Raw genomic sequence first — 72089 nt, forward strand, 5'->3', positions numbered from 1 at the left:
TGCTGCAACTTAGTTTATGAGTGTAAATATTGAAGTGGTTGATGATCAGTATGTATAACTGTCTCTTTTCCCATTAAATAATGTTTCCACTTTTTCACACTCTGTACTAATGCATACAATTATTTATCATATGTGGGATAATTAACTACTACAAAATTAAATGTCTCAGAATGATAACATATGGGTTTACTGTGCTGCATCAACACTATTCCTATGGCATAGTCACTGGCATCCGTTTCAATCTCAAAGGGTCTTTGAAGATCGAGCAGTGCTAGTACTGGTGTTTTACTAATCTTTTCTTTTAGGGTGTCGAAGGCTTTCTACTATTTGTCTCCCCGCTGAAACAACTTATTCAATCCTATTAAAGCATGTAAGGGAGCTGCAATCAAGGAAAAGTTAGCAATAAACTTTCTCCAATACTATGCTACTCCTAGGAAGCTTCTAAATTCTGTAGTAGATTTGGGTTTAGGCGAGTTTACAATGACTACAACCTTAGAGGGATCCATCTTCAATTCACCACCCCCTACAATATGACCCAAATAATTCAAAGATGTTTTACCAAATTCACATTTTGATAGCTTAACATAAATATTTTCTCTTTTGAAAACATTTAGAATCTGCTTTACATGCTTCAAATGTTCTTCCCATGTTTTACTAAATATAAGAATGTCATCTAGATATACAATGAAAAAATCATCAATAAAAGGCCTAAGTACATCTTTCATTACTCTCATTAAAGTAGCAGGAGCATTATTTAAGCCAAAAGGCATAACTAACCACTCATACAATCCCTGCTTTGTTTTGAAAGAAATCTTCCATGCATCTTGCTCTGCAACTCTGACCTGATAGTAGCCACTATGCAAGTCCAATTTGGAAAAATAAACAACTTCTTTCAACTGATCTAGTAGATCATCTATACGAGGAAGGGGATAATGATTTTTTATCGTTATCTTATTCAGTGCTTGGTAATCAATGCACATTCTCATTGAGCCATCTTTCTTTCTCACCAAGACAATTGGAGACCCACATGACGATGTGCTAGGTCTTATGAACCCTTTCTCAAGCAACTCTTGTACCTACTTCTTGATTTCTACATTCTCTAAAGCGGACAACCTGTACATTCCAATGTTAGGCACTGCAGCATCTTGCTACAAATTAATATCGTGTACTATTTCCTTTTGGGTGGTGGACATTTAGGTTCTTGAAATAGCATATCATATTTTGAAACAACTTTTTATAAATCAGCTTGCTGTCTAGCATTACAGCCCTCAAATACATTGGTTTTATCAGGTTTCTTTTCCTTTACAACCATCAGTAAAAATTGTTTGCATGAATTTACATTTCTTTTCATTTGCCCTGAGTTTATGAGAGTGTAATTATTCTTGAGTTTATGAGCTCTTACAATATATTCAATTCCATCTTTAACAAGTTGATACTTGTTTTCATCTCTATAGAAAATGGATTTTCTATCATACAAGTAAGGACTTCCTAAAACAATTCCACATATATCCAAGGGAACAATATCTAACTCAACCTCATCTACAAATGCTGACCCAAAAGAAAACCTAAGTATACATTGTCTAGTCACATGTAGCTTTGCTTTATCACATAACCAACCTAATGGATATGGCATCTTGTGATCTTATATTCGCCCTATGAGTGACATCAGCTAAGGATTTATTATTTAAAGGTATTACAGACTCATGTGCTAGTGTCTGTTTTGTGTTATTGAACCAACGGATCGATCAGATTGCCAATACACAGATAATAAAATGGAAAGATAGAGGAGAAATATAGTAAGCAAACATAAAGACACAAGCATTTTAATAAGGAGTTCACCCTATTCTCCAGGGCTACATCTCCAGTCCAGCTTTCAGTGGTGGCCTTGTCTTATTATGCCTTTAGGCAGAGAATTACAAGGCAGGGACTCAATGTGAGTTCTCCTAAAGTAGGTTTGCTTGGCAGGGTGGTTCTTGGATTCCCCAAGCCTCTTGAGTACATAGACTTCTTCTTCCTCCTAGTTCTGTGACCTTCTGGTCTACAGTGGCAAGAGCCCAATGTGGTGCTCAGCGTGGATAGATCCTCTATGGGATGGCTCGAATTTCTCAAGCTCTCTGGTGCTCGATGCTATTGTTGGTCAACTCGGCCCTCTGTCTCTTTCTGCTTTTGCTTCACTGTCTTCTTCCTCTGTGTATTCCATCCTCCTCTCGGGATTCTAGTCTTTCTTCATCTCTCGGACTGTTCTCCGACTTGACTTGACTGTGTATTCAGTTTTTGTTCATGGCTTTTAGCCATTCGAACTCATGCCTATTCGGATCCTCTTCCGCCTCTGTCGATTCACCTTTTGCAGCTACGCTTGGAGTTCCCTTTTCGGTGTCAACATGAACGCTCACGAAGTGGCCACTTGTCATCCTCTAAATGGTGCCAACCTGCTTCGTCGGTTCATTTCTCCAGTTACGTTGTGGATGAAGTCTTTCCTCCACTGTGGTGGTCAAATGGATTACAAATCCCTCTAAAACGTGGTGTATTCCTTCGTTGATTCCACTTCCTCCATCTAGTGCGATCTCAGTTGTCCAATCTGGGTCTTCCAGATCCAACGTCATATGCACGTCCCGCATAGTTGACTTGCTTGACCGATAATGTGTGATCAACGACGGTTTTCTCTCACCTCCGCTTGCCATTGTTGATCATTGAGTGGGATCACTCCGCTTCCTCCAAAACCTCCTACTGTTTGAGGGTGCCCCGATCAATACTACCGGTTTCCACAGTGCGGGTCCCGCCTTCGTACGTCTAGCATTTTTTCCTTTTCCACCTGCGGTTCTCTGGTTCGCCATGCGTTTGAGTGCTTGGGCTTCCCCCATTTTGGCCCTGTTTGCCCAGCGATGCGCGATTAGACCTCCTTATTTCCCCGATCCAGGGCTCCCAGGGGATAATCACGCATCAGAAACCTCCTTATTTCCCCAATCTAGGGCTCCCAGGGGCTAATTTGACCTCCTGTGTATTCTCCATGGGCCTCGGTCAGCACGCTTTGACCGAGGTCCTCGTCATTCTGCACTGGCTGCCATTGCCACTGGTTCAGGGTGTTTTTGATCACGGTTCTGAATTCTTAGAGATTTGTCCCGACTAGATACAGTCATGGTTCTTCGACAATCTTTTTATGGATCCAATTTAGATCACGACCTTCCCACTGAAAAGATTTTGGACCACGAAAAGTTGGTTTTCTTTCAAGCATCGACTAAGTGAGGATACTGTTGTCTCACTTGTCTAATCTCAATCCACTTTGCACTGCTCGACCTCGAACCTTTGAGTCCAATTCTGAGGTACTCAACATCTCCTCTACTCATTTTCCTCACCTTCCTGTCCAAGACTGTGTCTTCCTGCAATTCATTAAGATATTCAGGTAGTAGGTCATCAATAGAAGGAAATTGACTTTTCTCTTCAGGATCCTCAATTAGAGAAGGTTCAAACAATCTCAAGCAATCTGCATTTATGACTGAGTAGATGTGCAGGTAAGTAGTAGATCAAGGTGAAAATCATTTTCACCAATATTCTCAAGTATCCTAAAAGGTCCATACTTGATAGGCTTTAGCTTTTTACCTTCACCTTGCATCCTGTCCTTGCTGATATACAGCCAGACCTAGTCTCCAACTTGAAAACTATGCTCCATCTGATGCTTGTCATGCCTAGCCTTGTATTTGGCTTGGCTCTTTTCCAGCTATTCCTATACTGCCTGGTGGATCTCCTAGATCTATTCAATGAACCTAGTTGCCTTGTCCACATCACTGTGTCCATCAACGATGGTATCTTTACCAAAGACAAAATCCAAAGGGGACCTTAGTATGAAACCAAAACAGGTCTCAAAAGGAGATCTTTGTGTAGAAGAGTGTTTGGCTCTGTTGTAAGCATGTTGCACGTAACACAAATGTTCATCCCAAAGCTTAGGATGTTTGCTACAATATCCCCTGAGTAACTAGATCACTGTCCTATTAACTACTTCTGTCTGGCCATTTGTTTGCGGATGAAAAGCTGTGCTTTTCTTTAGTTGGGTGTCCATCAGTTTCCACAGACTTGACCAAAACTTCCCCACAAATCGGGTTTCTCGATCAGATACAATAGAAGTGGGTAATCCAAAATGAACCCATACATGTTTAAAGAATAATTTTGTAGTTTGTTCAACTGTAATATGTTTATTACAAGGTATCAAAATACACATTTTGCTGAACCTATCCACGACCACATATAGATAATCATAACCATTTCTAGACTTAGGCAGTCCTCCAACAAAATCCATGGAAACACTTTCCCAAGGGTGAGAAGGAACTGGTAAAGGAGTGTACAAGCCTAGTTTTCTATTGCTGGGCTTGCTTTTAGCACACATAGTACACCCTCTTACATATCTAGAAACTGTCTCATTCATTTTCGGCCAATAACAAAATCTTTGCAGCTGTGCAACTGTTTTACTTACCCCAAATTGACCATATATCAGAGGAGTGTGTGCCTCTCTAATTATCTTTACTCTCTCTGTTTGTGGAATGTATAGTTTCCCACAATGGTATAAGAGTCGGTCCTTCACATGATAGTCCAATTCTTCTACCTTTTTTCCTTGACTCAAATTTTCATATACATCTTTAAAATCCATATCCTGAGCATATTGTTCTATGTAGCTTTCATGTATCACAAAATTATGCTTAAGGAGGGTAGATGCATTTATAATGGGTCTAGATAACATGTCTGCAACTTTGTTGTGTATGCCCTTTTAATATCTGATGACTAGATGAAACTGTTGTGTAAAACCCATCCATCTGTAATGTCTTGATTGCTACAACTTAGTTTGGGAGTGTAGATATTGAAGTGGTTGATGATCAGTATGTATTACTGTCTCTTTGCCCATTAAGTAATGTTTCCACTTTTTCACACTCTGAACTAACACATACAATTCTTTATCATATGTAGGATAGATAACTAATGCAGGATTAAAAGTCTCAGAATGATAACATATTGGTTTACTGTTCTGTGTCAACACTGCTCCCATGGTATAGTAACTGGAATCTATTTGGATTTCAAACGGTCTTTGTAGATCAAGCAGTGCTAATACAGGTGTTGTACTAATATTTTCTTTCAAGGTGTCGAAGGCTTTCTAATGTTTGCCTCTCCACTAAAACACCTTTTTCGATCCCGTCAAAGCATGTAAGGGAGCTGTAATTGAGGAAAAATTAGAAATGAACTTCCTCCAATATTGTGCTGCTCCTAAGAAGCTTCTCACTTCTATGGCAGACTTGGGTTTAGGCCAGTTTACAATGACTACCACTTTAGAAGGATCTATTTTCAATTCACCACCCCCTACTATATGACCCAAATAATTTAGAGATGTTTTGCCAAATTCACATTTTGAGAGTTTAACATAAAGCTTTTCTCTTTTCAAAACATCTAATGTCTGCTTAATATGCTTTAAGTGTTCTTCCCACATTTTACTAAAAATCAGAATGTCATCCAGATACACAATAAAAAAATCATTAAGAAAAGGTTTGATTACTTCATTCATTAATCTCATGAAAGTAGCAGGAGCATTGGTCAAACCAAAAGGCATAAAAAACCACTCATACAATCCCTGCTTTTTTTTAAAGTAGTCTTCCATGCATCTTGCTCTGCAATTCTGACCTGATGGTATCCATTGTGCAAATCCATCTTGGTGAAATAAACAACTTCATTCAATTGATCTAAAAGATCATCTATGCGAGGAAGGGGATAACAATTTCTTATTGTTATCTTATTCAGTGTTCGGTATTCAATGCACATTCTCCACGAGCCATCCTTCTTTCTCACCAAAATGATTGGTGACCCACATGGTGATGTGCTAGGCCTGATGAATCCCTTCTCGAGAAACTCTTGCACCTGCTTCTTGATTTTAGAATTCTCTAAAGCAGACAACCTATACATCCAAATGTTAGGCAATGGAACATCTTGCTGCAAAATAATATCATTTACTATTTCCTTTTTGGGTGGCAGACCTTTAGGTTCTTGAAACAAGACATCATACTCTAAAAAAATGTTTTTTATATCAGCTTGCTGCTGAGCATTACAACCCTCAAATACATTGGTTCTATCAAGTTTCTTTTCCTTTACAACCATTAGTAAGAATTGCTTGCATGAATTTATCATTCTTTTCATTTGCCCAGAATTTATGAGAGTATAATTATTCTTGAGCTTGTGAGCTCTTACAAAGTATTTGATTCCATATTTAACAAGTAGATACTTGTTCTCAGCTCTATAGAAAATAGCCTTTCTATCATACAAGTAAGGACTTCCTAAAACAATTCCACATATATCTAAAGGAATTATGTCTAACTCAACCTCGTCTACAAATGCTGACCCAAAAGAAAACTTGAGTTTGCATTGTCTAGTCACTTGTAGTTGTGCTTTATCATTCAACCATCCTAACGTTATGGTTTCTTGTGAGGTGTAGTTGCTAATCCCAATTTCTTTACAATTTATTCAGAAATCAAATTTACTTATGAGCCACTATCAAACAAAGTATCAATCTTTTGATGTTTGGAAATAACTCGAATATGAAAAAGCTCATGTATTTTTCTCTCATGTTCTTCATCAACAATAGTTTGAGCAGAATTACTAGTAGATGCTTCAGAATTCTTACCTTTTATAACTGTGGCTGCAATGATTGTTTCATCTCCTTAGTCTGACCCCAAATCTTTCTGAATAGCTGCAACAGTCTTCTTCTTCTTGCCCTCAGACTTCTTAGGTCTCAGCTCTGGATGTAGAATCCAACAGTGCTCATCATCATGCCCCTCCTTTTTATAGTGAGTGCATGAAGCTCTGCCTTTCTGTGCAGTGTTAGCCTTCCTTTCTTTCCACTTCTGCTTTCTTTTCTCCTTTCTCTTGCTTACAGTGGGTTGGGATGGTCCCCCAACTTTTGGATTTCCATTCTTTCCTCTAGCTTCTATATGAGTAGCTTGTACAGATACCTCATCTATAGTAGTGGGATTAAACATGAGGTTGGTATGCCTCATGTAGCTGTGTAGACCACCAATGTACTTCAAAAGAGTCTCTGGTGATTCTAATGAGATACCCAACATCAATGCTCTCTTCAAGAACTCTTGAGTATACCCTTGCACATTTTTCCCTTTCAATTGCTGAAGAATTTGCAAAATCATCATGGCTTGTTGCATGTAGGCCAATGGATAGCACTGCTTCTTGATTGTAGAAACAAATTCACTCCAGACAGAGATGGTCTTGCCATGTTTCTTCATATCAGCTTGGGTTCTGCCTTCCTGCCAAACCAAGGCAGTGCCTCCTAGGTGTAGGCTTGCTAGTTGAATTTTTCTCTTGCCTGAGTTGATGTTCTGTACTCTGTAATACACATCAATTTGTTTAATCCAATTGTCCAACTTTTCAACATTTAGCTCTCCATCATATATAGGAAAATCAAATTTAACATCTAGCTTAATCAAAGATGCTTTCTTATTATGCACAGGGCTATTAGGAGGTGTGAGAGAGCTTTCCTCTTTCCCTTTTCCTTTTTAGTGGTCATGGGAATGAGATTCATCTTCTTCTTTATCTTGTTTAGAACTTGATGAATCTTCATCCTTGTGCTTTCTAAAGTCCCTATACATTTCTTCTACCATAGACTTTATAGCTAGGAAACTCTCTATGAATTGAGGGTCTGGCCCCATAGAAGCTTCCTCTGACATTGTCTTCCAAGAATAGACTCTCCCAATTTAGGATTAGTTTTGACCAACTCTCCTTCTCCTAATTTGAGCTTTGATCTCGTGAGCATTCAACAGCTAAACCAATACAAGCTTGTCTAACCTTACAACCTAAAGCTCTGATACCACTTGATTTGATATTCACCCTATGAGTGACATCAGCTAAAGATTTATTGTTTAAAGGTATTACAGACTCATGTGCTGGTGTGTGTTCTGTGTTATTGAAGCAACGGATCAATCATATTTCCAATACACAAACAATAAAATGTAAAGATAGCAGAGAAATACAGTAAGCAAACATAAAGACACAAGAATTCTAATAAGGAGTTCATCCTATTCTCCAGGGCTACATCTCCGGTCTAGCTTCCAGTGGTGGCCTTGTTTTATTGTGCCTTTAAGCAGAGAATTACAATGTAGGGACTCAATGTGAGTTCCCCTGAAGTAGGTTTGCTTGGCAGGGTAGTTCTTGGATTCCCCAAGCCACTTGAGTACATAGACTTCTTCTTCCTACCAGCTCTGTGACCTTTTGGTCTACAGTGGCAAGAGCCCAATGTGGTGCTCAGCCCAGACAGATCCTCTATGGGATGGCTTGAATTTCTCAAGCTCTCTAGTGCTCGATGTTGCTATTGATCAGCTCAGCCCTCTGTCTCTCTGTGCATTTGCTTCACTATCTTCTTCCTCTGTGTATTCTGTCCTCCTCTCGGGATTCTGGTCTTTCTTCGTCTCTCGGACTGTTCTCCGACTTGACTTGACCTGACTTGATTTGACTTGACTGTGTATTCTATTTCTGTTCATGGGTTTTAGCCATTCAAACTCATGTCTATTCAGTTCCTCTTCCGCCTCTGTTGACTCACCTTCTGCAGCTGCGCTTGGATTTCCCTATTTGGTGTTAACATGAATGCTCAGGAAGTGGCCACTTGTCCTCCTATAAATGGCACTAGCCTACATCGTCGGTTTGTTTCTCCAGTTACGTTGTGGATGAAGTATTTCCTCCACCATGGCGGTCAAACAGATTCCAAATCCCTCTAAAACGTGGCGTATTCCTTCGCAATTTTGCTTCCTCCATTGGGCGCGATCTCAACCATCCAATTTGGGTCCCCCAAATCCAATGTCATATGCACGTCCCATGTAGTTGACTTGCTCGACCAATAACGCGCGATCAATGACGGTTTTCTCTCACCTCTGCTTGCCACACGTCGATCTTTGAGTGGGGTCTCTTCGCTTCCTCCAAAACCTCTTATGTTTTGAAGGCACCTCGATCAATACTACTGGCTTCCAGAGCGTGGGTCCTGCCTTCATACGTTTAGCGTTTTTTTCCTTTTATGCCCGCGGTTCTCTGGTTCTCCATGTGTCCAAGTGCTCAGGCTTCCCCCATTTCAGCCTGGTTTGCCCAACGATGTGTGATTAACGCTAATCGCGCATCAAAAACTTCCTTATTTCTCCGATCCGGGGCTCCCACGGGCTAATTTGACCTCTTGCGCAGTCTCCATGGGCCTCAGTCAATGCGCTTTGACAGAGGTCCTTGTCATTCCACGCTGGCTGCCATTGCCACTGGTTCAGGGTGTTTTTGATCATGGTTTTGAATTCTTAGAGATTTGTCCCAACTAGATACAGTCATGGTTGTTTGACAGCCTTTTTATGGATCCAATTTAGATCATCTTGTGAGGTGTGGTTAGTAATCCCATTTTCTTTACAATTGCTAAAGAAATTAAGTTTACTTGTGAGCCACTATCAAACAAAGTATCAATCTTTTGATGCTTAGAAATAACTCTAATATGAAAAACCTCATGTCTTTTCCTCTCATTTTCTTCATTATTAGTAGATTGTGTAGAATTAGTAGTAGATGCTTGAGAATTTTTACCTTTTATACCTGTGGCTACGACTGTTTTTTCATCCCCTGAGTCTGAACACAAATCCTTTTGAATAGCTGCAACAATCTTCTTCTTTTTGCCATCATACTTCTTGGGTTTTAGCTCTGGATGCAGAATCTAGCAATGTTCATCATCATGCCCATCCTTCTTGCAGTGAGTGCATGAAGGTTTGGTCTTTTGTATAGCATTTGTCTTCCTCTCTTTCCATTTCTGCTTTCTCTTTTCCTTGTTCTTTCTTGCAGTGGGTTTTGATGATCCCCCAACTTTTGGGTTCACATTCTTGCCTCTAGCCTCTAGATGTGTAGCCTGAACAGATACCTCATCTATGCTAGTGGGATTAAACATGAGAATGGTATGTCTCAAATAACTATGTATACCACCTATATACTTCAGCAAAGTTTTAGGTAAGACTAAAGAAATTCCTAGAATCAAAGCTCTTTTCTAAATTCTTGGGTGTAACTTTGTACACTTTTCCCTTTCAATTGGCGAAGAGTTTGCCAACTCATCATAACTTGTTGCATATAAGCTAGTGGATAGAATTGTTTTTTAATTGCATAAACAAATTCATTCCAAGTAGAAAGAATTTTACCATGCTTCTTCAAATCAGCTTGTGTCCTGCCTTCCCACCATACCAGGGCGGTGCCTCCAAGGCATAGGCTAGCCAGCTGAATCTTTCTCCTTTTTGAATCGATGTTCTACACTCTGCAATATACATCAATATGTCTAATTCAGTTATCTAGCTTTTCTACATTCAATTCTCCATCACAAACTGGCAAATCAAACTTCACATCTAATTTAATCAAAGAAGGTTTCTTCTTTTTCTTTTCAGGGCTTTCTTTGTGTGAAGAAGGTGATGATGGGGGAGATGGTGGAGAGGGCTTCTCTTCTTTTCCTTTTCCTTCTAGGTGGGAAACTAGAAGAGGTTCTTCTACTCCTTTATCTTGTTTAGAGGTTGATGACTCTTCACCTCTTCCTTAAATTCTCTATACATTTCTTCTACTATGGCTCTCATGGTCATGAAACTATCCATGAATTGGGAGTCTGATTCCAAGGGACTTTCTTCTGACATTTTCCTCTTAGGATAGTCTCCTCCAATTTCTAGGTTAACTTCAACCAAATTTCCTTCTCCTAATTTAAGCTTTGATCTAGTTATCATTCAACAAAAAAAAGAATCCAACACAGGCTTGTCTAACCTTAGCAACCTAGAGCTCTGATACCACTTGATCTGAGATTGATCCAAGATAATGAATAAGGTATTACAGACTCATGTGCATGGATGTGCCTATGTTATTTTATGAAATGGATCGATAAGATTGTGAAATACACAGGAAATGAAGCAGTTAAAGAAAACATAACTGGAAAACATAAACACAACAAGTTTAATAAGGAGTTCACCCAATACTCCTAGGCTACGTCTCCCGGTCCAGCCTTCAGTGGTGGCCTCTCTATTATGTTTTCAAAACATATTTTTTACAATAGTGAGCTCAATTTGAGTCTCACACACAGATATAAATCAACAAGATTGTACTTAGATTCCCCAAGTCTCTAGAGTACATAGACTTTCCTTACTGAATCTTGACCTCTATTGGCCACAGTAGTATCAGCCTGATCTGCGAGTCATATAGGACAGGCATTACAGAGGAGTGCGCTTGAACCTCTCAAGCCTTCTCTAGAGCACACAGACTCTTTGAATCTCTTTGTCTCTGTCTTGACTCTAGCTTCATGCTCCCTTTTCTTTTGTAGGCCAGCTTAGCTTCTTCTCTCTGCTCTTAGCTTTCTTAACTTGCCTACTTCTCTCTTTGTCAGTTCATGGCTTTAAAGCTAATCTGCTTTCTAACTATTTGTTTCCGCTTCTCGGATTTCTAGTTCCCCTACCTCTGTCCATTTGAATCCCTCTATTCTGCATAATCATCACTGTATAATGCCTCACAGAGAGGTGGCCACCTATTTCATAACCAACTGAGTTTCAGTTCTCTTGGATGTTTTTGAAATGTACGTTTCTTCCGTTAACTCCAAGAATGTCCACGAAACATGACCTTCTGCCAATGCATCGTCCATGTTGGACTGAAAATCCTATACAACTCTACCTGTTGACCCCGTCAAATCTGGTCATCCATCGGAACGCGTCTCCATTGTTGATCTGGGGGCCCCAGATCCTACGGTCATCGTTCATATCAGGTGGCTAAGTAGCATGATGTTTACCCCTCTGAAGTGAATGGTTTTCTCTCTCTTCTACCCGACGTGTGGTACTCGCTTTATGGCATCGGGTGGGACTCGGTTGAAATAGCTTACCGCTTGAAGCCCCTCCGATATTCTGCCAGTTTTGTGGAATCTTGCCTCCACGGAATCGGAATGATATCCATTATATTTTATAATTTTTTGGGTTTGGGTGCTTGCGACCTTTCCTTCTTTGAGGGGCTTTCCCTACGATATGCAATTAGCGACTTGTCGCTAATCTTGCTAATCGCATATTAGAAACTACCCCCGTTTCTCGAAATGGCCTCTGAATTGCTAATTTGTAATAACGCGTGTTACCATGGGCTGATGATCTATGTGCTTGACCGACGGTCCTCATTGCTTCATGCTGATCACAAATTGCAACTGTTATGAGGATATCTCCAATAAGCTTGATCTTTATAACAATTGTAGCCTTTGGCATAATTTTGAATAGTTCATGAAAACTTAGAGAGTATTCTAGGATCCAATTTGGATCAATCATTATAGGCATCAATAGAAAGTTAAAATTTCATTTTCAATTATTTATTTAATTGAAATCAATTAGATTTGTTTTAATTCTATATTTGGCATTTTGATTTTATTTTTACATTTAATTTTGTTTTGATTTGTTTTTACAGGAAAACAGTTGAAAAGATGAGGAGAACAAGATCTCAATCAATGAGAATACTCCAACAATTAAAGAATAGAATTTTCAACAGATGAAAATTGATTGAGAAAACCTGTTCTTCAACAAACTTTCTTGTTAAGAATTCCTTTGCAAATATTATAAATAGCAGATTGCAAAATGTAATAATGGCTTCTCTCCTCTACAATTCTGGAATTCTAAAAGTATTTTTGTAATAGGGATTTAGATTTGTAGGTGGGAGGAGTAAAAATTTCATATATGGAGATTATTGAGGTTTTTCTTTTACATTATGAGTTATGTATAATGAACAGAGTTTGCACTATTGTAGCTCTGGTTTTGAAAGCAGAAGCTCAGGCATTGTAAAGGACTACTGGATACCAGAGCTAGAGAATGGATTCAATAAAATTGGTATTTCGAATACTATTATTTTAATTACTTGTTTAATTTTACGATGACAGGAATGTGTCCATTTACTTTCATATTTGTGCACTTTTGTCGGTATGGGTAATTTGTCTCAATTTTATGTTATTATGTATCTCTAATCTTATGGATTAAATTCTAATTTCTGAGTAACTATTTACTCAAAAATCTATCTCGTAATATTGGTTTAATAAATAGTGATATGTTGTGAACTTTTCCTGCATATTATTATTTAATTATTCAAGTTACTGATTAAATGATCAATATCATTTTGTAACTTCTTCCTGAGTGTTGTTGATTGATTATTTCAGTTAAGAGGTCTCAATAGGATGTGTTTCGATATTCATAATGTCTGTTAATTGAACTACTTCATTAACTTGGTATTGATTATAAACCCGAGTTATTTAAGTCTCAATTATTTAAAATTACTTTGCCCTTAATTGGGTTAGATCTATATTTGCCTAATTGAGATAGGATTAAGATATTTCCTTTTGCTTGCATCTTAGAATAAGTTTGCATATAGATTAATTTATACATTATTTTAAGTCCTCTTCCCAAAGGGGAAAAATTTAGTAGTGGATTGGCTGAGCCCCAAATTAGCTTAAGGATCAATTTCTTATCCGATCAGCAAGAGGGTTGATCTGAAGTCTCTTCTCCATTGATGAATGAAAGTTATATTTTAAATCTATTAGAGATGGAGAGAAGGTAACTAGACCTGGTTGAACCAGTCAGAACCACCATTCCAAATGGAAAAGGAGATGCTTTAAGTTATGGACCGAGTGGTCATCCCACATGTTGTTGTAGCAATTTTCGAGGCTTCAACATTTTGGTTCTAGAAGGAGGGCCTGAAACTTGTTGTCTATTGGAGTCTTTTGAATTTTAATATTTTACTTAATCATGATGGTTCCTCTTCAACTTCCAATGTGGAGTTGTATCCATGGATGTGCATCTTCCAATAGTCCACCCGAAGTGGTAAGAATCTTGTCTCAGGTAAAGTTTAATGGTAAGAGAAATTCTTCTGCTTTTAATCATGTCTTTCAATTTATTCAAAAAGTTTCAAATTATGATTTTCAAGGAATTGATGAAGGCATTTTATGTAGAATTTTTACTCTCACATTCACGGCAAAAGCCAGAAACTGGTGTCGAACTCTTCCAGTTGCTTCAATTCATAGCTGGGATCAATTTGTTACAATTTTCATTTGTAAATTTGACGGTTATGATTATGAAATGGTATGTGATGAAATTGAATATCTACAAAGGTTTGAAAATGAGTCTATTACTAATTTTAATACTCGATTTTGTTTGAATTGTTTAAAATTTAAAGTCAAAGATAAACCTCCTGAATAAGAATCATTAAATTCATTTGAGCATATTTGTTCACTTCCTCCCATTCCCAATCCATATGAAATTAGTTCAAGATTTATTCAATCCCCTCCAACATAAATGAGAATTCCAATATGGATGTGCAAATAAATTATGATGAAAAGGTCTCACAAAGCTTGGAAAATAATTCTAACCAAATGAAAGAAGACAACAACAGTGATTTTGAAGAAAGAGCTACCTTGAAATCTGAAAGTTACTCTGCACTGAATTTAGAAAATCAGATTGCAAATCAACAAGTACAAGCATCAATCAAAGTAACCAATAACACACAAACTGCTGTACAAATTTCTGAATTCTTTCATGATGATAAAATGCCAAATTCAGAGCAGCAAAGAAACATTCTTCAAGAAAGCATGAGTACACAAAGGAATTATTTAGAATCTGAAATTTATAATGAACAGAATGAACAAGAATTCTCAAACAGAGAAACTTTTGAATTCATTATTTCTGATTCTCATTTTTCCTTTTATCCTGATATTTTTAATGATGGTAATTTTTCTCCTCTTGTTATTAATGATATTTCAGAAAATACAAAGGCTGATCTTAATGAAATTCCAATTAGTTTTTATCAAGATAGAGAAACAATAATTGATCATTCTTTTGGCATTAATAAAGATGTGCTTTATATTCCTTCTTGTTTTTATACATTGGATGAGTTCGAAGGAAATTCTAATAAATATCATGAAGTCATTTATGATAATTACTCTGACAATGAAGATGTTGATTTGTATTTTTCTCAAGTCAATCCTCATGAGAAAATTTAAAACACTTATGAATATGAGGAATGCTTTAATTCATAAATTATTCCAACTAATCCTCATTCTCAAGAAGCAAATTATCTTCATGATTTCGAAGTCCAAGAAATCACTCCAATTTATGATTCATATCATGATCAAGCTCTCATTCCTATTCATGGTCATAATTCTCTTTCTAATTCACAAGTTGGAATTGGCAATCATTCAAATTCCATTATTCTGGCCAATTCTTGAGAAATAAAAATTATTTCAAAACAATCCCAATTGTGTTGTAACATTAGTTGTACCAATAGTGATTTTATTTTATTTTTGTTTCCTCACTTATTTTGTCTAAAATCAAATTTAACTTCTGATTTTATTTTTCAATTTTTTGATATTTTAAGCTTGCATATTAAACATTTCACTATCAAACACTCAATTGATGCATTGCCCTATTGGAAAATTCAAGTTTCATATTATAGTAATGAACATCAAAAGCTATCAATATTTCACTTTCAATCGATGCTCATTTTTTATCAAAAGTGTTAAGTTATGGTATGTTCTATGCTTATAACAGTTTACTTCTTTTTCTTATTATATTCCACCGATTAGCAATCATATGTACATAAAATAAAGTGTAGATAGAACATTAAACGATCGACAGAAAACAAGCCAAGACAAGAGACACAAGATGTGGTGGCTAGCCAGGGACAAACCCCGCAATGTGTGGGGAAACCCTTTGATCAAATCTTCTTTTATCTTCAATAATTCAGCAGAGAGAAATAGTACAATAAATTTGATTCATATCAGCAGTAGCAAACCCTAGATCAGTAGCATCAGCATTAGTGGCTTCATTATCAAACTAGGGCAGACCATATCTCACAAACCGACAGTCGGATTGACTTCATTCCACCACCAAAAGTTTCAGCTTCTAGAGGAGGTTCAGATGAACCTACAATGCAGTTCAGATGAGGAGATCTTCTAGGCCACGCAAGTCAATCTTTACTTCTGCAGTTGCAACTTTAGTTTCAGCAGTTTCTGGCTTCAAACTAGGGCAGTCGATATCTTGCAAACCGTTCGTCGGATTGACTTCATTCCACCACCAAAAGTTGCGGCTTTCAAAGGAGGTTCAGATGAACCTACAGTGCAGTTCCAAAGAGGAGATCTTCTAGGCCACGCAAGTCAATCTTTACTTCTGCAGTTGCAGCTTCAAATTCAACAGCTTCCTGCTTCACATGTGTGAGAGAGAGAGAGACCCATTTCAGCGCAGTAGAGAAGAGACTCATATCTGTGCGTAGTAGAGAGAGAGAGAGATGTGATGATATGGGTGAGTCCAAATGAGGAAAAGTCCTCTTATATTTATACACAACGTTGGTGGGTGAATAGATGCGACTGTTGGGCTTCTGAGCCTACATGAGTTGTAGGTCGGCTTGATAATAATTCCATAATCAAAATAAATTCATATCTCCATGAATACTTATTGGAATTGGATGATCTTTATATCAATCCTACACCTCTCGACGAGAGGAATCTAATAAAAATATTATTAGCCATGAATAAGATGACCCACATGAAGTTTTGCCCTGGTTGCCAATTTTAACACTCCCTCTCAACCATGGAGAACTTCATCTGCAATCTATCTATCGGTCATTACTATTCATCCATCAAATGCACTGCCCTGTACAACCTGACCCTTGCCCTGCTCTGCTCTATTCTGCCTGTTCTGCTTTGTCTTGATCTTCCCTGCACTGATCTGTACTGTTTTGGTCTGTTCTGCTCTGCTCTTGCATTGTTCTGTTCTGCTCTGCTTTTGTCCGAATTATGAAGAAGAAGAAATGATCGAGGATGTATCATACTGACTCAAAGTCAGTCTCAGAGTATGTACCACTGGTCCCAGACCAGTCTCAACCAACCCAAAGTCAGTGTCATCGTGAGTACAACTCCAATGGTCCCAGACCAATATCATTCTCCAAGTCAGTCTCAGAGTATGTACCACTGACCCCAGACCAGTCTCAACCGACCCGAAGTCAGCGTCATAGTATGGTACAACTCCTACCACTGGTCCCAAACCAGTATCATTGATCCCAGATCAATGGAGGTCATCCTAGCGTAGGGAGTACGGTAGTTACAACGATGCGTCCATCGGTACTACTATGGTCCCTAACTTCATTTCCCTACTCATTGATCAGATGAGAGGTACTTCCCATGAGTCCCAGACTGCATGGGTAGGATGCCTCGACAGGAGAACTAATCAATCTTGTCCTCACAGGAGAACACATCAATCCTGCTACAATTGCCATGGAGAACACATCAATCCAGGCCTCACAGGAGAACACATCAATCCTGCTACAATTGCCATGGAGAACACATCAATCCAGGCCTCACAGGAGAACACATCAATCCTGCTACAATTGCCATGGAGAACACATCAATCCAGGCTGCCATGGAGAACACATCAATCCAGGCCTCACAGGAGAACTAATCATCCTGCTACACAGGAGAGCGAATCATCCTGTTCCACAAGAGAGCGAATCATCTTGTCCCACAAGAGAGCGAATCATCTTGTTCCAGTGCACACCACCAGGGGAGGGTGAGTCACCCTGTGGTCGTATGTTGCTCCAGTAATAACCGCAAGCCCTCAGAGCTCCCAAAGCTCAATGTATGCAACATGTAGGACCCTTGTACAAGGGTTTCTTGCCAACTCCAAGTCGTTTGGGAAAATCACAGATTAGATCTTTCCTCGGGGCTTTGACAAGGTGTATCAACCTGTACATCATCTTAATGTGATGGAGCCTCCTTGCTCATCAACTTACCATATCCCAGATGATGTCTATCTGCTGGAGCAATTGACGAATACAGGATTCCTCAATAATCAAATCCCACCTCTGGTTGTTACAGAGAATCACAGTGGTATCCAATGTAAATCCAAACAACTCACTGAAGAGCTTTCGCAACCAGACTGCTTCACACGAGGTCATGCTAGCAACAATATATCCTGCTTCAGCGGTGCTCACATTCACCGACTTTTGCTTCCTGCTCATCCAGGATATCGAAGCAGATCCCAAGGTGAAACAACACTTGGAAGTGCTCTTACGGTCCACCACACTGCTTGCCCAATCAGCATCAGTATATCCAAGTAGTCTCACATCTCCGACAGTGTATCTTAACCCATAAGTGATAGTGCCACGAAGATATCTCAGCAGATTCTTGGCACCAATCCAGTGTATGTGGTGGGGTTCAACCATATGCTGGCTCAACGTGTTGACTGCAAAGCATATATCTGGACGGGAGTTCACTAAGAACATTAATGCTCCGACGAGTTGCCGATACTCGGTAACATTTTGTAAAACATGTCCAGCAGCACTACCGCTTAACTTCTTGAAGTCAAGCTCCATCGGAGTAGTTACAGGCTTGCAGTCCACCATTCCGAATCTTTCCAATATCTTCACCACATATTTTCCTTGAGATAGGAAAATTTCTCTTGGCTTTTGCCACAATTCAAGTCCTAGGAAGTAGTGCATCAGTCCTAGGTCTTTCATTTCAAATTCAGAGGCCAGCTCCCTCTTACATTTGTGAATGAGAGGTTCTGCACCTGTTAGAAAGAGGTCATCCACATACAACACCAGTATGAGAGGCTTGTCATCTTCAACCTTAAAGTAAAGGTTAGGATCGGTTTCACTCCTAGTGAATCCCAACTTCATCAAGTAGCTATCGATCCTCTCATACCATGCTCGGGGTGCTTGCTTCAGCCGATAGAGAGCTTTCTTCAACCTGCATACATGAGATTTTCGATCATAAATCTCAAATCCTTCGGGCTGCTCCACGTAGACCTCTTCTTTGGTTGAGCCATGCAAGAACGTAGTCTTGACATCCATCTAATGAAGGTTCCGTCCTTGTGAAGCGGCAAGGGCTATGATTGAGTGGATGGTCGTATATCTGGCAACAGGTGCAAATATCATAGTCTATACCTCCCTTCTGGGATAAACCACGAGCAACAAAATGAACCTTATAATTTTCCATACTTCCATTTGCTGCATGCTTTATCTTGTAAAGCCATTTTGAAGTAACAATTGTCTTGTCTAGGGTCTGGGAACTACTTCCGACATCATTCTCCATAATAGACTCATATTCTATGGTCATAGCATCCTTCCATAGTTAATGCTTGATGACATATGAGAATGATGAAGGTTCATTTTGTATGATCGTGCTCATGATGGTCAGGTATCCCTGATACCTGTTAAGTTTCTTACTTTGATGGAAGGTTCCTTAGGGTGCAGCATGTCCTTCAGCGTCATCAAGTATCCCCCTAAGCCATGAAGGCCTCTTCCTAGAAGAGGAAGGCTCATGTGGATGAGGATTAGGCATTAATTCATCATCCTTTTCTTTTGGTTTCCTGGTGCCGGCTTCTTGAGAGCTACTCAAAGTCAGCAGCTTGTCCACCTTGCTGAGAGCCATATCTTTGTCAAAGGTGACATCATGACTAATTATGACTTCCCTTTGACCAGCTACATAGATTCTATAGCCTTTAGTATTTTCACCATAGCTCACGAAAATTCCCTTCTTTCCAGATGCTCCCAATTTATTTCTTTTCTCTTTCGGCACATGAAAGTATACAGGGCTTCCAAAAATGAGAAACATCAGGTTTCTTACCGATGAATTTTTCTTCAGGAGTCTTGGAACCCAATGCTTGATGAGGGTATCGATTTTGTACATATACGACAGTGTTTGCAGCTTCAACCCATAGAAACTTAGGAAGACTTTGATCATGTAGCATGGCCCGGACAACTTCCATAATTGTGCGGTTCTTCCTTTCTGCCACACCATTTTGTTCAGGAGTATATGGTGTAGTAGTCTCCCTCTTAATGCCAACCTCAGGTATGCCTGAGTGAACCAATTGTAATATATCGGAGGTCTTGCTTTGGCTTGAGGGGAATGGTCCCCTTTTGAGATTTCCTTTGGCACATCCCAGACATACACCTTCTTTCTCTACTTGGAATTTGGGCATCCCTGTTACCATCTGTCTTATGTCAGGTAGAGCTTTGTAATGAAGGTGCGAAAACCTCCGATGCCAAAGTTCAGACTAAAGAGTTATGTCACAAGACATGACACCTAGCCGACTTCCATCAACCTAATATAATGAATCAACACTAAACCCAAGAGTAAAGGAATCTTTAACATTATTTTTCCATATACATACCTTGCCATTGCTGAAGGTTACTTTGTAGCCTCTGTCTTCCATTGCCAAGATGGAAACTAGGTTCCTTTTGAGGTCAGGTGCATTTAATACATCCTGGACTTTCTAGCCTTCTTGAATGGTTGTCCTCTTCCTCGATCTCCAGCTCTCCTCTTACCTTTGCTGTTGAATTTGTCATTCCTTTGATTTTCCATCAGAGGGATTTTGATCATCGTCCTGGTGTGAGTCCTTTCTTCTCTTTGCATGAGAAGAAAAGATAGCAAGAGGACCTTTAGGCATGGGCATTTCTTGCACTTCTTCCCTTGTTTCTTCTTGAATGCATCTAGCCATTAATTCCTCGAAACCAGGAATTACATTATAGTTCAGAAGAGTAGTCTTGAACACGTACCATTCGGATGGTAATCCTCCAAGAGTTGTGAGTGCCATTTCTCTGTCAGTAATGGTTTCCCCAATAGATAGGAGATCGTTCTTGATCTCAGTGATTCTTAAGAAGTATGCTTGCATACTTTCATCTTTACCCTTCTTGATTTCCCTCAACTTATTTCTAAGAAACAAAACTTGATTTGCATCATTAACTTTAAATAAACTCACCAGTCTGTTGTAGATTTCCTTGGAGGTGTCTAGATCAGAGATGTAGGCCACCAAGCGCTTGTCGATAGAGTCCCGGATGATCTTCTTTGTTTTGACTTCTCCATTTTTCCATTTGTTCCAGGCAGCAGTAGATGCATTTGATGAAGGCTCAACAATATTGCCTCTTACCTGGTCCAGCATTCCTTGATCTTCAAGGGTTAGATCGATAGACATCTTCCATCCGTGATAGTCAGCTTTCTCACGGAGCTTGTCTTCGGTAGGAAAGAGTGTTGAGGACCCCATAGTTCTTTTAGGATAGCCTTGCCAATCTTCTCTTCAATGATTGCTCTTGCTCTTGCTCGGGCTTTGTCTTCACCTCAGCTCTGATACCATGTTAAGTTATGGTATGTTCTATGCTTATAACAGTTTACTTCTTTTTATTATTATATTCCACCGATTAGCAATCACATGTACATAAAGTAAAGTGCAGATAGAACATTAAACGATCGACAAAAAACAAGCCAAGACAAGAGACACAAGATGTGGCGGCTAGCCAGGGACAAACCCCACAATGTGTGGGGAAACCCTTTGATCAAATATTCTTTTATCTTCAATAATTCAGCAGAGAGAAATAGTATAATAAATATGATTCATATCAGCAGTAGCAAACCCTAGATCAGTAGCATCAGCATTAGCGGCTTCATTATCAAACTAGGGCAGACCATATCTCACAAACCGACAGTCGGATTGACTTCATTCCACCACCAAAAGTTTTGGCTTCCAGAGGAGGTTCAGATGAACCTACAACGCAGTTCAGATGAGGAGATCTTCTAGGCCACGCAAGTCAATCTTTACTTCTGTAGTTGCAACTTCAGTTTCAGTAGTTTTCGGCTTCAAACTAGGGCAGTCGATATCTTGCAAACCGTTCATCGGATTGACTTCATTCCACCACCAAAAGTTGCAGCTTTCAAAGGAGGTTCAGATGAACCTATAACACAGTTCCAAAGAGGATATCTTCTAGGCCACGCAAGTCAATCTTTACTTCTGCAGTTGCAGCTTCAAATTCAATAACTTCCGGCTTCACATGTGTGAGAGAGAGAGACCCATTTCAGCGCAGTAGAGAAGAGACTCATATCTGCGCAATAGAGAGAGAGAGATGTGATGAGATGAGTGAGTCCAAATGAGGAAAAGTCCTCTTATATTTATACACAACGTTGGTGGGTGAATAGATGCGACTGTTGGGCTTCTGAGCCTACATGAGTTGTAGGTCGGCTTGATAATAATTCCATAATCAAAATAAATTCATATCTCCATGAATACTTATCGGAATTGGATGATCTTTATATCAATCCTACACCTCTCAACGAGAGGAATCTAATAAAAATATTATTATGCATGAATAAAATGACCCACATGAAGTTTTGCCCTGGTTGCCAATTTTAACAAAAAACTTCTATCTTCTCAAAAGTAGTATCTTCATGAGAGTGTATTTTTGCAATCTAAGCAGCAATCTAATTCAATTAATAATCTTTCATTGTATCTAACATATTTCCATCCATTTTTCATTAACTCATTTGAAAAATATTTGGAAATTTTTCCTTCATGGAAGATTGTTTACAATTTAACACTTACACATAACACTAACAATTTTGTTCAGGCTCGTGAATCTAAAAGCTCATATCCACAATCTGGCCTGTCATTTTCTCTTTCTAATCTCTTCCAATCATTAAAGGAAATCCATTCAGATTTCTATGATCCAATTGAAATCCAGTTGGAAAGGGCATTTCAAAAGAAGGAGGTTTTAAATAAGTTGTTAACAATAACTATACATTCTTCTTTCATATTTAGCTTTCTTACTTTAATTAGATTTGTATTTCTATTACTAATGTTTGAATTGTATATATATGAAGGAATTAAAATGAGAGAGTGGTTACATTGGAAATATGACTATATCTAGTCATTTTCATGTATATAGTTAGGATAAGAGTAGAATTAATATAGTTAGTTTGCTTATATAGTTATTTATTTATTTTTTAACAATTCTGCAGATAAAAATAAAGCAAGCAATCAAACATTCTCATATCATATACATGTTCAGAGAAATATTTTCCTCTCATCAGAAACTTTTTGATTTTTTTCTTCCCGTCTTTAAATCAAAAATTTCTTGCGACAATAGCTCTACCCATGACTACATCTCTGCCTATTTCGAATAATGTCTTGACTAAATTTAATTGAGAATGCACTTGGAACACATTACCTCAAAGCCACTTTTCTTTGTTTCAACATTTCTTTCTAAGATTTTCTTCTTAGATTGTTATGTTGAAAATTTTGATGATGCAAAAGCTTCTTGATATCATTGTTCCATAAAATATATGACAGTCGAAGCTCGCAAGCTTAATGAAAATTTGATTATTATTAATTAGTCTTACTTTTTGTTCTAAAGACATGAATCTCATGTTATCTTCCTCGTAATTTGTTATAGTGACCTTAAGGGTGTCCATTTTGCTGTGTGCACAATTTGAATCTCTGTTGATATTCTTTCATAATCAGTGGCTGTATTCTATTATGATATTTAGTTTATTATTTGATGTTGTAATATGCCCCATATTTATTTACTAAAGACATTATTGAACAACCACCTTAACAATATAGGCTTTATTTAAGTTAATTCGGAATGAGCGAAGGTAATAATCACTGTTGCAATTCAAAGGGGAGCATATTTTCATTTACATTTTTGGTGAATTCTATGAATTTCAAATTTCCTAAACATGAATAATGGATTTTCTTTTAGTTGATTGCACACTGTAGTTTAGAATAAATAATGAGATAATTTTGAACAAAAACTGAATTTTGAATAATCCATGGAAGAAATTGAAGATTCATGAAATAAAATTTATAGACAATTTTCTTCCAAGTACACATTCATTAGTTCATGTTCATCTATTGTTGGCCTTCCCTTTTCCTTAGTTTATTTCTTATTCTTGTTTTGTTTCATTTGCAGGTTTTCGTTCATTTTTGAAACTTGAAGTAAGTAGCAAACCCATTTCAAATCTGCAAAAGGTTCAGGGAAATTTTATTTTGTGTTCATTAGAATTTGAGCATTCTTTAATTTTTCTTTTATTCGTTAGAAAACCCAATAGGCCTTTAAAATACTATCGCAAAATTCATATCGAAATATTTCAACTTGACTTTCATATCACTTATACTATGATGAATATATATTTGTGATATTACATCATCCATATCACAACTATTTGTATCACAATATTCCATTGGAATAGACTCTTAGGGTTTACTAATAAAAAATTGTTGATACAAGACCTTTGATGTTCTTTTACAAGCCTCTCTTGCAAAATTCCACAATTATCATATCGTATATCGCATTTCGCATATTCGATAGTTGACTTTGCCAATATTTCTTTGTTCACACAATTTCAGACTCGATATAAAATTTAAATCAAGTTCATCAAAAATATCGCATCCCTTCAATTACAATGACGGTAGGGGCATATGGTTTAAAAGACCCGATTTTCCGGATCCGATATGATATCAAATTCACATAATAAATTTATTGGGTCCATTCTTCATCACACATAGGCGTATCCACAATGTTACATCATGTACTTGAGTTTGCCGATCACCAATTTCTTTTTAGATCCAAAGCTAGTCCCACCAATTTGCAACGTCATCCATCACATCCCTGCAGTCACAGAATAATATCTGCATTTCTGACATGACTATTTCGCAATGTCCCAATATGTCGATATCACAATTGCTTCATGTGATTTTTTATGCTCATATCACAATTATGAATCTGCGATGTGCCATGTGCGAAGTGTGATGTGCCATGTGATTATTCCTCGATCCTCGATATAACGATTATTCGATATTCCCATCGCATCACATATTTTCACATAGCATATGTCCATATCACAAATTTTCCACCACAACAAATATATCGCATCGAAAAACTCAAATGAAACCTTATCTTAAGATTTTCCGATGCAATAGACTCTGATACATGCCCCTTTGCCATTAACATTCAATCGTTATATCCCATATCGGCAAAGGTAAAAATCGTGGATTGAAATTTAAGTATGGCGAAGAAACTTGCGATGTGAAACATCCACTAAGGCATTGCATTGTATAAAATATTTTTAGGCAATCTTGGGTAATCACTATGGTATTAAAGCAATTGATAGGAAATTTGCAACAAGGTTAGATCATTTTGATTTCTCTTATATTTCAGTTTTAGATATTCCACTCCATATTTAATATGAAATTTAAGACCTTCCCATCTATACATATAAATTTCATTATCTTGGATTTGGTCTTAATTCTGGACAATTTATGGAAATGGAGTTGATATGAAACTTATAATATTATGAGAACATTCATCGTTGCAAGAAGCATAATTTCATTCTCATTTCTGATGGATTTGTTTTACTTTCGATTCCCTGAACACAAAGCATTATCTCCTTATAGTTTACTACTTGCTTTGGTTTAAATAAAACAAATAATGATTTTGGGTTATAAGATTACGGTTAGTTCAACTTCTTCATGATTTTGATTTTAATTAATTGAAGAAGTTAGCTAGCATTAGAGAAGATGATACCTCATAGGTAAGATTAAATGCAATTCTCCAATAGTAAGTTTCATATATCCACTTCCATTTATTTTCATTTTTGTTTTTAAATTTTGTTAATATAAAAAATATTTTTGTAGTTCTTCATAAAAGCTTTCAGTCCTCCACCATATCAGATTTTGAAGCCCTGCACTCTTTTCCTAGTTTGCTTCCATGAAACAACGATAATCTTCGTTGAAACAACTACACTATGAAGTTTCTAAACCTTTAGTTTGTTTCTTTAAGCATTCATTTTATTAGAAAATGGTTAAGATGATGCTTTGAAACAAGAAGATTGACACCAAACATAAATTTTTTCATTGTGGCTGAATTTTTTCATCACTACTATTTGAAGCCTAAAACGCTATAACCCTGCAAAGTAAAATTTATCTTGATCTCAACATAAGAAGGAATGGTTACATGATTATTTTCTTTTACTTCATTTTGTTGAGACATTGGTATAAACATTCTTGTTGGAGTTTATCTTTTAAAAACTTGGATTTTCCTTTCTGCTCTTACATTTTTTCATTTTTATTTTTGTTTGTTGATTTCTTCTATCAATTCAGATTCGGAATTCTTTTTCTTTTATTTTTTAGTTTTGATTTTGGTGACTTTGCCATAATTTATACGAACGACCTTTTTGTTACCTAACAATGGTCGACATATGCAGAAAAAGAATGTTAATAGCCTACTATTGGCCTTTTTAAATATCTTAATAAACTTTGTTTTTTTATTATAAAGATAGATATACTTAGGGAAGAGATTACAAACCAAGAGAAGTTGACAAAGTATCATAAAATTTGAGAATTTTTTTTTTAATCAAAATTGTAATTATTTTAAGATTTCAATATTTTATTAAAATCTTTTAAAATTCTATTATTAATCAAGAAAATTTATTTTTAACCAATAAAGACACTTTACAGTGAAGCACCCTTAACTCTTAAATTGTCATTCTTAACTCTTAAGGAGTCAATAATTCTCCCTATCCAAAAGTTTTTTTTTTTCTAGAGTGTAATCCAAAAATATATTCAAACTTAAAAGATAAGAGGTATCAACATGAGCCTACTTACTATGATCATAGGGGAAAATAAGTTGACATTACCAACACTGCTAAGAAAACTAGAGTGATGGTTTATGATTGCAAACAATTATAAGACAAGGGGTCTCATCACGAGCCAACTTGTTCAGTCCAATTATAATCGGTGAATGGCATTGCCAACTATCTAGCTACCAAACCAGGATAATGGCTTTTAAGAACTAAAAAATAAAAACAAATACAAAGAAAATAAACATATATAAATGGATTTATTTCTAGGTCAATAATTCTTAAATAGATGAGATTATGAATTGTTGATGATTAAAAGGTAACCCAGTCGAGACTATAGATGTTTGCTGGCAGTAGTGGCTCTACCTGTGATAAATGAGCATATTTTAAAATCTAAGCTGTAAACTGATCCCTGATTTATCTCTACAACTAATTAAACATTGATATAGAGTTATGAGATATTTTGATTTATGAGGAATTTTAAGAAAAATTATAGTTAGATGATTCCTGTTTTTATTCAGAATAATGAACCTAGTCAAACATTTCAAAAAATAATTATCTCTTATTTAATTATTTTTACTTTAATTTTAGGAAACTCTCATTCATATAAAACAGAGATAACTGTTTCTTCTCCTGTGTGTCGCCATTGTTGTGGTAAAACACAACCCCCCCATTTTTTTATCTATTCACTTCAATAATGGGGACCCTTTCTATTAATTTTTGACTAAACACCTTCTATGATTTTTATTAAGTTAATTATCCTACAATTTTGTTATTTTTCATTTTTGTTGGATTTCCATTTTGATTGTTTCATTGAATCCGATTTTTCACAAGCTTTCCAATGATACTTGTTTTGCTCCATTGGACAACCAGTTTATAAATGGTATACCTTTGAAGTTTGATCATTTGTGTCGCCTGGGTTAAAAAATGCATCAAATGTACACAATTCCATTTTTTTGTAAATACTTTAGTTTAAAAATACATTTATTGTAAATATTAACTCTTAGCCAGTTATTACTAACAATTTTCATTTTTCACTAATGATCCTACTAAAGCACTGAGCCAAATTATAGAGCATTTAAAAACACGATTTTCAGGATTTTAGTAATTCATTCTAATTTCCTATTTTTAAAACGAAATATGAAACTTAAAATTTCATAATGGAAAAGTGGTTGTAGTTCATTTTTTACCAAGAATAGATGTAGTTTAAATAGCAAAATCTCACTCTAAATAAACCTCAGTTAACTTCATTTTATAACTTAGCCAAATCCCATTAAAATTGGACCCTAAATAAAATTAAATAAAATAAAAAATAAAATTTTTATAACACGATCATGTCCATCGCAAATCACACTTTGCAAAGTTCACAATGAATCAAGTTTTCAAATCCGAGACAGAGTCCTTTTATGCGATGCAATGTAAGCTCATTACCAAAACGTAACCAAAGTACTTCCCCTCATCTGTGTTTGGGATTTAACTCACGTCACTCATATGTATGAGTAAGTAGACTTGTAATATATGATATTAAAACATTTTAATATAATTAATATATATTAATTAAATAATTTTAAATTAATTAAATTAATTAATATATATTTTTAATTTAATTTAATTAAAATTAATTGTATATTTTAGTTAATTAGATTAATATTAATTATTAATTATTTTTTAAATAATTAATTTAGTTTATAGTTAGATTATGATTAATTATTAGACAATTAAAATTTAATTTAAGATTAGGTTTTTAATAAAAATTCTGATTTTTTAGCCTAGCAACAAAAATTCTAAAATTTTGGGAGTTTTGACTCATCAAATTTGGAGGTTCATAGAATAAGTTTTACTTGGCCAAATGAGGTCTAGGACGGCTCATTGGAAAGATAAAATTAAGGAAAACATTTATGAGTAGGTTTCACTAACATATTTGGTCATTTATTGGGTCTAAAATCTAACAGAAGATCAATCTCCAAATTTTGAATAAAACTAATTTTTTGGAGTTTTATTTTCTGCATTTTCATTTTCCAAGCCTCTTCTGAATGAAAATACATTCTTCAATGATATCCTTGGCCAATTAAATCATTATAGACATTAATAGAAAGTTAAAATTTCATTTTCAATTATTTATTTAATTTAAATCAATTAGATTTGTTTTAATTCCATATTTGGCATTTTGATTTCATTTTTACATTTTAATTTTTTTTGATTTGTTTTTACAGGAAAACAATTGAAAAGATGAGGAGAACAATATCTCAATCAATGAGAATACTCCAGAAATCAAAGAATAGAATCTTCAATAGATGAAAATTGATTGAGAAAATCTCTTATTCAACAAACTTTCTTGTTAAGAATTCGTTTGCAAATATCATAAATAGCATAATGCAAAATGTAATAATGGCTTCTCTCCTCTACAATTCTGGAATTCTAAAAGCACTTCTGGAATAAGGATTTATAATTGTAGGTGGGAGATGTAAAAATTTCAGATATGGAGATTATTGAGGGTTTTTTTTACATTTTGAGTTATATATAATGAACAGAGTTTGCACTACTGTAGCTTTGGTTTTGAAAGCAGAAGCTCAGGCACTGTAAAGGAGTGTTGGAGACCGAAGCTAGAGAATGGATTCAATAAAATTGATATTTCAAATACTATTATTTTAAATACTTGTTTCATTTTGTGATGACGGGAATGTGTCACTTTACTTTCATATTTGTGCACTTTTGTCGGTATGGGTAATTTGTCTCAATTTTATGTTATTATGTATTTCTACTCTTATGGATTAAATTCTGATTTCTAAGTAACTATTTACTCAGAAATCTGTCTCATAATATTGGTTTAATAAATAGTGATATGTTGTGAACTTTTTCCACATATTATTGTTTAATTATTCAAGTTACTGATTAAATGATCAATATCATTTCGTGAACTTCTTCCTGAGTGTTTTTGATTGATTATTTCAGTTAAGAGGTCTCAATAGGATGCGTTTCAGTATTCATAATGTCAGTTAATTGAACTACTTCATTAACTTGGTATTCATTATAAACAGGACATATTTAAGTATCAATTATTTTCAATTACCTTGCCCTTAATTGGGTTATATTTATATTTGCATAATTGAGATAGGATTAAGATAGTTCCTTTTGCTTCCATCTTAGAATAATTTTGCATATAGATTAATTTCTACATTCTTTTAAGTCCTCTTCCCAAAGGGGAAAACTTTAGTCGTGGATTGGTTGAGCCCCAAACCAGCCTAAGGATCAATTTCTTGCTCGATCAACAAGAGGGCTGATCTGATGTCTCTTCTCCATTAATGAATGAAAGTCATATTTTAAATCCATTGGATGTTGAGAGAAGGTAACTGGACCTAGTTGAACCAGTCGGAACCACCATTCCAAACGGAAAAGGAGTTGCTTTAAGGTCCGAACTAGGTAGTCATCCCCCATGTTGTTGTAGCAATTTTATAGGCTTCAACACCTTCTAATATACTGCTAAAGCAATGCATAAATGGAAGAAAACTAATCAAATCCACAACTACTTGTAATGAAATAATGCTAAAAACAATTCAACCATTAATCTATGAAATAAGCTAAGCATATAAATACAAGAAGAGGAGCCTTTGTTGCTAAGGTTCGGCCCCAACCCAAGAACTTCAGCCCTCTCAGTCAACTCAATATTGGATGAATAAAATGCTCATTCTCATTATCATATCAGGAAATTGCATAACAATGCTTTCCACAAGTCTTGAACTCAAAAATGCCTAGTGCTTTTACATCAAAAATATGAATCCTAATGAGGCTCTAGGCATCTTTATTTATACAACTGAAGTCTCCAATCACTTCCTTAAATCTAGGGAGGCTCGACTCCCAAAATCAAGATGAACTAACTCTTTAACTGTCACTTTCTCAACTACCTTTCGATTTTCATGACTCGGCTGATTGCAACTCCAAGCTAGTGTGATTTGATGGAGGAATATTCGAATGAGTGAGGATTAAATGAGGAGGATATATCTCCTACATTATCTCTTCCTTGTCTCCTTCTATTTTAGGCCCTTAATTAGCCAAAATTGCCATGATTTTCTCTCAAAAACATGCAATCAATGCACATTAGTCCACTAGGCATAACTTCTCACTTTTACTCATTTCATTAAGCAAAATATAATCAAAATATGTAAGGAATTATGAGAATATTTGATTTAAATAAGCTTGGAGGTGTATCAAGGTCCATAAAGTTACCCATTGATGAGCATCATCATCACCCCGTTAATGAAAGTGTTTCTCATCCTTTGAGAAACTCAATCTATATCGATGTCCTTCATTGCTCTAGTGGCCTCCTTGGAATCCCATGCTTCTGTTGTAGTTTCCTCTTCCTATGAATAGAATCCTGCCTTCCTCTCTATCTCTTCCCACTTCTTTCTTTCTTCCTCTTCCTTGCTTCCTTCCAACATTCCTAAGATCAGTGGTGGACTAAGTCTCAAGCCAATCCAATTGATTTTGAGTCTTTGTAGAGATTGCTTGTACATGGGTGTTTGTTTAGTGCCTCTCTCATTCTTTGAGGAGAATGGTATTCTCTGATTTTCAGGCTAGGGAAAAGTGTTCCATCTCCTTTGGAAATCTTGCATGTTGTCATCCCCTAAAAACCTGAACATCCCACTCGGGAAATCTAGTGTCCACTTGGAGCTGCTAGTCCCATTAAGACTGGTAGCTATCTTAGAAACAAACAAACTAAAACTACTTTTGTTTTCCTTTATGACAAATAGATAAGAGGGGAATGAAGGACACCAACCTCAGTCTTGCACTTGGTTCCTTGCTCGGTTCCTCTCCCTTCTGAAAGATCCTTACCGCTTCTCCTTCGTCTACCCAGCTTCAAAGAGCACCTGTGGAATCAAAGCAGCATAATACTATCGAAGAACAGAGATCTACAATCATAAAAAATATAGGACCATATATATATTGACCACACAAATGCATATATCATCAAACATACAAGAATATGGAGGAAAACTTGAATAGCTTTATTAATATCAAGAATAGCAAAGAGGATTACAACCAAATTTTTTGACCCAACGTCATCCTCCAGCATGAAAGCCCTTCTTTCACCTCATGAAAATCTTAGATCACCAAACACTATGATATTCCACCAAGAAACCAACAACACTTACAAGATACAAAATTCCAGCCTCTGGATCTCTGGGATGAGGGATCCATATATAGATGATTGCAGGGGGTTGAGTCAACTTTTGGGATTTTGATTAGTGTCCTCTCTGATAGTTCTTGATTCCACTTGGAGGTTGATGATCTCCTACTCATCCATGGGCGAATTCAGAGAGGCAAGTGTCATAGGAGAAGTTTCTGGAAGATTCTATGATCATCCACCTCGCAAACTGTCTCTGCCATTTGTCCACTCTCGCCCATCGCACCCTACAGAAGGGATTTTCAGTATGCATCACACCCTTTTCACTGGGCAGGTGAGATGCATCGCACCCTCTGCACTGGGCAGTCTGTATGGTCCAGTTTTGACCAGTTTTGAGCATATTCCGTGGAGAACATCTGGGAGATGATGTAATCAGCTGACCTTGTTCTTTTATGGTATGGAACAACACTTTTAGGGACTTAGGAGCCCTTGGTTTATGGACATGTTTGATTGGAGTTGTAGTGCCCAAAAATGTCTATAACAGTTGCCCCCTAAAGCATGAGGTCGTTAATATTTTGATGTCGGGTGAAATGCTTTATCATGAGGATCTGAAGTTTTTTTCGAGCTGGAAGGCAACCTATAATAAGATACAATACAATACATTATCTTCATAATATTTTTCATGATATAGTTGAGGCAGGCATTCCCATGCTTAGCTTTATAAATTCATTTTCATGTACATAAGACAGACAACCGTCTGTGTGGCAGACTGATGATTCTGATAGAGTCATCATTCTTTGGTTCGGATGATCATCTGTGCAGCAACAATGTACATTTGATGTTTTTATTTAACTGAATATATCGCAGCCCGAATGGATGAGACTAGATCCAGGGTCTTCAAACTCGTTCAATCTTCACTTGGAGTACAAGTCGATCCATGTGAAAGATGTTCTGGAGTCGAACATGGAAAGACATCGCCTGATTACCAGCCAATGATGTAAGCTGTTAATAGGCGTGAGAGGAATCACCGATAATGATGATGACCCTCAAGGTACTACAATACAATTCGCCTGGTGTGAAAAGGGACTTGGCATCAAACACCACGCAAAATATTTCGGTCGAAGGCCATTGATGTAAACCTGTTGCCGGAAGTGAGAAACTTGCCATTGAGGCATGCAAGCTTCAAAGTACTGAAAGGGTTGTTCCTAAGTCGACTTCTTGGATAATGAGCTGATGTCGACAAGAAGCAAACCGTCGTAGGAGGGCCTTAATGAATCCCACATCTACGACACATAACGTAGTAAATGATTTTGGAGGTGAAAACGATCTGATGATACAGGGTTCAGGGTGGTGTTCATGTAATAATGGAGCGCGAATGTATTGCAGCGGATGAGACACAGGTGAATTCTCTGAGTGACTTCTCTTGAACATACCAGCGACACTGACATGGATTGGTAGCCTTAACCCCAAATATGGATGGTGTGATGGACCAATGGTGATATGACCAGTGAACGGAACAACCTAACCCGACTCAAATGCGGAGTGAAAGTGTCATGTTCAAGAGAAACTTGCTACCAATAAAGTTTCTTCAAGTTTTCTTCCCAATTTTTCCCCAGTCATTTCTGCCCAGTACCTCTTTATTTTTTTCAAGCTTGAGGAGGATAACATATGCTTGTTCTATAATTTTCCCCTCGGGCAAACTCGTCGCTATGTTTTAACGAGCCTAGCGACGGTGAAACTCGTTCTTGTCTGTATGGACAAGTTTGTCGCTATTCGGTTTTAACGAGTTTAACGACAAAGATAACTATATCTTTTTCAATTTTAGAGAGTTTGAAAGGGATGTAAAGGAAACTCCAATAATCCTTTTTCGTCATATAATCCCTTAAGTCTGAAAAAGTATAAAATAATACGAAAGGGATGAATTTTCGGTAATTTTAACGAGCCAAACAAAACAAGCACTCGATATTTTTGTGTAATAATCCCTCAGGTCCAAAGAGATTAAAATCTAGAGGAGGGATAGCACTTCCGGTAGCTTTAACGAGCTGGAGAGGCCAATTGCTTGGCAATCTTTTTGTATTTTATGAGTCAGATGAAAAGAGCTTAAAGGAGACTCATTTTTTGAGGAACGAGTGATAATTTCAGGTAGCAGCTGATTCCAAGTAAGGTTTGGAATTTTCCAATCACAGCATTGTCACAAGGATGGCTAACAGGATCACTCTTCGCAACTATTCCTAAAAAGGGGTAAACAATCAAATGGAGGTGAATGATCGGCTAAAACAGAGTGGAGGTGATGGTAAGAACACAACCAGGGTTCAAAAGCTGATGATAATGCATTCACAATGGTTATTTACTAGAAATTGGTTCATTTTTTAATGAGCTTAAACTTTGGGGGAACGTTTGCTCATTGTTAAGGTTTAATTTTTAACGAGCTTGAACTTCACATAAAAACTACTCGTGATAATGGTCATCTATTTAATTTCACCACTAACCAATTTGTTCCTTCAAAGGTTGTACTGCCTGTTCAATTGCTTCATCAAACCGATTAGAAATGAACAATATATGTTTTAAAAATTGAGCTAAAACACTAATATTTTACTCGAATTACGTGAAAAGTAATTTAAAAGTGGTTTTTACCCCTCATTTTACCATTTCATTTGAACTTTGGTTTGTTGGAGCTCTGGAGGTGCTTTTCCCCCTTGATTTTCACCAACTGATTCTGGGAGATTTTGTGGACAATTCTCGGCGCCGTCTGGACTAGGTAGGAGCTAAACCTGAGCTCTTCAGTTGCATTCCTTCCTTTTTGAATTTTGTGCATGTTTCCCTGTTTTTCTGAGCCTCTAGGGTTTGAAAAATTTTCCCTAGCTCCATCGCACCCTTCTTATATCGAAAGGTGTGATGCATATTGGCTTGGCTATGGGCCAGTCAGTATGCATCTCACCCAGTACACTGCTGGGGGTGCGATGGGTGTGAGAAGGAGAATTTTTGCACTGTTTTCTCATGGAATTTTTGCCTGTTTTTTGCCAAATCAGGACCCTGACTCTTCTCTTGCTTTCTTTGTAGAGATTTATCGGAGCAAAATGGTTGTTACATGGCAAGAATGTGAGCATAAAGAAGATGATGTACTTGCTTTACATGATCCGGTTATGGTAACTACAATGCAGAACTGTGGCCTGTTCAAGTTTTTCTGCATCTCTAGCATGAGGAAACAAATCAACTTGTTGCAATATCTTCTCGATGCATGGGATCCTACCAACCAGGTGTTTCAGATCAGAGGCAAATCTATCCCCTTGACTATCGTGGACATCTATTTTTTGACTGATTTATCGAGGTGTGGTGCCCCTCTTTCATTATCAGGTTTCGCCCGTGGGGGCAAATCCGTGAGAGATTATATTCGCTGGTATTGAAGAGAGGGATCTCAGCCAAGTAGGGATAGCAAGATGAACATCCGAGATGTCAATGATCGGTCCTTGAGGACCATTCTGTTCACTTTTGCTAGACTGGCTGGTAGTGCGACTCTTCACGTGGCTAACATGTCTTATATGCAGTACGCCTTGGAATGCCTTGAATCAAAGGTGTTCAACTAGTGTGACGCAGTACTCCCTGTGATGAAAGAACAAATGACCAAGGTAAAAAATGGAAAATCCAAGAACTTTGGCTATGGTTCTATTTTGACCACTTTCACCTTGGAAAAGATCCCACTGATGCAGCTGCAATACATTTCACTTGGCTTACCTCCACTGTCTGAGCCACGAATGGGTTGACCTTATTGCCCGACATGCTGGTCAGTCCCAGGTTTCCTTTTCTGATACCTTCTTCAAGTGGTTCAACTGACAGGAGATGGTTTTTTCCGAGTATCCATATGCTAGTATGGATTTCCGTGGTGACTCGGATTTGGTGTTGCCGGCTGGTGAGCAGTGGGGTGCTATCGGTAAACTCTCTGACCATATCTCTATTTATCGTTTCTTTTTATATTGTTCTTGTGATTTCTTCTATTAGGACTAATCAAAACTCATGTGCTCATGCAGATATTGGACCAGTTCGGCCAGCAGTACATCTGAGAGTACCAGCTGCCACTCTAGCAAGAGAGGCTATGGGGAGGGATATCCTTCGCGACCTTGATGTTGTTGAGACTCTTTCAGCATTGCAGGATCAGAACGAAGGCCTCACTCTCGGTATTCCTGACGTGAGGACAGATGAGCTGCCTCTGAGGTTGCAGTGACATACTACTGGCATGTCGAGTCGATGGACTAGGCTTTTATGCATGATTGCACAGGCGGTGACTTGTTATCACCAGCATCATTACACTATGGTGCCCCCCAGCATTTTGAGTTTTGGGTCATTTGACCGATTTTGTCCTGGTTACCGAATGTTATGTATGAACCATAAATAGTTATATATATATATTTTTGATTTTTAGAGCTTTATTTTGGTTGAGTTATGTGATGAAATGCTTCTTTTATAAATTTTTCAAATGCCTATCTAACACATAATTTTCCAATGAGTCTGTTAATGTGTTAAAGTTTCTGGAAATATGCTGATATTGAATAGAATCAAACTGCCTTTCCTAAATCTTGACCCTTAGGAACATACGATAGATAGCTAGATTCCATACGGAGTAGATACCAGTGAGTTGTAGGATGACAAGTTGTGAGTCTAGCCTGACGATGAGTCGGCGTATGCCACGCGTAATGGCATCAGAGAGGAGCTATATCAACGTGTTTTATTCAGCAATATTGTTCATTGACTGACCATTACATACCCCTCTAAAACTCACTAACCCGCCGCTTGGATCGAAGATGGCCCAGGCCGTAGAAGATAGGTTCCGCGAACTACGACTCGCTCCGTCGGCATATCCAACAAATGATTCCAATAGGTCCAACATCTGCAACAAATGTAAAAGTGGATCACTTAACCAAAACAATTACCCTTAGCGAAAACAAAAATGTAAAAAAAGCATAGGGGTCACTATCTTGAGTCAAGCATATTAACGCTTAAGGTACAACCCCTTACGAGGTTGCGCTAGTGGAATCCCATCATAATCTACTAACTTGTAGGCTCCTTTTGATAATACACGTTTAACAATATAGGGGCCCATCCATAAGGACTTGAACTTACCTGCTCCCAATTTATCGGATTCCTGGTCGTAAAGTAAGACCAGGTCACCTTCTGAGAAGACACGGGGTTTGACATTCTTGTCGAACTACGCCTTGACTCGTTTCTTATGGGCTTCATTAGCCAAAGTGGCATCATGATAGGTTTCATCCAATTGGATTAGTTCTAAGAAACGAGCCTCCTCTTCTGAATTTTCGGGGAGAAGGTCGATTGCGAGTTTGAGGGACGAGACTTCACACTGAACCGATAAGATTGCTTCTAGGCCATACACCAGTTGAAAGGGTGTAAACCCAGTCGCATTCCTCACCGATGTCGGGTATGCCCACAAGGCTAAGTACAGGATCAAGTGCTAACTCCTTTTATGGACTCCAATCATCCTTTGTAGCATCCACTTCAGGACCTTGTTGATTGCCTCAACTTGTCCATTGGCCTGCAGATAATATGGAGTAGAGCTGTCGTGGGACAACCTTAATTTGGTAGCTAAGTCAACCATCATGTGATTGCGAAAATGCGATCCATGATCTGTGACTATGGCCTGTGGAATGCCAAATCTGGAGACTACATGATTGAAGAAGAAGAGGGCAGCCATTTCGCCGCTGTTGTTTAATGTAGACATTGCCTCAGCCCATTTGGTAAAATAGTCTACTGCGACTATGATATACCCATGCCCCCCGGTAGAGGGGGGGTTACATGTCATGAAATCTATGCCCCATTTGGCAAATGGCCCAACAACAACTACTGGTTGTAGAGGTTGGGGTGGTATTCTGGTTTTTCGATCAAAGATTTGACATGCATGGTAACTTATGACTACGGTTATGCAATCTTTGAACATTGTTGTCCAGAAGTATCCTGCTCATAAAATCTTTTGCGCCGTAGCGTAACCAGATTGATGCCCCCCACACGCACCTGAATGGCAATCATTCAAGACTTTTTCGACCTCCTTGTGGGTGAGGCACCTCCTCAGAACTGTATCGACACCACGATGGTAAAGTGTATCACTGATGATCATGTAGTCTTTTTCTTGGTATCGAATGCATTGTTGTTCTGAGCGAGAGGTATTAGACCTATATGTTTGGGTTTGGAGATAGATTATTTTGTCTCCATACCACGGATTGCTTGAAGATATCAGAAACAAAGATTCTTCCATGATTGCTTCTTCTGATGTTGCATCGTTGAACAACGATGGGAGATCGCATAGTAACTCCGCGAAAACCAGGGATTTCTTCGATTTGGATTTTATAAATTCCAAATCAAACTCTTGTATAATTGCTATCCATTTTGAATATTTTCCCCCCAGCAACTGTCGCGACAATATATAAGTCATGGGGTTGCAATCTGACAGAATGGTAGTTTTTCGAAAGAGGACATAGTGTCGAAATCTCTGTATCGCTTGAACAGCTGCGAGAGATAGCTTTTCAACGTAGGAATACTTGATTTCTGTATCATTTAAGTTTCTACTCAAATAATATATAGGATTTTCAATTCTATTGTCTTATTGAACCAAAACCATTGCGATGGTCGTATCCGCTGCAGCCAGATACAGGTTAAAGTCTTTTTGATAATTAGGAGTGTACATTAATGATGCTTTTATTAGGGATTCCTTTAAAGCATCAAAGGAAGCTTGCACGACCTGATCCCAGATGAAGGGTACTTATTTTTTCAATAGACGAGTATAACCTTTAGCAAGTTTGGCATAATTTGGAATGAACCTCCTCAAAAGTTTGCTTTCCCTTGGAGTTTCTGAATCTGAAGCAAATTTGAAGGTGGAGGCAAATTAATGATTGCCTGAACCTTACATCGGTCGAGACGAATCCCATCCTTTGAGACCACAAAGCCAAGTAAACGACCATAATTGACACAGAACACACATTTGTGTGGATTGAGTCATATCTTGTAGTGTTGGAAACGTAGAAATATCGCTCTCAAATGCTGCGGATGATCGATCCGATTTCGCAAATGAGCGGGAAGATCGTCGAGATATGGTTGAACGATGTTTTTGATGTCATGGAAGGCATGATTCATTTCCCTCTGAAATGTTGCCCCTGCGTTCTTTAAACCAAAGGGTAGCTTGCGATATGCAAATGTGCCCCAAGGACAAATAAATGTAGTCTTTGATTGGTCCTGTGGGTGGATATTTATTTGATTATACCCAGAAAATCCATCCATAAATGAAAAGATTTCACATCTGGCACATTCATCAATTATCTGGTTAATGAAGGGTGTAGGGTAGTTGTCCTTCGGACAAGCTTGATTTACATCCCTATAATCAACGCACACTCTAATAGTTCCTTGTTTTTTCATTACAGGAACAATATTCGATACCCAACCAGTTAGAGGAACCGGGTAAATAAAACCAGCATGGAGAAGTTTTTCAACTTCTACCTTGATGGCAACAACTTTCTTGGGGTGCACCTGCCGTAGCCGTTGTCGTACCAGTTTGACATCTGGATACATCTTAATTTCTTGTTAAACTATGCTCGAGTCAATGCCTGGCATTTCATCATACGACCAAGCAAAAACATCTCTGAATTCGCAAAAAAGAGCGTGATATATTTCCAGTTTGGAAGGAGAACAAGATTTACCGACATTAATATTCTCTACAATATCTGTTTTGCTCGAGATATTTATGGTGATAGTCTCTTCAATACTAGACAAGTTTCACTCAGAATCCACCGTGTTTACAGTATTTGATAGAAAATCAAAAACCGATGGATGATGAAGGTCACTAGGAGTATCTTCTTTGTAATAAGAAGATGGGAACGACGGTGGTAATCTTCCCATGGTGCCCCGTCAATCATCATTGACTGAACAATTCCTTCCTCTGTATAATGTACTTGCGACCAAGGATCTGAAGGGGTACCATATTCTTTAGACCTATCTATCCAAATGCTTGATGAGCGTTGATTTGGGTTTGCTTCCAATGCTGAAAAAATTGATTGCTACAAGATTTCCATTGGGCTTGGAGGCAATACCTGTAGATGATCCATGTTAATATGGTTTTCAGAGATATTTTAAATAGAAGATATCATATTATAGGTTCCCACCATTACCACTTCTGCCAGATTGATTAGAGGCGGTAGGGAAAAATTCCCCATTAATATAGGGTCTTTTAGTAGGCCTACTTCGATATTTTGAAGCGAATGAGGGATTCCGTGGATCATCGGAATGCTTCCCGTAACTTGTGAACTATTGGGGAGAAATGTCTGTTGGTCGACGATTGTAATTCCTCCTTGAAAGGGAAATGCAATCTTCCTGAAGTAGGTCGACACAACGGCTGCCATAGCATATCCAGGGCATTCCCAGTAGGATGTTGTAATCGAGGTTTTCGTCAATTACTTCAACATCTATTTCTACTGTTTTTCCCCCCAGTTCGACTTGCAAGTTATTTAAAATCCCATACAGGGTGTATGTTTGTCCATCAAATGCTTTTAATGTTGTCGACGATCGCGACAAGGGTGGAGATCCTAAATTTTTCCAGCAACTCATCGACCTAATACATGTAGATGCTCCCTCATCAATAATTGTTCGATGAACAGTTTTGTTGAGGGCTTTCACTTGAATAAGGAAAGCTAGTTGAGCTAGTAACTGAGGGTCATATCCTTTGTGATTAAAGGACACAAGATTGGAATCCATTGGGTCAATCCCACCTATTGCTGATAATAAAGCTTGCTTTTGAGAGGGGTAATTTTGCAGTACCTCAAGTGTCGACATAGCGGATGGAGATTGGTCCAGATCCTCCACTATATTATAATGCTGTGCTGCTCTGGCACGAGGATTAAATGTCGATTTATGTACTACTCCTTTGGCGGCTTTATCATTAGTTCAGGAATGATGGGTGGCACAACTTCGGTCGAATTTGCTGTCGAACTACTGTGTTGATCATTGGCCTTGTTGTTCGACAACTGTGGATTCCCGTAATCTTTATTCCTTATCGATATCAAAGCATCATTTTGCTACTTTGAAACCGACAACATTAGCACTTGGGACGGGGAAGCATTGTCACTAGCAATCGGATTTTTTCCTGGATTTGGAAACGGATCAGTCAATACTGCTGAGGTTTTTGAATTCTTGAAGAATTTTCTAAGCTCAGATTTATATGGAGACTCTCTTGTCCAATGATCCTCATCACATATAAGGCATGGGCGATTTGGTTTCCTATCTCCAGAAGGGTTTGCAGAAGGTTTTTCAGGGGACGACTCTTCTTGTTTCTTCTTCTTCCCTTTCTTTTTCTTCTTGCCTCCTGGTTGCTTGGTTTCTTTTCCTTTGTCAGTCGATACGACATTTACTTCTGAGGCGAGAAGTTCTTCATTTGAATTTTGACCTGAAACTGTACGTGCCTTCTTCGACTTAGCCTTTACGGTTTTCGTGCTGGTCGTTCCTATCACGCCATCCCTGGCATGAGAGTCTTTGGTTGATTTAGGAGAGGGAGGAATGGAAAATTCCAATCTAGGAGCATCAGAGATTTTATCGTAGAGCGTGCCAGATTGAGTATAGATCAAGTCTAAATATTGCGCACGAGCAATTACTTTCTCTTTAGTGACGACTCCCCCCTTTGCCACATATTTCATAATAAAAGGTAACAACGAATTAATAAACCATTCAGCCAACAGATGATCAGGAACATATGTTATTACCATTCTACAACAATGTCACCACTCATGAATATGATCGGATATGTGAGTGGCCGTCGTTTGCTTGAAATTGGTAAGAAGCTCTGTTCCTGTTTCGTACCTTATGGATATCTGAAAATGGGTTAAAAAGGTTTTGGCTAGGGTACTGAAGTTATCAAACGAAGCTCTAGGTAATTCGATATACCATTTTGCTACCGGACTAGTTAACGTTCGCTGAAAAAGGTGAAGCCTAATCAAATCATCGTTTAGAGTGTTAGATGAACACCATAGATGAAAGGTCATCACATGATTCGACGGATCTTCACTCGGATTTCCATTAAATTTAGGAATATCTGATGGAAGTTTATGAGGAATCACTGGCCACCAAGGGGCATAAGCGATTGGATCATTTGTTAGCCAGTTTAGATCTGGTAACTCTAAAGTTGCCACGAAGGGAAACTGTTGATTCAGGTTTGGCGAAGCATACCCAGGATAAGATGGGATTGCCTAAGCAGTGGGTCTTTGCATACCAGCATAGTGCATTTGATGCTGATAACTTTGATAAGGTTGATGGGCATAACCATTATGAAATGGTTGATTTTGCCCGTTTTGAATATATAGCTACCCATTACTTGCAAAGACTTGGTGCTCAGTTCCTTGGTAAACTTGTTGGAATTGTGGTTGTTGATATTGCACTAGCCATGGTTGTGAGACCATGTGCTATTGTCAAATACTGTCTGTTTGACCGAGATGAGGGGTAATGGTACCCGTTTGAGCCTGGGTCACTCCAGTTGAGGAGCTACTAACTGATGATTGTGGTGGTGTCGCAGGGACAAGGGGCTGTTGGATTGCGTCCTGAGAGACTTGAGGTTGGCATACAACAGGTAATGCTTGTACTTGCAACACCGTCACAATAGCTGGTGTAGTGGGGATATTTGACATATGCATACTTTGTTGCATTGAGTATACAACTCTTGGTTGTTGAGGCAGTATTGGTATCCAACCACTAGATGTAATTCTAGCATAACCTGAATTTTGTTGTGAACCCTCGTATGTTTGACCTCCCGAAGGAGACAATGAAAGGGCATATTGCCCCCAATACAACGGTAGTCTGGTGCTTAATGGAAGGATTTTCCTTTGAAGACCGGACTACCCAAATTGACACTGCGAAGGATCAATTTACTGAGACTCAACATAAGAGATTCCAGATATGATTCAGGATGAAAAAACGGGAACAGACCATACTGTTGAAACAACCTCTGGACGGATTCCATCTAGCGATTGAGAGCTAGTTACGATAGATGGTACATAGGTGAACATTGTCGGAGTGGCAACAGGTGGTTCTGCCGCTACTGTGTTAGATGACACAATCCTAGATGTCGACAGTTGTTCAGACATATCTAGTCTGTCCAAAAGGTTTCCTAGCGATTCTACGAGAACTTCCGATAATGGTAGACTAATTTCTGATGAAGAAGGATATAGAGTGGTCCCAACTCCAAAATACGATGGAGTACTAGATGGTGGATCCTCCACAATCTCTTCTATAGAAATCAAACCAGGTGGAAGAGGTAGACCGTCAGGTCCGTAAAATATTTCCGGTGCCGAAGAAGGTATAGATTCTGCAACGACTGATGTTTGGGGAACAACACCTTCCGAATCAGCTATAGATGGAGCCGATTCAGGTATACTAGGATCAGTTTTACTGTCCTGTAGTGGCTGTGGAACTTCTTCTGTAAAGGCAGAGGTACCAGAAATGTTTGGAGTAACTGAAGTCTCCGAGGGTGTCGGAACACTTGTCCCAACCAGACCAGGGGATTTTGAGCTAGTTAAACGAGTTCGCTTTGTCCGGAATAGTTTTGATTCTAGGGACAAAGACGATTGACTCGTAAGTCTTCGTGAACGACGGGATTCCAATTGACTTTCTTCCACAATTGCGGATTACTCGATCAGCTAAAAATAAAGGGGAAAATGTTTCTGAATTAAATGAATTTTAGACGCTTTGACACAACTGGTTTTTTCAATTCTTAAGAGTCAAGAAAAAACAAAAGATGACTCTAGTCGCCTTCGATTTTTAATGAGCCTGAAGTGACAAGTACTCAGATGGACCTTTTCCTTTAAGGAGTCTGAAAAGGAACGAAAGAGAATACTTTGGAAATCTAGACAGAGGGATTACCAAACCAATCGCAAAACTGTAGAATAATTTTTATGGTATGGCAGTCAATCTTCTCGAATGCTGTGTTCAGTGCATTGCGATTGATAGGGCGGCAGACACGGCTTCATATGGATAAAGGATATAGCCTATTGTGGTCTCCCAATATATACTTGATGGTACATGGGAGCACAAGTCCGTACTATCACTTGTTGTCTCAAATAGGATGAATCACCCAACCAACAGTGAAAGCGACAGTTACTAGGCTTTACGACACCGGAATATGTCTCTAGCCTAGACTTCTAGATGTTGTGCGTTAGGTTCCAAAGCATTTTTATGTTCATTGAATTTATTTTACAGTTGATCTTTCTTAAGAAATTTGCCTTTCAGGTTCACCGCGTGATGTAGATATAATTCCTAAAATGCAATCTAAGATGATAAACAATCGTTTAATATTCTTTTTGCAATGAAAATCCTAGCTACTAAAGAAAGAGAGATGATATTCTTTCAACATAGAGCAGAGAGCACACACTAGATGCACTGTCCTAAATCAAACCAACAAGCAGTCTAAATGCAAATGCACATGCATGTATTTGTTTTCAGCTTTCTTAATGTGTGAATAACAAGAAGAATTCTAAGTACAAATCTGAATTATCTTTTCAAAGCGATAGTACTAACAAATTTCTTTTCAAAAACGAAAGGAAGATAATGACGACCCTTTGCTATTTTGAATTGAAAACTGCTTTCGACACTTGAAAAATTACTAATTCAAATCAAATACAAGAGTAACTGTATAATCAATCGTCAAGAACAATAGAATTCTTTTCTTTGACTGAAAATGACACTTGTGACACTTTCAAATCAGAAGATGACAATTTGATTATGCTACTTCTTTATAAAAGAGAACTGAAAATGGCACACAATACATAAAAAAATTCATAGTTCTTTGCACAATGGAGGTAGAATGATGGAAAGGAAGGGGGTTTCCATAGTGGTATACTGATCACAGACAGCAAAACTCCTGAATAAAGTTGAAGAGAGTGAACACAAAAACCAAAATCTGAGGGCATAAGAGGTCTTGTTTGATCAGCGCACTTGCAACACAGGGAAAGTACCGATGCAACGCACCTACTGCACACGGGAGGTGCGATGCATCCAGATTCCCAAGAGGAGAAGGTGCGATGGTCCAGGGCTGAGACTTCAACTGGGTTCTGGGTCACAGTTTGCAACTCAGTTCAGGGATTTAGGCTGAGTAAGTGATGTACAGTAAATAGAAATCACAGGGGCTGATCTAATGAGGTTACTAGAGCCACCATTAGGGCAATTAGAAGGTTTGCAAATTGATTGTTCATTTTATAAACAAAACTTGGAGATAGAATGAAGCAACATTGATCTACTTTCACTTGCAGTTCGAAGGCTTGCTGGCTTGACTTCAGGCTCCATCTGTAAGTTTATAAAACAAAAAAACATAGAAAACAAACAATCTATTCACTCCCCAGTCGAGTCGCCATTTTGTTATCGGGAAATCTAATGTCCACTCGGAGCTACTAGTCCCACTAAGACTGGTAGCTATCTTAGAAACAAACAAACTAAAACTACTTTCGTTTTCCTTTATGACAAATAGATAAGAGGGGAATGAAGGACACCAACCTCAGTCTTGCGCTTGGTTCCTTGCTCGGTTCCTCTCCCTTCTGACAGATCCTTGCCGCTTCTCCTTCGTCTACCCAGCTTCAAAGAGCACCTGTGGAATCAAAGTAGCATAATACTATCGAAGAACAGAGATCTACAATCATAAACAATATAGGACTAGATATATATTGACCACACAAATGCATATATCATCAAACATACAAGAATATGGAGGAAAACTTGAATAGCTTTATTAATATCAAGAATAGAAAAGAGGATTACAACCAATTGTTTTGACCCAATGTCATCCTCCAGCATGAAAGCCCTTCTTTCACCTCATGAAAAGCTTAGATCACTAAACACTATGATATTCCACCAAGAAACCGATAGCACTTCCTTACAAGATACAAAATTCCAGCCTTTGGATCTCTGGGATGAGGGATCCATATATAGATGATTACAGGGGGTTGAGTCAGCTTCTGGGATTTTGATTAGTGTCCTCTCTCTGATAGTTCTTGGTTCCACTTGGAGGTTGATGATCTCCTACGCATCCCTGGGCGAATTCAGAGAGGCAAGTGTCATAGGAGAAGATTCTGGAAGATTCTATGATCATCCACCTCACAAACTGTCTCTGCCATTTGTCCACTCTCGTCCATCACACCCTACAGAAGGGATTTTCAGTATGCATCGCACCCTTTTCATTGGGCAGGTGAGATGCATCGTACCCTTTGCACTGAATAGTCTGTATGGTCCAGTTTTGACCAGTTCTGAGCAGATTCCGGTGGAGAACTTCTGGGAGATGATGTAATCAGCTGACCTTGTTCTTTTAGGGTCTTAGGAGCCCTTGGTTTATGGAAATGTGTGATTGGGGTTGCAGTGCCCAAAAATATCTATAAGACATGGGTGTTTTGTTTATTGCCTTTCTCATTCTTTGAGGAGAATGGTATTCTCTGATTTTCAGGCTATAGGGAAAAGTGTTCCATCTCCTTTGGAAATCTTGCATGTTGTCATCCCCTAAAAACCTGAACATGTCTTCAAAGTGTGTGACTACTTGCTCTTGGCTAGTAAGGCACCTAGGTGCAAGCTTAGGGTCATTTGCAATCAGGTTGTGGGTGCTGATGACAACCATTGGATTTGACTGCTTAACCCTTATCATGAGGGGTTCTATCTCTTCTCTTGCCATCAATTTCTTCATCTCTACAGCTCTTGCCTCCTCATGATTCATCCATGATGCCAAATCCATCAATTGCAAGTCCCCTGGTTTTGAATTTGGGTCCCACACATTCAGATCTATCAAGGCCAAGTTGTGTAGGTAAAACTCAGATATTTTAGCTCTATCATCCAAGGTGCTTTGATCATAGAGATAAATGAATTGTCTATAGTCCTAAAAGGGCATAGTGCCTCTCTGTGCTAAAGTCTTAATTTGGAATTGTAGCCACTTTTCCTTAGGATATACTTTGCTAGTATCTTGCATTGGATTGCCTCTAAGAATAAACTGGCCATGGATGCCAATTGAATTTCTCTCTCTTGTAACTATCCCCTTAGCCATGCATTCTTTGCTTCCAACTGAGCTTTCATCATTGCCTCGTCCCTTATGTTACTTAATTATCTGCCAATCTCCTTTACTTTATCCTCCATGTGGCCTATATCCTCCACTCCTTTAGATTTGGAAATTTGCATCCACCTATGTGTTCTTGCCCTTTCTTTTTCAAGCTCAAAGAATAAGGGGATGGAAAATTTATGTGGAATGACCCTACCCCATTCAATGAACCTATAGTAAGAGCCAAGGTTGGGTTAAGGACTAGGTTCCCTCGGTTCTGGATCTTCCTTCTTTGTTTCTTGCTAAAGAGTACCTTCTTGGTGCATTTATGAGTTTCCTATAGGTTTAGCAAAGTTTCCTGTAGGATGGCCTCTGCTCCCTGTAGGTCCCTCTGTGTCTCTTGTAGGGGACCTTTTCCCTTTGATGAGGAAGACCTAGTGACAGGCCTCCTAACATAAGTGATGGGAGATTTGGGAGAGGCTTGTCTTGATGATCCTTCTCCTTGATTTTTCACAAGAGGAGTTATCCTTTCTTGTTGCTTTGGTGAGTCTTCAATGGCAATAGGAATTTTGGTGGCTCTTTGAGGTCTTCCTTGCCTAATCCTTTTACTTTTTATTGTGCTAAAGTATAATGGGGTTTATCTCTGTCTTTTCCCTTTTTTCTTGATAGGTGTACTTAGGGTAGTAAGAGCAGTCGCTGCCTCTTTCTCAGTGGGTTTTGGAGATACTCTCGGTGATTCTTCCCCTTATTTGTCTTGAAATGTAGACCTCTGTTCTTCCTTGCCTTTTTTTCCTCTTTTTCATTCTCCTTCTCATCCTTGTATTTCTCTTTCTCTTCTTCCTCCTATTCCTCACTCTGTTCATCAACATCCTCTTTTGCATCTTCTTTTGTCTCTTCTTCACTTTCCTCCTCCTTTTCTTCCTCTTGTTCCTCCTTTGTTTCCTCTTCATCCCTCTCACTAACAGTGGGGCTTTTGTCATATTCAAGAGCTTTTATTTCTCCCTCTACCTGTATGTCTCTGAAAGTTTTCTATGTAATAGGGAGTCTTAGGTTTTGGAGGGCATCTTCTAGGATGAGTTTGATTAACCCATGATGGGATAACTGTTGATGTTTTCCTTCCTGCACTTTGATGCTCATATATATCATTGATTGAAGAAGAATGTAGGGTATGATTAGTATGTTTTGAGGAGGCGTGTCTGCTCCAAATATCAGTTCTTGGAGAAGCTTGAAATGGTATCCATATACCACACTGTATATCCCCTCACATGATATATATTTAATGAGGTGGTAGCCAATTTCATTCCAAGGGTATGGAAGGATTTCTCTACTAACCCCATTTTTGTCCTTCATTGCCTCCTCTCCTTCCAAAAATAATTTCTTCTTTGCAAGTTCATTGTTACCCTTATCTTCCTTTCTCCAAGGCAACCCTAAAGGAAGTGTGGTGATTCTGCCTATGACTTCAAGTGTGATTTCTACTGAGAGGCCTTTTACCAAAGCAGTGGCATGGGTCCTAGATAGAGGTATGAGTGAGAGAGAAAAGTCTATGGCCACCTCATCATTGTATCCCCTCATTTTTTCAAAGAAACCCATCCAATTGTGCCTTGTGAAGATCTCTACTATAGGAGGGTGCTCATGAATTCTCACTACGTTTGTGGGTTCCCTCTTGTTAAATCCCCCTATCATTTTCCCTTTAATGATTGTGGAGGCTTGTATGGGTCTAATTCAAAATTCTAGTGGTGAGAGATTTTAAATGACAACTTTATATATAATTCCTCTAGACTGCAATTTCCTTAACCGTAGGGAGGGTTTTTTCTATATTTTTTTAACTTGGAAAATGTGGGAAGGTATAGCTCCTACCTCCTGGTTACTGCCTGATGAAGCCAAACTTTGATTTTTCCTCTCTAAATGCCCACTACTGATCCTGTAGATTACTTATTTGTATCCTGTAGGACCTCCTATAGGATCCTGTAGGTTTTCCTGTAGGATCCTATGGGTTCTCTTGCACTGAAAAAACTTCTCACTGTCTTTCCTGTAGACATAGCTTCAAGAGCCGAGAGAAACCTTGCTTCAATTTGTCCTCGATATTGTGAATTCCTCCTTTGCATGGGAATCAGTGTTTTATTTCCCCATATGAGTGATTGTGTGGGATTGTGTGTTGGTGACCAAAGTACGAGAACCCACTTTTGGAACGTTGGTTCCACTACCACTTCATCATTCCTCCTTACCTCATAATCATCTACCACTTTAGTCATCCGTAACTTAACCATTTTTGGCCTCATCTCCTTTTTCTTATGATTTTACTGTTGCCAGATGTATAGTGATCTAACTGTTTTCTCCTCATTGACTAGTCGAAGGTGGCAAAGTTAATTGGCCACCTTTGCTTATAAAACCAACTCTTACATGATCCTACATTTCTTATCATATTATGCTAACGAGAGATCTTAAGCGAGATGACATACCTGTGTGTAAGATGCCTTGATGATGTTTCTTGTTGGATAATGATGTCCCTGATGTGTATTTTCTGCATATGTTTTTTTTATATTTGCCTCCTTTGATGCTTGTTTCCCTTGATGTGCAGGTATTGGAGGGTGATTGTGGTATAGGTAAATTCTCAGTGTGGACACAAACAATTCCTCTATCCCAAGAGAGTGAGTCTAGCCACAAACAAACAATCTATGGAAAACTTCCTTAAGATAGAATCAAATAAGAGGGCCTACCTCCTAGAACGCTATTCCTCTTGGTGATGATCCTACTTCCTCACTCCAACTACTTTTCGTTTCCTTCCTTTGAATACTTGAAATAAGTAAACAAACAACATTAACAAACATAATAGCATACAAATTGCATTCAACCTACTTAACAGGTCAAGGAACATTAAGCCATAAAATGTAAGATAACACTTTGGTTTAGGAAATCAATCAATAGTTGTATTCATATAAGTTCAGAAAGAGATTACATCCAATTCCTTAACATTGCTTGTCTCCTCCGACGTATCCTGGTTCCCACACTTCTGCTAGCATCTCATGGATAGCCCCAACAATAAAAGTTTTAAGGCTTCTTCCCTTTAGTCTCAAACCAAACCAAACACACTATTCTCCCTCAAACATAAACTAGAGATCTACAAGCTATGATATCTTGCTCATTATTCAAACTCCAAAAATACTAAGACTGAAGCTAGTGTAGTTTGTAAAAGGAGGGGTTTATATAGCTTGGATGGAGCGGATATGGTTCCTCTTATCATGGGAGAAGGGCTTATCTCTTGGATTGGTTCCATCCTAATAGGGCAAAGGAGTCCAAATTGACTTCCTCGACTCCATCCAGCCCAACCATTTACCAGACTTCCATTACGAAGCTTCTAGACCTGTAAGCTTCTACTCCATATTTAAAAAACTTGCCAGAAGAGGGTCGACGTGTCTGAGAAAAGGCTCAGTAATGTTGTACAATGTTATTCCTGGTTTTAATCTCTATAAATAGACGCGAGGAGGAAACCGGTCATTAGCGCTAGTCTTGTAAACTAAGGTAAAAGGAAGATTCTTGGGAAGTGTTGCAAAAGGGAATTGTTCTGCTCATCAAGAGGGACATAATGGCAGTTTCTTCATGATGGGAAAGCATGTAGAGTTCACTACAGAGATCCTCTAGGATCGTGGAATGATGGAGTACAGGGATAGTGACAAAATTTTGTGTAACAGATGCCCCCTAAAGAATGAAGGTCAAACTAGAGTGACGGGTGAAATTTTTTACAGGAGGATGTAGGGAACTAGAGTTTGTCATTGGAAAACCTACAAGCAAGCGTAAATACATATACATCATTGAAAACTCTGACAAATGATACATGAATTGTGGTATGGACGTAGCCATCCAGAGAATGATCATGGAAATGGATCGAAGGCATGGGTACAACCATCCAGTAAGGAGGATCATATCGAAACCAAGGTATGGTCACAACCATCCAATAATAAAAAGGATCACATATGAAAAATCATGGTATGGTCACAGCCATACATCTGAAATAGACATATATATAATCATGATAATGTCACATCGCCTTGCAACCTGGACTTTTGTAATCTGAGCCCAGGGTCTTTCACTCCAACACAACCCGATCAAAGTACGGATTCTAACATGTGAATAAATATATCGAAGTCGAACATGCTAGAAAGTCGCTTGATTACCAGTGAATGATGTGAACTATTAACAAGCGCGAGAGGAACCCCCAGTAATTACAATGGCTCTCAAGGTACTAGCAGCACAATCCAAGGAATGTGAATAAAGGAACTAATGTCGAACACCCATGAAATCACCCAATCGAAAGCCAATGATGTGAACTTGTTATTGAGTGAAAATAACTTTCCATTAGGGAGTGCAAGCTCTAAGTAGGGAAAATTTTAAGAACACCCCATAAATTTATATGTATAATAAATGGGCGAATCTCCATGGTATATAGGAAAAATGGAAGACGAATTTTATCAATAATATAATATGTATATATAATATTTTTGCGAATCTCTCACCAGGCATGGCGAATATTTTACTCAATTATAAAATATTGTAAGATCTTGGTGAGTCTTTCACTAAATAATAAAACTTTGTAAAGTCCTAGTGAATCTTAGCATTGTGAACTCTTAGAGAATTTTTTGAAAAAGTATAAAACCATATATGATAAGAGCCACATGGTGGCAATATCACTGTTTTTTTTTCACATTTCCACGACATGGTACTTGTTTATAAAATTATAAAAAAGCCAACCAAGTCCCTTATAATATGCAGGTAAGCTTATAACATAGTCTGATAGCTCTACTATGCTTGTCTTCATTCAAGTTTCATAGCTGCTATACTTAACACTGTGAATCACAACTCTCTCAGAACTCAACTCTATAGTGTAATTAAAACCTTTGGAGATTGATTCTAACAAATCTATAAAAAGGATTAGTGAAATAGAATCTTTTGTGAATGAGCCCAATAACTATCACTGCTAAACAATCAATCTAGATTATGAAGTCTTCCATCTTGATCACAATCGTGCTCACGAACAAGGGAGTGCGACCACCTGGCCTGACATAATGGCCATCATAGCTTCCAATAATCAACAACCACCTTGCAAGGACATCCTAGCTCATGTCTCATGAATTTTATTCATCAATCTTAACTGATATAAATATTATAAAGATAATATTAGAATCCTCTCCAGATTCACTGTTAATACAAGGGTAAAGGAAATTTTCCAGCTCAAGGCACTAGCCAATACCAACTTTGGTATTTGTGACCCCTTTGTGGGGATGCACCTACCCTGCCCCGTTGGGTTTTTGCCTTGTAACACAGTTCAAGGATCACAAGACTTTCTAATCTTCCTACTCCATTAGACACACTTTATATGCTATACATAGTGAATGGAAAAGAAGCATTATAGAACACACAATTTCACAGAAGGAAGAAAAATCTTAGCCAGTTCAATATCAAAATCTTAACCACTGATTAATAAATAATAACAAGTAGTGTAATGAATTGTTTTGAGTTATTTATTTACAAGCCGTAAAGAATGTAGTGGAATGGAAAATATTACTTAGGCAACCCTTCAATATTTTCTACTAATATGTCTGTGCATGTACATATGAAATTAAGAGCATTATTGAATACAAAGTTTCCTTTTCTCTTGCCTCCATTTTGACAAATCAGTGTGAAATCAGTGTCATTTTGAATCTCCTTTCCTGTGTGGATGTTTGACAAATCAATGTGAAATCAAAGTCACTTTGAATTTCCTTTCCTGCGAGGGATCACATCCATAGTTGATTAATAAAAGATAATCTACTATATATTATGTTCAAGAAACTGATTGAAATCTACAGTGGAAATGAGACCTCAATTCTTATTCTGAATTTGAATATCTCAGGACAACATAAGAGATAAAAATTCATATGGCCTTAGTAGCTAGAAAACAATCACTCCATCATTACAGGACCACCCAGATTTTGGCACTTAATCTAAATAATAGCACTAGTTGCAGTGCTTATTTGCATTAACACCATGGAAAAGCAACAACAATGTTTCAAAGCACACTTACTGGAAAAGTTGTAACGTTCTGAGAATATTTAATGATAGCATCTGAACCTCGTAGCTATGGTGGGGAAACTAGGGAACCCAAATCTTGGAAGATATCTAATACGAAATCTGAGAAAAAAATAAAAAAGGGAAAAAATCAAAATCTATAAATCAAGCAATGAATTGTTTATAAATCAAATACAATTCCTTTAACTAAGAGTTAAATTGTAGTGATATATTTAAATATTTAGTAAGACGGGAACTTCAAACCATGGAATATTACCTTTGTCATTACTGTCATCCCTCAGTGATTGAGATTACAAATCAATACTTATGGAAATATTGTAAGAAATTCTGTGAAATAGTAAAGCATAACCTCTATTTTCAAGCAACAAAATCAAGACATTGTTACATCAAGAGCCATAATTGATAAATAATCAATGAATCAAGCCCTTATATGGCACAGGCTTGTTTCACAACCTCTATTTTCTCAATAACAAAATCAAGACATTGTATGTGGTTATTGCCAAAAGGAAACTGTGTTCTAATTTGGAAGAGGATCTTATCAAAGACATGGATTTATTCAAAGCTACAAAGCCTAATGGGTTACTGAAAAATAAGTTGGAATATGGGATCATGATACTTAAATTGAAAAAATATGCTTTCCTTTTAGAAACATTACAGTTATACAATGTTTTTTGAAAGCATTAGAATTTGAAATTGGGCCTTTCTATCAAGACAAATTTTCATTAAAAGAATGTACTTTGCTACCTGAAACGTTGTAGATATCCAAAAAAAACTTGAAAAGAATAAGAGAACTTAGCGTAATGTACTTTCTTTCCTTCCTTAAAATTCTTAAAGAGTTGAGGTTCCCTAAGTCATCAGGTAACTTTCGAAGGAAATGACAATTAGTAATAGTCCAATTCACACTTGAAGACGTGTCACAAATATGAGGGGGCATCTCCTCCAAATCACAAAAGTGCTCCAGGTTAAAATCTAGCATTATTGGAATCTTAATGCTCGATTGGGTGTTATTGAACCCAGACATTTTTCCAATCTTCACTAAAAGCTTAAAGATAGCTTCTCTAGGTTCTACATGACTTTACTATGCTCTTGAAGTGGGGGCACATGCAGCCTCTCCAAGTGAATAGTCTTAAAATAAGTGAAGATAAGGCTGATAGATCAGTTAGTGTGGATCTCTTTAACCCATAATTGAATACTATGTCTCTCTTGAACCCATAATTGAATACAATTAGGACTTTCAAATTTTTCATGGAACTTAAAAATGTTGGAAGAAAGTATTTGCTTCCACAAAAGAATAAAACTAAAGCCTCTACTTGAGGAAAATTGATGTCACACTACTAATACTTCTCCATGGAATCTATATAGGTAAACCACAGATGCAGAATTCCATTAGAATATTGTGTTTATTGAATACACAAATGAAATCATTGCATTTCTTTAAAATATCTTTTGAAATCAAAATTACCGAAATTACATATCCATAACCTAGTGGGTGTAGGATAAAATCACCCGTGTCATTCACAGAAAGCATGAGAAAAAACCTAATACTGTATATAAAACCAAGAAAAATTCAAAATCATGACTTCTAGGGACCTCGTAACCACCCTGCCAATACACAAGTATGTTCCTAGTTGTAGTTAGAAAAAATACCCAAATTACAATCTGTTTACTCCAGCCTATGTTGGAAAGTTATAGAAGGATGACTAGTGTAATCAATCCATTCCTTTTAGCCTTTGATTTGTTTTAGTTTAAAACAGAAGTATACAAATATGCTTGTCCAATGTCTATGCTTTAACCATTCACCTTAAGATGTTTTTACAATATAATTTCCTAAGTCTATTTAATATCTTCATTATCATAAAAACCAACCTATATCCATCTTAACTCCACATCTACCACTCTTAAGGGGATGAAATCTATTTATCCCTCTGAGCACTTGGTAGACCCAGAATTAAGATGGATCTAAGATGATAGAATTTCCCCTTTAAATAGTTTATGCTCAACATGAATACCATGGTATTACCATGGGTCAATACCATGGGTTATTATAAACTTGGACGTTAAAAATTACTATTAGTAATTTATAAAAATTAATAAAATTAATAGTTTATTTTTATTTTATTTTTTATTTTAACCAAGCTAAAATGTTTAACATACATTAAATTACAACATCCATTTTTACTCTTGATCCACCAAGCCCCTAGAGGGATCAAATATTTTTTCACTCTATGCTAGTTTGCATATCACGATATTTGATACCTCTCAGGGGTTAGTAGATCCAGAGTAAAGATGGATCTATGCTGGTTTAATTCCCCCATTTAAATAGGCTACATTCCAGGTGAATACGATGTGTCAATACCATGTGCCATTTTGGTGAATACCATGGGTCAATACCATGTGCCATTTTTATTTTTATTAATACTAATATTATGGTTAATAATGTTTTTTTGCATGGTATCAATAATAATCTAGCCCATGGTATTTGTGCCATAGTATTTTTCCCATAGGTTTCACTTAAATATAACGGATTTTTTGAGTATTCATAAATATAAGGTGACTTATGGAGTAAATATAAAAAAAGTTTTTTTTGTTTACCATACCTATGGTTTATTTATATTTTTATTAATTTACCATACCTCTTTTACAAATATGGTATTTGGCCCATAGGATTCACTTAAATAAAACCTCTTTTTGAGCCTTCATAAATAGAACAAGGGTTATGGACTAAATATAAAAAGAGGTTTTATTTATTTACCATACCTCCACTTTACTTATATTTTTATTTGTTTACACCCTTGCATGTATATAAGGTGACTTATGGAGTAAATATAAATTTTTATTTATTTATTTACCATACCTCTCATTTATTTATATTTTTATTAATTTACCATACCTCTTTTATAAATATGGTATTTGGCCCATAGGATTCACTTAAATAAAACCTATTCTTGAAAATTAGGGTGAATGGAAGGTTGTAACTCCTAATTTCAAGGGCTAAATTTACCTTTTTTACCCTCTCCCTTAAAATAAGGTGGGCTATTTGAGGCAATTTGTAAAAATTTACTATGATACAAAATATTCGCCCACTAAAAATTTAAAACCCCTTAATTTTGCCAATGGGCGAACATTCACCCCTAAAAATTTCCATGGCTCTAAGGTACTAGAAGGGAGTCTCTCGACCAGCTTCCTAGATAATGAACTGAAGTTGATAGGAAGTGACTGTGTCCATGGAGGATTGTGATGTATCCTACATCATCGACACGATACAAAGGGATACAATGATTTCAGATGATACAGAGAATTAGGAGTAAGTGTAACTACATAAGGACTAACTCTTGAACATATCGGCGACATGATTCCAGAGTTTGGCATCTTTTGGATCCATAGCATCCGTGGTCATGATGATGTGGCAGAGATCAAATGCAAGGAAAAAATGAATGGCCCAACCTAGGAAGGTCAATGATGAAAGGAGGATACCCCAACCCCACACGAAGAAGAAAGTGTCATGATCAAGAGTGAGCTTCCAACACAGCTGATAGAATTTCCCATTTTACCCCACCATTTCTAGCAGGTACCCCAATTATTCTTTAATCGCAAGCTTGAAGGGGATAGCATGTTCTCGCACTGTAAGTCCATCCTTCGGATGTGATATGAAATTGATCCAAGACAAAGAATAAGGTATTACAGACTCATGTGCATGGATGTGCCTATGTTATTTTATGCAACAGATCCATAAGATTGCGAAATACACAAGAAATGAAACAGTTAAAGAAAACATAACAGGCAATACATATAAACACAACAAGTTTAATAAGGAGTTCACCCAATACTCTTGGGCTATGTCTCGTGGTTCAACCTTCAGTGGTGGCCTCTCTATTATGTTTTCAAAGCAGAGTTTTTACAACAGTGAGCTCAATTTGAGTCTCACTCAGCAGATACAAATCAGTAAGATTGTACTTGAATTCCCCAAGTCTCTAGAGTACACAGACTCTCGACCTCTATTGGTCACAGTAGTATGATCCCAATCTGAAACTCATACATGACAGGCATTACAGAGGAGTGCGCTTGATCCTCTCAAGCCTTCTCTGGAGCACACATACTCTCTATCTCTCTCTGTCTCTATCTTGACTCTGGCTCAATGCTGGCTTTGCTTCTGCAAGTCAGCTCGACTTCTCGTCTCTACTTCTAACTTGCTTGTCGCTTTCTCTACCAGCTTGTGGTTTTTAAGCCAATTTGCTTCATGATTGTTCGTTTCTGCTTCCTCTATTTGTTTGAGTCCCTCTGTCCTACGTAATCAATCACTATATAACGCATCATAGGGAGGTGGCCACCTATTTCATAATGGATGAGTGTTATTTCTCTTGGACATATTTGAAATGACCATTTATTCTGTTAACTCAAAGAATACCTGCGAAACACGACCTTCTGCCAATGCATCGTCCATATGGGACTTCAAATCCTATAAAACTCTACCTATTAACCTCGTCAAATCCAGTCATCCATTGGAACGCGTCTCTGTCATTCATCTAGAGCCTCCAAATCCTACAGTCATCGTCCATATTAGGCAGATAAGTAACATGATGTTTATCTGTATGATGTGAGTAGTTTTCTCTCTCTTATGCCGAACGCGTGGCAACCATTGTATGGCATCGAGCGAGACTCGGTTGAAACCACTTACCGCTCGAAGCCCTTCCAATATCCTACCGATTTTTGTGGGACCCCGCCCTGATAGAATCAGAACGATATCCATTGCATTTTATGATTTTTCGGGTCTAGGGGCTTGCAGCCCTTCCTTCTTTGAGGGGTTTGCCCTACGATATCGGAAACGACCCCTGTTTGTTGAAATGACCTTTGGTTTTTCTAATTTGTGACAGCACACATTACCATGGGTCGACGGTCTGCGCGCTTGACCGACGGTCCTCGTTCCTTCGCACTGATCACCAATTGCAACTATTATGAGGATACCTCCGATAAATTGATCTTTATAAGACTTGTAGCCTTTGGCATAATTTTGAAGAGTTCATGAAAACTTAGAGAGTGGTCTAGGATCCAATTTGGATCACGACCTTCCCACTGAAAAAGTTTTTGGACCACCAAAAGTTGGTTTTTAAGCATCAATCAAGTGAGGATATAGATTCCTCGCTTGCCCAATTCCTATCCATCTTGCACTACTTGGTTTTGAACCTTTGAGCACAATCCCGAGGTATTCAAATCCCCTCTGCATGTAGTCCTCACCTTCCTATCCAGAACTGTGTCTTCCTACAATTCATTGAGATATTCAGGCAACAAATCATCAGTAGAAGGCAATTGACTCTGCTCTTCGGGATCTTCACTTAATGAAGGTTCAAACAATCTCAAGCTTTCTGCATTAATTACTGAATAGATGCGCATGTAAGCTGGAAAATCAAGGCGAAAAGCATTCTCACCAATTTTCTCAAGTATCTTGAAAGGTCCATACCTTATCGGCTTCAGCTTCTTACCTTCACCTTGCATTTTGTCTTGGCTGATATACAACCAGACTTGATCACCAACTTGGAAACTATGCTCAGTCTGATGCTTATCATGCCTTGCCTTGTACTTGACTTGGCTCTATTCCACTTGTTCCTGTACTGCCTAGTGAATCTCTTGGGTTTGTTCAATGAACCTGGTTTCATTGTCCACATCAATGTGTCCATTAACCACTATGTCTTTACCAAAGACAAATTCCAAGGGAGTCCTTGGTATGAAACCAAAATAGGTCTCAAAAAGAGATCTCTGTGTAGAAGAATGTTTAGCCCGGTTGTAAGAATGTTGCACATAACACAAATGTTCATCCCAAAGCTTGGGATGCTTGTTGCAATAGCCTTTGAGAAACTGGATCACTGTCTGGTTGACCACCACTGTTTGGCCATCTGTTTGTGGATGAAAGGCTATGCTCTTCTTCAGTCTGGTGTCCATCAATTCCCACAAACTTGACCAAAAATTCCCAACAAATTGGGAATCTCGATCAGATACAATGGAAGTGGGTAATCTAAAATGAACCCATACATGCTGAAAGAACAACATTTTTTTTTGTTTAGTTGCAATCTATTTGTTACAAGGTATTAAAATACACAGTTTTGTTGAACCTATCCACAATAACATATAAACAGTCATGACCTTTTCTAGATTTAGGCAGCCCCCCAAAAAAGTCCATGGAAATACTTTCCCAAAGATGAGAAGGAACTGGTAGTGAATTGTACAAGCCTAGTTTTCTATTGCTGGGCTTGCTTTTAGCACACATGATACACCCTCTTATATATCTAGAAATTGTCTCATTCATTTTTGGCCAATAGCAAAATCTTTGCAGCTGTGCAATTGTTTTACTTACACCAAAGTGACATGATATTAAAGAAGTGTGTGCTTCTTGAATTATCTTTACTCTTTCAGTTTGCGGAATGCATAAATTTCCCAAATGATACAAGAGTTGGTCCTTAACATGATAATCCAATTCTTCTACTTGTTTTCCATGACTTAAAGTTGCATATACATCTTTGAAATCTATATCTTGAGCATATTGTTTAATGTACCTTTCATGAAATACTGAATTATGCTTAAGTATAGTGCATGCATTTATGATTGGTCTGGACAACATATCTAAAACTTTATTGTGTATGCCCTTTTTATATCTGATGACAAGATGAAGCTATTGTAGAAAGCCCATCCACCTATAGTGTCTTTATTGTTGCAACTTAGTTTGTGAGTGTAAATATTCAAGTGGTTGATGATCAGTATGTATAATTGTCTCTTTGCCCATTAGATAATGTTTCCACTCTTTCACACTCTGTACTAATGCATACAATTCTTTATCGTATGTGGGATAATTAACTACTGCAGAATTAAATGTCTCAGAATGATAACTTATGGGTTTACCGTGCTGCATCAACACTGCTCCCATGGCATAGTCACTGGCATCTGTTTCAATCTCAAAGGGTCTTTGAATATCGGGTAGTGCTAGTACTGGTGTTGTACTAATATTTTATTTTAAAGTGTCGAAGGATTTTTGCTATTTCCTCCCCACTGAAACACCTTGTTCAATCCTGTTAAAGCATGTAAGGGAGTTGCAATCAAGGAAAAGTTAGAAATAAACTTTCTCCAATACTGTGTTGCTCCTAGAAAGCTTCTAACTTCTGTAGAAAATTTGGGTTTAGGCCAGTTTACAATGACTACAACCTTAGAGGGATCTATCTTCAATTCACCACCCCCTACAATATGACCCAAATAATTCAAAGATGTTTTTCCAAATTCACATTTTGATAGCTTAACATAAAGATTTTCTCTTTTCAAAACATCTAGAGTCTTCTTTACATGCTTCAAATGTTCTTCCCATGTTTTACTAAATATAAGAATGTCATCTAGATATACAATGACAAAACCATCAATAAAAGACCTGAGTACATCATTCATTACTCTCATGAAAGTAGTAGGCGCATTAGTTAAGTCAAATGGCACAAGCAACCACTCATACATCCCTGCCTTGTTTTGAAAGCAGTCTTCCATGCATCTTGCTCTGCAACCCTAACTTGATGGTAGCCACTATGAAAGTCCAACTTGGAAAATTAAACAGCTTCTTTCAACTAATCTAATAGATCATCTATGCAAGGAAGGGGATAACAATTTTTTATCATTATCTTATTCAGTGCTCGGTAATCAATGCACATTCTCCATGAGCCATCTTTCTTTCTCACCAAGACAATTGGAGACCCACATGGTGATGTGCTAAGTCTTATGAACCCTTTCTCGAGTAGCTCCTGTACCTGCTTCTTGATTTCTGCATTCTCTAAAGTGGACAACTTGTACATTTCGATGTTAGGCAATGGAGCATGTTGCTGCAAATTAATATCATGTACTATTTCATTTTTGGGTGGCAGACCTTTAGGTTCTTGAAATAGTATATCATATTTTGAAACATTTTTTTTCTAAATCAGCTTGTTGCTTAGCATTATAGCCTTCAAATACATTGGTTTTATCAGGTTTCTTTTCCTTTACAACCATTAGTAAAAATTGTTTGCATGAATTTACAATTCCATTCATCTACCCTAAGTTTATGAGAGTATAATTATTCTTGAGTTTATGAGCTCTTACAATATATTCAATTCCATATTTAATGAGTTGATACTTGTTTTCAGCTCTATAGAAAATGGCTTTTCTATCATACAAGTAAGGACTTCTTAAAACAATTCCACATATATCCAAGGGAACAATATCTAACTCAACCTCATCTACAAATGCTGACCCAAAAGAAAACCTATGTTTACATTGTCTAGTCACTTATAGCTTTGCTTTATCACATAACCAACCTAATGGATATGGCTTCTTATGAGGTGTGGTTAGTAATCCCAGTGACTTTATAATTGCTTCAGAAATTAAGTTTACTTGTGAGCCACTATGAAACAAAGTATCAATCTTTTGATGCTTGGAAATAACTCTAATATGAAAAATCTCATGTCTTTTCCTCTCATTTTCTTCATTATCAGTGGATTGTGCAGAATTACTAGTAGATGCTTTATAATTTTTACCTTTTATACCTATGGCTGCGATTGTTGTTTCATCCCCTGAGTTTGACCCCAAATCCTTCTGAATAGCTACTGCAGTCTTCTTCTATTTGCCATCATACTTCTTGGGTTTCAATTCTGGATGCAGAATCCAGCAATGTTCATCATCATGCCCATCCTTCTTGTAGTGAGTGCATGAAGGTTTTGTCTTTTGTATAGCATTCATCTTCCTCTCTTTCCATTTCCACTTTCTCTTTTCCTTGTTGTTGCTTGCAGTGGGTTTTGATGATCCCCCAACTTCTAGGTTCACATTCTTGCCTCTAGCCTCTAGATGTGTAGCCTATACAGATACCTCATCTATTCTAGTGGGATTAAACATGAGAATGGTATGGCTCAAATAACTATGTAGACCACCTATATACTTCAACAAAGTTTCAGGTGAGTCTAAAGAAATGCCTAGAATCAAAGCTCTTTTTATAAATTCTTGGGTGTAGCTTTGTACACTTTGCCCTTTCAATCGGCGAAGAGTTTTCCAACTCATCATATCTTGTTGCATATAAGCTAGTGGATAGAATTGTTTTTTAATTGCAGAGAAAAATTCATTCCAGGTATAAAGAATTTTACCATGCTTCTTTAAATCAGCTTGTGTCCTACATTCCCACAATACCATGGATGTGCCTCCAAGGTGTAGGCTAGCCAGTTGAATCTTTCTCCTTTTTGAATCGATGTTCTGCACTCTGCAATATACATCAATCTGTCTAATCAAATTATCTATCTTTTCTGCATTCAATTCTCCGTCATAAACTGGATGATCACGGTGCTTACAAGAATGAGCAGGGAGATCATCCAAGTAAGGTTGAACAATGTTTCAAATGTCATGGAATGCATAAGATATCGCTCTCTGAAATGTAGCCCCAACATTCTTAAGGCCAAAAGGGAGTTTTTCATATGGAAAGGTCCCCCACAGACAGATAAAGGTTGTCTTATCTTGATCAGCCGGTGCAATGTTTTTCTAGACCCTAGTTTACAAGGTTGGCACTAATGACTAGTTTGCTTCTCGCACTGATTTGCAGAGATTAAAACCAGGACCAGTGTCGTACGATACTACTGAGCCTTTTCTCATTCGTGCCGATCCTCTTTTGGAATTTTTTTAAATATGGATTTGAAGAAATATTCTTGGGAAGTGATGCAAAAGGGAATTTTTATGCTCATGAAGAGGGACTAATGGGAGTTTCTTCATGATGGGAATGCATGTAGGGTTCACTATAGAGGTCCTCCAGGATCGTGGAATGGGGAGTACAGGGACATTGACAAAATGCAGTGTAACAGTCATGCTAATGATCTTGCTGCTATTGCTAAGCCCTGGAGGAGCTTCTTTGACAATAGGATCTCTATGTTGAATATGACTGCAACCTATGAAATTTCTTTTTGTGGGATAGGCTGCTACAGGATTTCCTACAGGAAACCTACAGGATGTCTTGTTGCTGCCTCTCCCCTAAACTTTTATTCTTTCGTTCACTTTCGAAGCATGAGGAATGTTGTCATGGGTAGAGAAGGGTTGTAGTGATTGGTGGATGAGAGGTAGCCTTTAAGTATTGTCCCCTTGTCATCTGTTCTTACCCTCTTCTATTTATTTATTTTTTTTTTTTTTTTTTTCTGAAAACTGTAATCTTTTTGAAACTGACTTATTGGATTAATTTAGGGGTAATCATGGTGGTGAGAGGCATGGTGAAGAGATGATGAAGTAAACTTTTTATTTTCTTTTGACACAAGCAGGTCATCCTCATTGCTCTAGGGTCACTTTCCTTGGGATTCCCAAGCCAATATAATTCCTGCAGGATCATCCTATAAGTTTTTAGGGAATCATGTTGATTTATAGGGAATCCTGTGGAAAACACAGAACTCGTGCAAACTAAGCTATATGAGTTCATAAATGGAGGGAATGATGGGATGATGAAGAATATGGATGGAGGAATGAAAACATGAATTGTATAGGTCCTTTTTCTCCTCTTTTATTGCTCTGATCCTCCTCCTGCTGACCTACAAACAACATTTAAAAAAAAAAAAATCTTTTTTTCTCTTATATATATATATATATTAAAACAACTAGTCTGCCTCCAAGAGGTTTTCATCCTAGATGCTTTCTCTGGGTGCCTCAAAAGAGGTCTTCAACCCAACAGTGGGACTCAGGTGCCTCATGGAGGTTTTCACCTGAGTCTCTTTATTTATTTATTTTGTTTTTCTTTTTCTTTTTTTAGGGACTTAATGAGGTAGAAGTTGAGACTTGCACCACCACCATCATTGTCTTGCTGATTCCATTGATGAATTATTGCTTTGAAAAGGGCTTCTTGTATACCTTCAATCTGTGCCCATTGACAACTAAAGGAATGGCCTCTGCATCAATGGTTCTTACCTGTAATGAACCATTATCATGGCATTTTTCTATGACATAAGGCCCTAACCATCTAGTCCTCAACTTGCCTTTAAAATCCTTGTATCTAGAATCATACAACATAGCCCAATCACCTTCTTGAAATTGTTTGTCCTTTATGTTCTTATCATGCCAGATCTTCCTTTGAACTTGAGTCACCTCTGTGTGCAGGAGGGCCTACATTCTAAAATCATATAACCCATTCAGCTGGAGCAGTCTCTCTTTTTGTGCCCTAGTGAGATCTAGATCTAGTTGTGCTGCCATTCTCAAGGAGTTGTATTCAAATTCAATGGACAACGGGGCCTTCTTCCCATATACTATCTCATAAGGAGTGAATCTAGTGGCAATCTTCAAGGTGGTATTGTAGGCCCAAGTGGCCTCAACTAATCTATCTACTTAGTCCTTTCTGTTGTTGCTAATCACTTTGGACAGAATGCCCTCCAGCACTTTGTTGGTCACTGTTGAGCCTCAAAATTACTCTTTCCCTAGCAACTCTTCTCATTTCTTTTCTTTGTTTTTCCATAAGAAAGATGCATTCTCGTCACCAATAACTGGTATATACTATCTTTAGGAGGAAATTTAGTGATTTACATGTCATGCTTTTATGTTTTGCTGTTTGGATAAATTTTTGTATATTAGCTATGGAACGCAGCCTATTCTGCATCTAACCGGCTGTTCCACAGCTACCTTTATGCTCTAACAGGTTCTAGGTGTCAGAGGGAGAAACTAGCCACATGGGTAGCTTGGAAATCATCATGACATGGACCCTATCCTATTCATTCATCCCAAGTTGACAACAAGATGGCATAAGACTACAGTCAATGGATAAAACAAACACAAAGAGACCGAAGGTAATAGGACTCCGTTTCATGGTTAGTTAATGCATTTCACAGTGATGGGAAGCGTTATCTGGAGAAATTACCTGTACCTATGGACTCCAACAGCCACTTGTACAAACAAATCCAACAGCCACCATGTCTTGGATTTATGTCTCCAGCAGCCGAGGAAGAAATTCTGCATATCTATCTTCTACGTGTTTGGTTGTATCATGCTTTTCTCCACAAATAGTTATATGATTTTTCTTATAAATACCTATGTAAAGGTGTCAAGTAGTAAAAAGGGTCATTTTCACCTCTATTTACCCTACATTAATTGTCAATCCAGGAACGATTTGTTATCTCAAAGAGTGTACTCAGTTTGAGGCAGACATTTGTCAGAGTAATGCTAGTAGTATAGTGCTCTCAATACAAGAGTAAATGGATGCTTGGAATGAAGTCTACTTGCAAAAAGAAACCTGAGATTCAAATCATGCATTTAGAAAACTACAACAATTTATCAGTCAAGGGTACAGTAACAGTAACTCTTCCCCCTGTAAACTGATGTAATAAAAAAGGTACTCAAAGGAAGGATCATCAAACTGGGAACTAGACAGTGTATGTCGATGTTCACTACAGTCTCAGACCTTCTGCATACCAAAGCAATGATGATCTTCAAATGATAAGAAATGAAATAGCAACTATCTCTATAAATAGGGTTGAACAACAAAACTTTAATCTACAGAAATAAATGCAACAATCATTATAATCTACCAGAATTAAGTAACAACTTCTGAATTGAACAACAAACATAAATGGAACAGCAGATTATCAGAAATAAAGTATAGAGCAACAAATTAAATCTGAATATACAGCAACCCAAATTAAAAACGCAACACACTTAATCATTAAAAGGAACAGTAATCTAGGCTTCGATACGATACGCATGAATTATAAAGTAACAACAATTGTAACAAAACAACAATCCCGAATGAACAACAGTCATAATTTAGGAATGAATCACACAATAGTACCAATTTAGAAACATACAGGGTAGTTAAACTATAATCGAATGACAATCTGTAAGGAACAACAATGTTATATCAATTGTCAAAAGGAACAAAAATGTGATACCAAGTTAGAATGGTAACATAGCATTCCAGTTGCAGATAACAACAATATTTAGCCAAGTATATATAACAGAGCTGATATGTAAAACAGTAAGGCACGACAGATTACTGAACAGAGTAAATGAAAGAAATCAAACCACATATGAACCAGAAATATCATACAGGAGCAAGTGATCCACTAGGGCCAGGCCCTAAGCCTCCAAGGACTCACTGCTTAAGGCTACTCCAGGATCAACGATAGAACAAAAACCAGGTTTTTATATTAAAACATGAAATAGAGTTACAATAGATCGCTCTTCAAAGAGAGTCGATGCTCAAAGTTCCAATATCACAGAAATTTTCATGAAAATAACAATAGTTCTTCTCTCCCCAAGCTAAGTGCAACCCCTTTTTATAACAGCCGAATGACGATATCAACAATGCAGAGGATTGTTAAAGTAGCGATCCCTCAGGATCAAAGGATCCTGAGGGATTCACCAAGCTCTTAATTTACAATTATCCTCTTGTTCTTTTACGTTGATTGGAGATATCCTTTTCATTTTTCTGGCTAATACACTCCAATTTGGATCGCCTTGTTTGAACGCGGTTCCCTGCCAAAGGGACAATAGTTAACTTGGTCTTGTTCTTTCCTTTGTGGTGACAGTCTTCCAGTTTCTCCTCTTTCTGCATAGAAAAGGCTAATTATTAGCTATTTCATATTACATATAAATCTTCTAGATTCTATCATATTCTTTTTTCATATGCCTAGCTCATGATGTGAAAAGGTTGTGAGTTTTGAAGAAAAGATAACAAAGTGAATGAGAATAACATACCTTCTCCAATGCCCAACACACCCCCCTGCTTACCATTTTTCATGCCCTCATGAAAACACTGTAGTTGACATGCAAGGCAGTGAGAGAGTAAGTTGGAGATGGGATCTCATGAGGGGGTCTATAACCATGATGCCTAGCTAGGTGCTCAAAAAGATGTCCTGTCTGGCCCTCAGGCATTTCGTATAAGGCTTGGTATCCTGGTGCGGGATGCCAAATGACCGGACTTCGGAACCTACAACCTAACCATGATGGCCCTTCCCTCAAAATAAGATCACCATAGAGGCTCAAGCGATTAGCGGCTAACTTAAAGTTCTCATAATTAAATGGTTCCCTGAGTTGGATATTCGGATTAGAAGTCTGATATCAAAATTTAGCAGCTGCAATGGCAAGGTATTTGATGGTAAAAAAGTATTCTATCCCTTGCCGATTGATTGTTGTATGAATGGGTCCTAATGCTTCAATCACACTTGGAGCCCTCATAAGGTTCCTATGTTTATTCCATAACTGCAATGGATCTCTAGGCTCAGCTCTTACCCATAAGTCTAATCCGTTTTCTTGTCTTTGGAAGGCATTATAGGCTTTAAGCCATTTTATTTGATTAACTCCAAACGAGATAAATGCCTGCAGTTGAATATCCCCAACAAAAGGGCCAAGGTTCTACTCTGTTTCTTGATCTAACACAAGGTTGTGCAGATATAACTCGCATAATAATCTCTGAACCTTTACCCATAGTGCCTACAACAATTTATGAAATCATCAATAGTGTTAATTTGTATAGGGGCTCCTGCTTTGACAGCCTTTATTTTCAATTGCAAATATCTTTCCATTAAAAACAAAGCATAATTATTAGCAGGTGCTCTACATGCTAGGATGTCAGTGTACAAAGAGCATAAGGTATCCATTTGTTTGATAACTACATCTAACCTATGAGTTACCTTTGCGACTCTTTCTTCTTCCTTTCGCCATCCTTCAAAAGCCTGGCTTTCGGATACATAGTTGTTGTTGTAATTCTTCATACTTTTCTTGAGAGACAGTTTGTTCTGTAAGTTTTTCTACTGCTTGCTGAGCTTGCATCAAACCCTCTCGTAGGTTTACTGTCCTTGGGTCACTATCCCACATAGTAGTTGTAAGCGGGAGGTTCACCTGAATCTTTTTATTACATCGTTCCATAGTCATGGTTTGAATTTCCTCAGAGGACTGTACCTCTGTCTGAATTTCTTTTTCACAAGCCGTTATGTCATTTGTTTGAATTTCGACATGTGTAACAGCCGAATGTTGTTCCTTTTGATTTTGAATCGCAGGCTGGACCTGAGTCCTCTTAACCTTTTTCCTAAGGGGTTTCACTGGAGTGGTTGCATGCCTTACCACCGAGGTCCTTTTTTCTCTCTTCCCCATCTTCAGAATCTTGATTTGTTGTCGAAGTTGCGCAATTACATTAAGCAGTCTTTGTTGTTCCTTCCATAATTTTTTGATTTCTTTCATTTTATTGGAAGGAACGGCTGTTCGTGCACTCACGCTTGGACTTTCTTCTTGAACAATTTCTTGATTTTTCTCTTGGGGTGCTTCCTCATTATTTTGTTGATTGGGTTGTTCAGGGGTAGAAACCCTAGCTTGCTCTGTAATTTCCTGGGTAACTTCTTCTTCCCCCCTCTTCCTCATCAAATTCTTCTGGTGTATTCTGGCTTGCAACAAATTGTTTCTCTTCTTCATCTTCATCATTTTTCTCTCCAGATGCACTTTCATCATGGCTGGAGTGATTCTCTTCTTCTTCTTCCTCGTCACATAACTCCTCGGATGCACTCTTATCATGAACAGAGTGCTCTTGTGGCTCTTCCTTAGTGTGGAGGTTTAGTGGGCTGAGAGGTTGAGTATATTCTCCCATGTTGGCCAAAATCTAGGCCAATTCATCCTCTCGTAACGGATTTTGCAATGGGTTTCCTCACGTTGCTCTGTTTCTTCTTTAGCCTGACCAGATTGTTCGGTCTCTTCGTCTATTTCTCTCTCATCGTTCAATTCTCTCTCGTTCTCTTCTCCTTCCAATTGCGGTGTTGCTCATCCCCTGAATCAACTACTTCTACTTGTTGACTAGTGTTCCCTTGGGGATTTTCCACACTCTCTCTGATCCATGCCAATCTGATGGATTTCCTCGGTTTCAATCGTCTATTTGATGTACTTGCAGTATGCTTTTGTTTGGGGGCTGGCAAAGCTAGTCCCCCATCTATTGTAAAAATTAGTTCTTCCTAGCTGCTTTGTTGCTGAGCAAGACTATAGCTAACTATCAATTGTATTAACCCGTGATGACTTACTACCGATTCTACGTGGTGAGACTTCTTCATGCTTCGGGAAACATCATGTAGTAAAGAATTTAAAAATGCAGGCAAATTCACAGTGCATCTTTGTTTTAATATAGTTAAAAGCTTAAGGCGGCGTGGTCTTACCACGTCTTTTCTGCCTTCACAGGTAATGTAATTCTGAATGATCTTTGCCAATTCTACCAACAGTTCTCCCAAGGCTACTGGTAGAACTCCCTTTCCACTTCAAGTCAGGTTCTGACCTTCATCTTGGAAGATTTTGATGGCATCTCGCAGTATTACTTTCTTCAGAGTCCACACAGATCTAGTGGTTGGTAGTCTCGAGATCTCTGTGATTATGTCATCGGTGACTACTATCTGTCTTCCTCTTACCATGGAGTGATATTCTTGCAGGTTCTACAAAAATTCAATCGCCACAGTCTCATTGGAATCTTGCAGGTGATCGAGATAAACTATCCATCCTGCCCTTGTTAGGATTTCTCGTGCAGCATCAGAGACTGTCAACACTTGTGGTTCTCTATGAATTGATCTTCCTCCCATGCTTAGAAAACTATAAAAACACAGGGATGGCAATGGAACAGTGGGTTGTTCAAGCTGTTAGCAACCACAGAGAAAATGACAGAACAACAAGCTTGTTTAGAGTTCAAATTACTTGCTAATTGTTGCAGAGCATAACACGGAAATAATTTTTAAACAACAAGCCATGCAAATTGGAAAACGATATACCGTTAATCCTTGCTATTCCTAAGTAAAAGTTCTCTGAATGGAAAGCTGACACATATGCCAGTGAATTATGAGGTCACCTGCTCCCCCCATGCAAAGTGATAGGCTGTCCTCGGCCGTCATATGAAGGAGCGACGTGCTGGACTGACATGATGCAGAGTTAGAAAGGAGCAACGTATATCGAGATGCCATGTTTACAAGAATGAGAGGATTTCCAAAATCAAGGAATATCATAGAATCGCTTAATAAATAAGAGAACGTTGTGATATGATGCAAGATTTGGAGGATAGGACAGCTAACATGCACAAAAAGTTCAGTGCAGTCACGATCAACTTTTTCCATCATGATTGATTGTAATAGGTTTCATGTATTAGAGGTTCAAAATAATTATGTTCATAATCTTATTTGACCCATTACAAAGGTAGAAGAAAGGATTCATAAGTGCTATTGGTGTATAAAGAATGTGACTTCAATACCATCAACAAAGCTTTGTTGCCCATAGGTGTCCATAACCTTGACACAGTTGTTTATTTCACCCATGGAACCATGATCCTTTGTGTATGCTCAGGAAAGTGTTGTGGAGTGTCAAAATGGAGGCCATTATGCTAGCTTGGTAACCAAATAAATCATAATGCCATTCACTAGGAAGGAGTGAAAGGTGGACAGGCCGGCTCATGATGAGACCTCCTGTTCCAAGGAATTTTTATCTTTTCTAATGTGCCTCTTGGATCATCTCCCTAGTGTGGTGGCCATAATGGGAATGCCACTTCACTTTCTTCCTTATGAACATGGTAGGCTGGCTCCCAATGAGACCCCCTAACCTTCATTGACAAACCATGTTAGCAGATTATATCAAAATTTTTCTTTTTATTACTTTTTTCTATTTCTATAAAGTACTTTTCCTGATTTATACATAAAGGGTGGTTTAGCACTCCTTAAGAGTAGGGATGGTGGAAGAAGTCTTAACATCTCAATAGAAAAATATGCCCTTCATTCATATTATTAAATAACGATCAAAGAGGATTATGAGATTTTAGAAGGAACCATCATGATAAAAGATAACCAACCATATCGGTATTAGTAGAATAGTGACAACAAGATAATCAATATTTGTGTCCTTTCCTCTTCTCTCTTATCAATTCAGAGCAAATTCTTGTAAAGATAGTGACTTTTTATATGATTTTCTGATTTCAGCATCTTCTAGTTCTCATATTCATTGCATAAGTGTATAGCTGTGTTTGAGGAGTGATCCGAATGATAAAAAACTCAAAAGATAAAACAAATGTTATATATAAAATTGCAAGAAAAAAGGAAGAAAAACTCGAAGCTGTTGTGCACTAAGAAGAATATCAACAAAGAAAACAAGCGCAGGAAAAATAATGAAAAAATGTTGTGTTTTTTGAAAAAGGAACAACAGAAAACACAAGTGTTGTTCCTCCACAAAAAGGAACAACAGAAAACACAAGTGCTATTCCTCCGGAAAAAGGAACAACAGAAAACAAAAATGCACCGTATAGAACAAAAATGTTGTTCCTTCGGGAAAAGGAATAGTAGAAAAGAAAAATGTTGTTCCTTTGGAAAAAGGAACAACAAAAATGAAAATGTGTCGTTCCTTCAGAAAAAGGAATAGCAAAAACGAAAATTTGGAGTTCCTTCAGAAAAGGAACAGCAGAAACAAAAATGTGTCGTCCATTCGGAGAAAGGAACAACAGAAACAAAAAAATGTTGTTCCTTCGGAAAAAGGAACAGAAGAAAATGAAAAATGTTGTTCCTTCGGGAAGAGGAACAACAAAACACAAAAATGTTGTTCCTTCAGAAAAAGGAATAGCAGAAATCGAAAAATGTTAAAAAATGTGAGTGTTGTTCCTTTTGAAGAGGAACAAAAAAATGGTGGAAATGCTGTTGCTTTTAAAAGGAATAGCAGAATGGTGAAAATGTTGTTCCTTTCGAAAGGAATAACAAAGTGCAGAGGTGTCATTCCTTGAAAAAGGAACAACAGAATGGTGAAAATGTTGTTCCTTACAAAAGGAACAACAAAGTGCAAATGTTATACAACTGCAAAAATATATACAAAAGAAAAGATTATGTACATTGTATAAGAGTAGTGGAATTACTCAATGAACCAAAGGTGAGGAAGATGTCGCTTCCTCAACCAGAATCTGCATATCATAGTCTTCGCGAAGCTGCTAGTAGAAGGATTCCTGAGTAAGTGGTTTGCGGTATAATTGAACTCGGTGGCCGTTTGCCTTAAAGTTATGTTCGGATCCATCAATGGTGGTTAGAGTAATGGTGCCATTATCATGTACCTTCTGGATTTCGTATGGTCCCAGCCAGTGAGTCTGAAGTTTCTCGGGAAAATCCTGGAACCTTCAGCGTATAGGAGCGCCCAATCTCCTTCATGGAAGACTTTCTTTTTAATGAGGGTGTCGTGCCATTTGGCTCGCTGTTGTTGGATTAACGCAGTATGTTGAAGGGCAGAGAGCCTGATTTCATCTAGCTCATTGATCTCCTATAATCTATTAATCTGAGCCTCATCTAAATCTAGACCGACTTCTTGTGTCGTTTGTAACATCTGTATTTCAAATTCTATCAGAAAGATAGGTTCCTTTCCAAATACTAGCTGGTAAGGTGAATAACCAGTAGTTATTCTCCATGTTGTTCGGTATGCCCACAATGCTTCTGGCAATCTTGCAGCCCAATCGCGTC

This window comes from Pinus tabuliformis, chromosome 2_1, assembly GCF_031772625.1.
Source record: "Pinus tabuliformis cultivar Carrire ecotype Pingquan chromosome 2_1, CPIR1, whole genome shotgun sequence".
Lineage (NCBI taxonomy): Eukaryota > Viridiplantae > Streptophyta > Pinopsida > Pinales > Pinaceae > Pinus > Pinus tabuliformis.